Source organism: Ochotona curzoniae, unplaced genomic scaffold (genome assembly GCF_017591425.1).
Source record: "Ochotona curzoniae isolate NIBS_2020 unplaced genomic scaffold, NIBS_Ocur_1.0 scaffold_4701, whole genome shotgun sequence".
Classification (NCBI taxonomy): Eukaryota; Metazoa; Chordata; class Mammalia; order Lagomorpha; family Ochotonidae; genus Ochotona; species Ochotona curzoniae.
The window spans coordinates 79359671-79422041 of NW_024467122.1; the positions used below are offsets into that span (position 1 = coordinate 79359671).

The 62371-nt window shown below is 55.3% G+C and overlaps 1 protein-coding gene across 2 annotated transcripts; it reads left to right on the top strand.

Annotated features, from left to right (window-relative positions):
* The first annotated feature begins 32912 nt into the window (after nucleotides 1–32912).
* Nucleotides 32913–38444, top strand: CRABP1 (cellular retinoic acid binding protein 1). 2 transcript variants are annotated; one of them, XM_040969426.1, is made up of 4 exons: nucleotides 32913–33070; nucleotides 33617–33795; nucleotides 35384–35497; nucleotides 38375–38444. In XM_040969426.1, exons 1-4 carry the CDS (start codon nucleotides 33001–33003, stop codon nucleotides 38423–38425), a joined length of 414 nt encoding a protein of 137 aa, XP_040825360.1. In that variant the 5' UTR covers nucleotides 32913–33000; the 3' UTR covers nucleotides 38426–38444. The 2 variants fall into 2 exon arrangements, with proteins under 2 accessions (XP_040825360.1, XP_040825361.1); XM_040969427.1 differs by lacking the exon at nucleotides 35384–35497 and having other exon boundaries at nucleotides 33001–33070; nucleotides 38375–38425.
* The last annotated feature ends 23927 nt before the right edge of the window (nucleotides 38445–62371 follow it).

A 62371-nucleotide genomic window follows, 5' to 3' on the forward strand; every position in this document is an offset into this window, starting at 1 on the left:
CTCTCTGGGGACCAAGTCCTCTGGCCCTGCCTCCTCATGCAGCCTCCTCTGGGAGGGTCTCACAGTGACCGAAGTCACTCACTCTTCTGCACAGAGTACTTGGTCCCCGCAGCAGTTGCACCCCTGGACACCCTCGCTGCTCCCCACCAGCCTTCCCTGCCAGCTCAGTTGGCCGTCTTTTACTTCCAGGTCTTCCTGAGCTACACGGTGGCCGGCTCCAGCTTCGTGTTTGGGGACACCCTGGTGGCAGATGTCTTTGCCTTTCAGGTTAACTCAACTCTGGGTGCCAAGGGTGTTGGTGGCAGGTGCCAGGGATGTGGGTGTGGTAGTGTGGGCACTGTCCAGCAGGCAGCCCGGCCAGGCAGCAGATGTGGTCCCCAGGCCCTGGGAGGGGCTTAGCCACACACCTGCAGAGTGACAGCTTCTGGCTATGATCTGTAAGATCTGCAAGAGAGAGCTGTTTCTGCATTCGCTCTCTCAGTGATGCGCCCCAAGTGACAGGGCAGCTGGAGCTGGGGACCAGGTATAGGGGACAGGGTCGGGCACATGGCCCACACTCAGCCCCTCTGTGCTGCCAGGGCGGGGGGCACAGCCCGCACTCAGCCTCTGCATGCTGCGGAGACTCTGGACCCACACAGGATGGTTTCCAGGTCCTCCCAGGATGCTCCTCCTTGCGTGTCTGTCTCACACTGCCTCTGCCAGGAAGCCCACCTGTATTTGCCTCACACAACTCCCTCCTAGCCTTCCTCCCAGGCCCACAGCCCCTTCCCAAACCCCCTGCCTTCCTTCCAACAAGAATTGTGCACCAACCACAGCACAGATATTGTGGGGGAGTCAGGATTAGAACTCTGTGCTGCCTTAGGCAGGCAGCCACAGCCCTAACTGGACCGGGCAGTGGGCTGCTAATTTGTGCGTCCAGGTGGTGTGGGGAGCTGATGTGGATCACTTCCTGCTCCAGCCAGCTGCCCGAGCACCCAGAGGCCGGCTTAGTAAGCACTCAGCCTGAGCTGCCACCCATGGGCTCACCCTGGGCCTCAGCACCAAAGGTCGGGTGTCCAGCCTCCCGGGCACTGGGCCCCTTCCCTGTCTCTGATGCCCTGGCAGCACAGAGGGAAATTGCTGCCACACCTGGCACGTCCCGGGTCACACCCCTAGTGCCCTGGGCACCCTGTTTGCTGGCCCAGCCCTGTTCTCTCAAGTCTAGACATACACGCTGCTCTCCTCATCTCACTCCGGTCAAGAGCAGTCACGGGACAAGGACAGGCAGTGGCCTGCACAGTCAGCTCCTTCTCAGGCGACATCCCCTGGGCCATAACATCAGTGACAGGTGTCCAGTGGGCAGGGAATGTGGAAAGCAGGGGAAACAGCCCAGGGGGCTCATGGCTCCACCCAGGGCAACGGGGACCTCTAGGGCCCCTCCGCTCCCACCAGGCTGTCCTGTAAGCCGCATTCATTCCCACGTCATCGTGTAGGCTAGTCTTCTCTGTATCATGCCAAGTTCAGTGTATGTGCTGCCAAAACGAGCACATGCCCCGTTCACGTTCATCCCCAGAAAGGAAACCCTGGCTGCCCCAGGCCTCGCCTGTCTGGCCGTCACTGCTCCTGCTCCCGCCCAGGCCCCCCCTGCGTGCTGTCCCGTGTTTGCTGACAGCTGTCCCCTGACACTGCTCTCCCCTTACACTGCAGCGACCCCCACCTGACAGATGCTGAGCTACAAAGCTCAGCCCCAGGCCTCCTCAGAGCTCCCTTATGTGCCCCAGCCCACCCTCTCTGTAAAGCAGCCCCCTCCCCGACTGTATTCCAGACCCTGCGGGAGGTCCTCAGCCCCTTCCTGGCTCCCCTTGACCTCCCTCTGCCCGCAGTGATGCTGACCCCAGGACCTGTCCGCAGCCCATGCTCTTCCTCACTCTGGCCCACGTGGGCATTCTCTCTCCATGGTTCTGCCTCGGCCCACCTCACTGGCCAAGTGCTGGCCTGGGCCAGATGAGAGTTCAGACAGAGTGGGGACAAGGTACCCGCACAGCCCCAGCCCACGGCAGCAGGATGCCCTTGACTTGCAGTGGGGTGTGTCCCTTGCTCTGCACCTCACTGCTCTCCATCTGGCCTCTAGGTAGTAAATGCTTGCAGTCCCCCTACCTCCTGTGCATCCCAGAGGGAGAAGAGAGAGGAGAAGATCTTCAGTCCACTGACTCACTCTCCGAAGAGCCAGGCTGGAAACCTGGTGCCAGAGCTCCTTCCAGGTCTCCTACATAAGTGACAGGGACCAGGGACTTGGGTCAGGCTCTGCTGCTTACCCAGATGCACTAGCAGGGAGCTGAATTGGAAGTGGAGTAGCCAGGTCTCAAACTGGTATCCATATGGGATGTGCAGCACTGCAGACGACAGCTTGATCAACTACACCACAGAACTGGCCCCTGTTCCTGTTTGCACTCAAGGAAGCAGGTGTTAGCAGTGGTGTGCTCAGGGCACTGATCCTCTGGGATGAGGAGAAAAGGGTGTGGCCAGGCTGGGCAGCACTGACTGTGGGCTCCCCAAGAGGCCACCTATAGGGACCAGAGATTACAGGTGCTGGAGCCAGAACCTCAGTGCAAAATTCTCTTAGGCCCGAGTGGCCAGACTGTGGGTAGAGCAGGTGGCCAGGGATCTCCTGGGCCCTGCCTGGTGCCCTTCCATGTGCCTGCCCTGACCTGGGCCTCTGCTGTCTTTCCTGGCAGGTTCTGCCCATCATCATCTTCTTCAGCAGTGTCATGTCGATCCTCTACTACGTGGGCCTCATGCAGTGGGTGATCCTGAAGGTGAGCTCCCGAGGCCAGAGCCACCTGCTCCTGCTTGCACGCCCTCCCAGAATGCTCTACTCCCTGGTTGCACACCATCCCAGGATCCTCTGCTTCCAGGTTGCACACCATCCCAGAATCCTCTGCGTTCAGGTTCCACATCATCCCAGAATCCTCTACTCCCCAGTTGTACACTATCCCAGAATACTCTGCTCCTAGGTTGCACAAAATCCCAGAATGCCTTGCTCCTGGGATGGTCCACATCTTCCCACAAGCCCCTGCTCCCTGGGCCCTCCCTCTCTGGATCTCTGACTCCCAGTGTCTGCACCTTCCCAGAGTCCCTTGCTCCTGAACTTTACAACTACCCAGAATCCACTGCCCACAGCTCATTCCCTCCCAGAATCCCCCATCTTCAGGATCACGACCATCCCTGAATTCCCTGGTGCCAGGGCCCACACCCTCTCCATGTCTCCTGCTGACTAAAGATTCTTTCAAGAGTCCTTGAAACCACATTGAGCAGATAGGTGTCAAAACCCAGTGTGTTCTTGAACCTGTCCTAGAAGATGGGAGGGAAAAAAGAATTTACATCAGAAAGTCTGAGGAGACCCTAGCTGTGGTCCACGCTAGCTAGACTAGGCTGGTTGTGTGTCAAAGCCTTTGCTTAGGTTCAAACAACTGACGCACACAACCAGGATGTGGCAGACGGTGCTGGGCAGCAGTGCACCTGGCAGAAGACACTGAGGGTTTAGCTGCTGGAGCTCAGAATCCATCAGCAGCAACAGGTGCACCAGCAGGTGCAGCCAGAAATGCAGAAGCAGCCTGTGCCTGGGTTCTCGGCACCCACTGCTCCATGAGGGAGGGAGGTGATGGGCACTGGTTTCCAGGCTGTGTTCCCAGCACCCACTGCTCCACAAGAGGGAGGGAGGTGATGGGCACTGGTTTCCAGGCTGTGTTCCCAGCACCCACTGCTCCATGAGGGAGGTTGGTGATGGGCACTAGTTTCCAGGCTGTGTTCCCAGCACCCACTGCTCTACAAGGGAGGGAGGGAGGGAAGTGATGAGCACTCGTTTCCAGGCTGTTTCCCACACATGGGCTATGACAAGGTGAATGATCAGTAATACTGGGAGAGGGCCTGGACCACACTCAAGGGCTGAAGGCCAAGGGCCTGGACAGAGCAATTATAGGGCAGGAGAGGGGGGAGGGTGTCTGCCAAAACCTAGAGAAGGGACCCTGGGGCTGGTGCTCTTGGCGTCTACCAGCAGAGTAAGTAGACAGAGTGTGTGTGTGTGTGTGTGTGTGTGTGTGTGTGTGTGTGTGTGTATGCACATGCATGCAGATTCATACTGACTGAAAGGAGGAACTTTCCAGCACAGTGTTTCCCAGGCCCTGGCACTCACCTCCCCTCTGCAGCATGGAGACCAGAACACGGCACCTGCACTTAGCAAGGTGGAGGGACTGTGAGCATGTGAGACAGAGGAGATGGGGGCAGAGGCATCCATGCATGAGGAGCCCAGACCCAGCACACCTCAGGAGACAGGTCTGGGCTCCAGGTGCCCTCAAAGTGCCCGCTCTCAACAGTGTGGCAACAGTGGCTGGTGCACTTCAGCCTGAGCTTGGAGGGGTCTTTGAGCTCCAGAGCGGGGGGCACCCTGTGCAGCCAGCAGGCAGAGTGAAGATGGGGAAACACTCCCACCCACTCGCCAAGCCCACCCTGCTGCCGTCAGCGGGCCAAGGGCTGTGTGTGCTTCCTTCCAGATTGCCTGGCTGATGCAGGTCACCATGGGCACCACGGCCACCGAGACCCTGAGCGTGGCAGGAAACATCTTCGTGAGCCAGGTGAGTGCTACAGCCTCCTGCTCCTGGGCCCATTCCTGACACAATCCCAGAAGAGTCAACTGCACTCCCCAGGGCACCAAACAGGGGCGCACTTTGTGGGGTGCACTTGGGGCCTGGGCCATGCTGGAGGGATGTGTCCTGTCCTGCTGTCCCTAGACTGTCCCCGTTAGCCCAGAGACTCACAAATCCCGTGGCCAGAGCCAGGCCTCATCTGCTGCAAGGGCAGGCACGAGACTGCGAGGAGTGGCCGCACTGCTTCTGCCTATCTCCTAGTCACAGACTGAGGCTCCTCTGCTGATCCGGCCCTACCTGGCAGACATGACCCTGTCTGGATTCCACGCAGTCATGACCAGAGACTATGCCGGCATCATCGCCGGCAGCCTGCTGGGCGCCTACATCTCCTTTGGGGTAGGTAGATCCCTCCCACTGCCCACCCGGGCTGAGGACCTGGAGCCCTCCCACTGCCCGCCTGGGTCGAGCACCTGGAGCCCACCCTGGGGACCCCAAGCAGCTCCTGGCTGGAGCAGCGCTGGCTTCTGTCTTGGGCCTGAAGCTGGGGGTGCTGTGCTGGCAGGAGGAGCAAGGCAGGTGGGTGAGCTGGACCATCCTTCTGGCTTCTCTCATGCCTACCTGGGTACGAGTCCTGGCTTCCTGTTTCCTGAGTATCTACTAGTGCCAGGTTGGGTGCCAGGGTTTATTTTGTTCTTTTGAAAATTTATTTAGGGCCAGAATGGTGATACAGTAGGTTAAACACCTTCCATGGTGCCACTTGCCTGTGAAAGCAGCAAAAAGTGGTCCAAGTGCTTGGCTCCTGCCCCCTGTGTGACCGGGAAGGAGCTCCTGGCTCACTGGTCCAGACATCCGGATGGAAGAACTCTCTGTCCCCATCTCTGTCAAATACAATAGAGACAGACACAGATCTTCCATTCTTTGATTTCCCAAGTGGCCACATGAAACCAGGATCCTGGAACTCCATCCAAGTTCCCACATGGGTGCAGGCAAATCCAAAAACAGAGTGCATTCCCTTGAATCCAGGCTGATCCATTTCCCATCAGCTCCCTGCTAATGTGTCTGGGAAAGCAGTAGAAGATAGCCCAAGTCCTTGGGTCCCTGGAAGAGACCTGGAAGAAACTCTAGACTCCTGGCATCCAACCAACACAGCTCTGGCTGATGCAGCCATTTGGGGAGTGAGCCAGCAGATAGAAGATCCCCCTCTGTGTCTGTTCTTTCTGTAACTCTGCCTTTCACAAAAAGTACAGAAATCTTGAAAAAAGTAAGTTGAGGTTGTATTACCCAGACCTGTGCACCTGCTGTGTCCTTGTGGCATCCTGGTGATCACAGACTGCAGGCTGAAGAGTGGGAGGCCGTGGGAGCCGCCAGGGGCGCCACACACCCTCCTGAATGTGGACGCTCATCACGGCTCCCGGCCTTCCCACTGGGTCATTGGCACAACCCACTCCCTACTCGGGGACCTTGAACGTGCATCTGTCCTGGGGCTGGTGTCCTCCAGTGCTTGCTCTGCCCTGATCAGCACCAGCCTGCTGGGCGTCCTCACCCACGCAGGTGACCTGGCCACACCAGTGGCCCCGGTAGCTTGGTAACTGCGTGTCTTCAGGAAGGTGCCTTGGGCTCTGCAGCATTTTGGCTGGGCCCCTCCTCTCTGGAACTGGGAGGCCACCAGCCTGCTATGCCTTGTCTCACAAGGCACCCAAGGGGCTCCTTAGAGCAGGTGCACCTCTTCCTGCCCCAATAGCAGGTGCATCCCCTTCCTACCCCAATGCCAGTTGCATTTTTTGGGGGAAAAAACAATTTCTCCATGTTTTCATGGTGGAATATTGGGGATGGGACGTCCTACTATTTTTAGGGTTCTAGGTCTTAACCCTGCTCTGGTGGACACCTCTAACATTCCTCCTGGTACACAGGGGCTTGCCAGGGTTGTTGGTCATCACATAGAGCTTATCACTGGAAAATCGCTTCTATACAATCTGGCTGAAAACCCAGCCCCCACTCCTGCCTTCCTCCAGCCCAGCCCTGGGCACTCGGGGTTCCCCTCCAATAGATAGCGCTGTGTCTACCCACTTCCCATTCACTCCCCAGAATGCATGGAGGCTGTCAGGACAGCCACGTGGCCCCCAGATCTCAGGTGTGGAAGCCGGGGTCAGGCGGTTACAACCCTGGCTGACTGGGAGAAAAGCTGTCAGCCTCCTCCTCGCCTGCTGCCTCCTTCTGCATCTGAAGCTCTCCTCTGCCCCCTCCTGGCTGAGAGCCGCCACTGCCCCGCCCCACCTTGGTCAGCTGCCCAGTGGCCATCCCTTCCTGCCTGTCCCTCTCCTTTGACACCTGCTCCCGGTCAGGTTGCCGCAGTGTCCATGTACACAAGGGATCTCCACAAGGTTCATAGAAAATCTATGAAAGGATTTCAAAATAAACTGGCACTAAAATAAGCTTATTTTACAATTCCTTTTCTCACAAACTTTTTGTTTATTTATTTATTTTTAAAGATTTATTTATTTTTCCTGGAAAGGCAGATCCACAGAGAGAAGGAGAGACAGAAATATCTTCTATCTGCTGATTCACTCCCCAACTAGCTGCAATGGCCAGAGCTGAGCCAATCTGAAGCCAGGAGCCAGGAACTTCTTCTGGGTCTTTCACAGGGTGCAGGGTCACAAGGCTTTGGGCCGTCCTTGACTGCTTTCCCAGGCCACAAGCAGGGAGCTGGATGGGAAGTGGAGTGGCTGGGATACAAAGCAGCACCCATATGGGATCCTGGGCTATCATGCCGGGCCACAGTTTTTAAATTCTAAATGATCCATTTATTTATTTGAAAGGCAGAGTGACAGATAACAGAATGGGGTAGAGGAAGGGAGGGACAGAGGGGTCTTTCACCTGCTAGTTCACCCCCAAGGAACCGTGCTGGGGGCAGCCCCGCAGACCAGGTCTGTGAGATCCTAAACAGGGTCATAGGTGGATAGCGTGCACATCTGTGCGATGTGCTCAGCACCTGCACCAGGGGGCAGGTGACACTTGACACTTGTCGGGGTGGGGCAGGTGGGGTGGGCAGAAGGGGGCAGAGGCAGGGCCCTTGACTCTACCCACCACTTCCTCCCGGGGAGCACTGCCCAGGTCGGGGCCTCCCTTGCCAGAACTTGCATCTTCATGTCCAGGTTCCGGCCAGCAGGAAGCAAGGGCTGGGCTGAAGCCTTGGGAAGGAGGCCCAGCTTGGGGGTGAGGTGGGTGCAGGTGTATGGAGGCTCACACGCAGGCCCATGCCCTGTTCCAGAGGGTCCCACAGGAGACACTCGAGCCCTAAAAGCAACACTGGCCAGACACCATTGTGGTTAGGGACACGGTGGGCAGCCCCAGCATTTTGAAAGAGTGGGAACAAGTAGGTATGTGCTTGTTTGAAGGTTATTTAAATTTGAAAAGCAGAGTTACAGAGAGAGAGCATGCACTCATCTGTCTTCTGGATACCTGGGCCCTGTGGGTCTCTGTTGTCCTCTTGGTCGGGTCCAAAAGGTGGTGGGGTGTGGAGGGGTCTCGGGGCCAACTGCGCATCAGCACGAACCGCTGCAGCCAGCTGTGCACCCTCAGACTGGCGAGACGCCCAGCTGGGACCATCCTCACAGGCCCCCACCCAGCCCAACAGGGTCTCAGGTGGTCCCAGGCCAGGCTGAGCCCTGCACATAGCAGGTGCCCAAGAGAGGGGCTACAGAACTGGGGGACTAGGGACTTCAGTGTCAAATCCCGCCCACCCACACGGCAGGTGTCTGTGGGGGCCCAGGGTGGCCCCTCATGTCACCTCTGTGGTGGGAGGTGGCCCTGACAGCCTCTGATGCTTCTAGGAGGAAGGCCAGCTCCCTGGCAGCAGCCTGGGCCGCGTTAAGGACGGTAGCAGCGGCTGGAACGGGGCAGGCCCAGAGCCCCTCTCCCGATGGTGGGTACCACGGGGTCACGTTGAGGATGGGATGTGGGAGGGGACTGGCTCCTGACAGATGCGGGGGGTTCTGTGAAGGTCTGCTGAAGAAGGGGCTGCAAGTGTGTTACCCATCCAGTCTGGGCAGATGGTCCAGGCTTTCTTCTGCCTCCCTCCCAGGTGGGCCAGGGTGGGGTTCTATTGCTTTTAAGGAAGCAGAATGAAATTCCATTGGGAGCCCCATCAGGGGGTCTAGGCCAGCCAGAACCCTCTCCCCACCTCCCCCATGCCTTCTACCCCAGTCCATCTAGGAGAAGGTCCAGGCACTGAACGTTCCTGGACTGCCCGCTGTGCTGGGGGCTGGGGCCACTGGGCTCTGCTGACCATCCCCTCTTCCCTGCCCACTCCCAGGAAGAGCCTGCAGCGGCCAGCGTTGAGAGCCACCCACTTCTGCCGGCAGCACGCACAGGTGTTCCGCTGGATCCTGGTGGGCCTGCTCTGCACAGGTGAGTGTGGGCCAGCCCCTTTAGGGCATCATCACCTGGCCCAGCCAGCCGCGGCCCAGGCAGGTTCATTTCCACACCTGAGGGCTCAGCACAGGTCTGCAGGCCTCCATCTCAGGGCCAGCTGCCAGGCCATGTGGTGCTGGGCATCCATGAGCCCAGACTGCATCCTGTTCCCAAAGCAACCATCCTCATCAGCAAGGGCTGAGGGCGAGGCAGGTGTGAGGGGGGAAGTCATAGAGGACTTCCTGGAGGAGGCCAACTTTGATGCTCACTGAGGCATGACAGGTAATTCATCTAGGTCAGCAGGGTGCATGGACTGCCTTGTCAGAGGATGGAAAACAGAACAGGTGGGATAGTTCTGGCCAAGCTTAGCATCATCTTCCTGAGTCTGTGGATGCACTGTGAGGTGGACTTGGTCAGCCAATAGACCCTGGAAAGTTTTCCTCAATCCTACAACTTCCCAGAACTATCAGTGACTCTCGTGTAACAATCAGAACACTTCCCCACGTTGGGGTCTCTAAGGTGTCATCAAATGACCACTGCCCTTCCCCCGGGGAACTGATGTAGTTTGGTAGCAGGGAGTAGTCCCCATCCCCTCCTCCCCCGTAGATGCAGGGGAAAGAAAAACAAACCTGAGACATTTGTCTCACCCACCTGCCTCCATACCTGACCCCACCCCCATGGTTGGGCATCCCTCTCAACTGTGTAAATAATATTAAAAATAAATCTTTAAAGGTCTTAGAGAATGGTAAAGCTTCATTGTATTGTAAAATTTGTGTTTCGTCTAATGGAGGGACCTGATCCCGAAGGAAAAGGCGATTTCGATCATTTTGTTGTGATCATGGCGATAAAGGCTTCCTTGCAGTTTTGTAATCCATGATAATGGCTCTAAGTCCTTCCCTGGAAGGGGATACACGGGGCACCTCCTTCCAGCCATCGGCCCTACAGACGCGCGGCACATTGTCACGGACATGCCTTCACACTGCAGCCATCAAGTCATGACAATTTGCCTTTTTTGTGTGCCATGCTCATTTTTGACATTTGAGGAAGTTGTAATCCCATTCTTTTTATTTTATTTTCATTTGTTTTTTATTGGAAAGACAGATCAGAGTTACAGAGAGAAGGAGAGACCGGTTCACTGCCTAAATGGTCACAATGGCCAAAGCTTATCTGATCTGAAGCCAGGAGCCAGATGCCTCCTCTGGGTCTCCCACACGGGTGCAGGGTCCCAAGGCACTGGGTCGTCCTTCACTGCTTTTCCAGGACACAAGCAGGGAACTGGATGGGAAGTAGGGCAGCTGGGACACGAACTGGTGCCCATCTGGGATCCTGGCATGTGCAAGGTGAGGATTTAGCCAAATGAGCTCTCATGCCAGGTCCAATGCCACTCATTTTTAAGCATTAAAAACAGGACAGAGGGGGCAAGCCAATCCCTTGCAGTGCCTGTATTTCACATTGCAGCCCGGTTGCCCTGCTTCAATTTGCACCCCTGCTAACAGGCCTGGGGAATGTTCTCGGCCTCTTGCTACCCCACCCCCAGTGGGAAACCTAGATGGAGTTCCAGGCTCTTGGCTTCAGTGTGGCCCCTCCCTGGCTATCGTGGGCATTCGGGGAGTGAGCCAGTGGTGGAAGAGCTCTCTTTTTTACTCTCTCTCTCCCTCTCTCTCTCTATCATTCAGGCTTTCAGATAAAATAAGAGAATAAAAATTTGAGAATCCTGGCTGCTGGCTTCAAATTGGCTCAACTCTGGCCACTCGGGTCATTTCGGGAGTGAACCAGTGGATGGGAGATCTTTGTGTAATGTTGCCTTCCCAATAAAAATAAATAAATCCTTTAAAAAATTAAAATCAGCAAATAACTCGACGGAAGGTTTGTTCATGAGCTGGGGTGTGCAAATCCCACTCTGAAGTTGCTCATTTCCAATTTAGTCGCAACATACGGAGTGCGTGAAGGTGACTGACATGGCATGGCCCAGAACCCCGTGCTGAGGCTGTGAAGAAAGCAGCGGCAAGCAAAGGGACTGTTCCCACGTCCACTGGACCAGCAGCGCACAGCAAGGTAGGGCCTCAGGCTGGACTTTTCCTTCCTGTCTGTACTGTGATAAAACGAGGGAAGGTGGGAGCAAGAGTGATGGAAGGGGTGCTTGAGCTGGGAGGACTGCTGTTGTGGGGCCGGAGGAGGGAGTCTGAGTTCCAATGCAACCCCCCTAGGGACACAGGGCGCCTTGCTCCAGCTGGTCCAGGAAGGTGGGACAGGAACCCTTGGAACTGTCTTCCTGCCTGGCAACGGGTGCTTGATCAGGGACTGCGGAACTCAAAGCGGTAGAGCCGCTGGACGGGGGGTTGTACCACCACTGGCCAGAGGGTGGCAGTCATGACCCACGCATGGCAGGCGCTTGCTGGGCCTCCAATGTCCTCACCTTGGAACCAAGGTAGCCTGAACCCTGGCGGGGGTGGGGTGGGGTGGGGTGGGGTGGAGGGGTTGTTCCAAGTGTGTTCCCAGAGCCGCAGCCCCCAGGAAGGTTATTCAGAACACACATGAGGCCTTGGCGCGGTGGTCTAGCAGCTAAAGTCCTCGCCTTGAATGCACCAGGATCCCATATGGGCGCAGGTTCTAATCCCGGCAGCTCCACTTCCCATCCAGCTCCCTGCTTGTAGCCTGGGAAAAGCAGTGGAGGGCAGCCCAAAGCCTTGGAACACTGCACCTCTCTGTGAACCTGACTCTCTAACTAAAATAAATAAATATTAAGAAAAATGCAGATTGACAGGCTGGGGATGGGCCTGGCAATCTACATTTATAACGCCCCTCTCTCTTACCCAAAGATGACACAGGTAACATGTGCTAATCGAAGCTCGCCAGCCAATGGGAAGATCAGCAAAGCCTGGGACTCCTAAAGTGTGTGGCTGAGCCCTGGGAACGGCACAGCCTGCACCCCTCAGGGGCCCTGGGGTGGGGGTGCAGAAGCCCCACCCATGATTCTCACAGGTCCTGGCAGTGAGAGGCCCCCGGGAGTTGCAGAGGGGCACTGGGAGAAACCACTGAGGCCTCCACACCAAGGCACACATACCTCCTTGCCAGGCTACCGGCCGCAGGCAATGGGCGCATGGATTTCCCAGCACCCAGGCACTGTTCAAGGCGTGGGTACGGTTCTACGAAAGACAGGAGCTGCTGGTCACAAGTGGGTGCTCACCACCTGCCAGTGGCTGCTCTACTGGTGTCCATGGGCTAGGCCAGGCTGATGATAGAAGAATGGGATGGAATATCCTTCACCTGGCTCAGGACCACAGGCCACCCTCTACAGCCATGGAGCTTCTTCTGGCCCAAGAAGCCCTCACCCACCTCATTGCCCCTGGGCCACAGACCTGGGGCTGCGTGCATACAGGGCAGACGGTGACTAGAACTGGGGCTCAGCGGTCTCCTGAGCCTGCTGTGGGCATGGCCAGAAGAGACAGGACGGGTGTGCCTCCTCTTCAGCCTATAACGCCCAAGTGCCTTGAAAATGGGCAAGAGCCAGGTGTGGGCTTGCTCCACCCTGGAGCCCATGCAGGGGTGAGGTGGGCGGGGCAGGTGGCTGTGGAGTAGACAAATCCATTTGGAGTCTACACCCTGGCTCTCGGAGCTTGTCAGCATTCACTTGCTGCACCAAGAAATAGCAAAATCAGACTGCCAGAAAACAAACAAACAAATCTCCGAGGGTATAGAAGGAGGCCGGGGTGGTGGGCCTGGCAGCCTACTAGATGCCAGCAGGAACTGGTGAGGCATGTGTGAATCAGTGAAAACTGAAAGCTGAGAGGAGGCTGGCAGGTAAAAGTGACAGGCAAGGTGGAGGAAGGCATACCTGGATGTGAGTCCCAGCGGAGCACAGAGGAGCAGGTGCTGGGACAGTGTGCAGGGGAGACACTGGGGCTGCTGAGAAGCAGACTGCACCAGCCATGGCATAAACAGCACCTATGAGTGATGCAAGCTACTGACACAACGCTGCTGACACACACACACGCCACAGGCACAAAGAAGCTCTTGTGTGTGGACGCCAGCAGAGTGCATGGGGTGTTCACTCTGGAGGCCACCAGGGGGTGCTGTCCTCCAGGAAGAGCATGTGGGATGTGAGTCAGGGACCCTAACTGACCAAGGTAAGAGAAGTCAGAGGCTTGAGAGCAGGGCAGGGAGGGAGGGCGTCATGGAGGCTGATCACAGAAGGGCGAGGTGAACTGGGGCAGAGAGTCCTGCCTTGAGGTTCCGGAGGGAGCTTGGAAATTCTTCCCCCGTCGTCAAGGTGAAGGCCCAAAGGGATGGTGAGCAGGTGCTGGCACCAGCTCTTGGGAGTGCCAGGGATACTGTGTCCAACGCACCTGTCAAGGGCAAGGGGCAGTGGAGATGCTGAAGGTGGCTTCAGGCCAGCCAGCTCCCCACCAAGCTACTCCCTCTCCAGTGAGCCAGGATCGGAGCCAGCATCACTGGCATCACGCACGGAAGACACCCACTTCCACTGTAATGGCCTCCGGGGCAAGGCGAAGGCACACGGAGGACTTGCTGTACACTCCCGCGGTGCCCGAGAGGCGGCCAGAGCCTGGGGTTGTCACTGACTGTGTGTCAGGAGTGAGGCTGGGCTTCTCTCCCACTCTCTCTAGCTCTACCTGCCCTGAAACGGGGCAGCCTCTGCACCCGGGTAAGGTGCCCTCAGGTGATGGGCAAGTGGGCCTCCAGGCTGTGCCTCAGCACAGGGAGGCACCTTGGTCCCCTGGCAGCTCCAGGATTCCTAACCTGGGGTTGTGGGGGTGGGAGAGACTCTGGCAAAGATCCTGCTCTTTCCTTCCCGGGCTGTAGTCCCTCCTGATGTTAAAATTTTCATGGCAGAGGGCCCGATGTGGAAGCCTAGTGACTAAAGTCCTCGCCTTGAACATTCCGGGATCTAATCCTGGTGGCCCCACTTCCCATCCAGATCCCTGCTTGTGGCCTGGGAAAGCAGTCGAGGACAGCCCAAAGCCTTGGGACCCTGCACCTGCATGGGAGACCTGGGAGGAGGCTCCAGGCTTTGGATTGGAACAGCTCTGGCCGTTGGGGCTGCTTGGGTAGTGACTCATCAGACAAAAGATCTTCCTCTCTGTCTTTCCTCCTTTCTGTATATCTAACTTTCTAATAAAAATAAAATAAATTTTAATTTTGTTTTCATGGCAGAGCCTGGCATGATGGCTCAATAGCTAAATCTTCGCCTTGCAAGCTGTGAGGTCTCACATGGGCGTCGGTTCATGTCCCAGCTGCTCGACTTCCCATCCAGCCCCTAACATCTGGCCAGGGAAAGCAGCAGAGGATGGCCCAAAGCTTTGGGTTCCTGCATCCACTTGGGAGGCCCCAAAGAAGCTCCTGGCTTCAGATCAGCCCAGCTCTGGCTGTTGTGGCCACTTGGAAAGTGAATCAGTGGATGGAAGATCTTTTTCTCTGTCTCTCTATGGATCTCTCTTTCCAATAAAAAACAAACAAACAAACAGCCTTCCATGGCAACCAGGCACCCTGGGTGGGGCTGACCCTGGAAGGGAGGGGCGTGGAGGGTGTTTGGAGGGATGGGTTGGGACGTGAGCCGGGCAGTTCTGACAGGTTCAACCACACTGGGCCCCACTCTGGCCTCTCCCGAAGACCCAGCGGAAGGATGGCTGCCCGTACTCCACAACCCAAAGGCACCCCGCAGCTGAGTTCTAACTTAGGCTTGGCCATAGCGAGAGAAGTGACTTTGGCCCATTGAACCTCTCAGCTTTCCCATCTGGAAAAAGGAGGTGAGGTTCCCCCAGGAGTTGTTCAAGGCACAGAGTCCATGCAGTGAGTGCGGTGCTTGGCTACAGAAAGTGCTCCATCAACAGGTGTTTGCTGCGGTGGCTAAGGCACTGCTTGGCATACCTGCACTCCATATCCAAGTGCCAGGGTTCGAGTCCCCGCTCTGCTTCTAAGTCAGCCAAGCCTTCCTGCTGTTGTCCTCCTTGAGACGCAGAGGTGACCGCTCAAGTACTTGGGGCCTTATCTCTCCTCTCTATAAATCTCCCTTTCCAATAAAAATACATACATCTTTTAAAAAAAAGGGGGGGGGGAATGACTAGGTACACCTGCGTTTCAATAAAATTTCATTTAAAAAAAGAAGAAGAAAGGAGGGAACATGGTTGACCCCTAAGTTGAGATCCTGGGGTGTCCAGCCAGGCCTTGCCTCCTGCCCTCCCTACACTTCACCTACCGCAGGGCCTATGCCAAGGGGAGCAGCCTGGGCCCTGGGCTGGCTGTACGGAGGACAGCATGGCTGAAGGGCAGGGTCCAGGTGATGGGAGCTGTGTGCAGCCCTCAGGGCCTTGGCCACGGAGGACAGAGAGGCCCAGCTCTGCACATACGCAGGAAGCTCATTGTAGCTCTGCCGGGGGCCATCCTCCTGACCCCCTGTCACACATCCACAGGGCCTTCTGCATGGCTAGGCAGCCCAGAGGGCACTGAACTCTGGCCTGGCAGGGCACAGAGGGTGATGGCTCCCGGGACCAGGCCTCTGGGCTGGGGGGACCTGCTCTATAGGAACTGCTTCCTGGGGCCCCATAGCGATTAACCGGGCAGCCCCATGTCCAGGGACCAAGTGGTCTTCGAGAGGCTTAATGTGTCCATGTCAGAATTGAGTTATGGCCTCTGCCGCAGGCTGGGATTGTGCCTCCCCCACACCTGCTCCTCCCCCTCGGCTTTGTCATGCGAACCGTGTCACTGCTCGGCCACCCCCTGGTCAGCCGGCAGCCACTGGAGACTGGTTGGAGGCACATGAATCGGCCGCTGCTCATGAGGAATGATGCAGGGGCTGGCCCATCTGGCACACATGAGGCCTTTGTCTCGGGTGGAGAAGATGAATGAGATATGTCAACAGAGGCCTCCTGGGCCTGGGGGACAGCAGGAGCCTGGGGCAGAGCCGGGCCTGGGCATCCAAGAGGTTGAATTTGAGGTCTGAGAGGTCATGCGGGCCCGGGGTATGGGGCTCATGGTTGATCTCCCTCCAGGAGAACCAAAGTGTCATTTTGTGGGGTTGGAGTTCGACTGGGACAGCATCCTACTCCACTCCCTCCAACTCCGTTCTCGGCTGTGGGGGCCTGAGGCTTGTGGCAGCCGGGGGACCTATGCGAGGTCGACCCAGAAATCTGCAGTGGGGCCAAGCTTCCTCTCTCATAGACCCAGCCAAGCACCCTCCCACTCCCAAACAGCACCAAGACCAGCTGGGTCCTTAAGGGCAGTCAAGGGCTGTCCATTTGCAGCCTTTTAGGGGTACAGAGGTTAGGGGTGCAGAGACCAGCCTGGTTCAGAGGGTCAGGCAGGGGTGTGAACGATAAAACCCCAGGCTTAGGGGAGCTGCTGCAGGCACCCCCTTAAATCAGTCACTCTCCAGCTGCAGCCGGGACACAGTCCCCGTGCTTTGGTGTGAGGTCTGAAGGCCCCCTGTGATGTACCCACGCCCGTGCTCACGGGCCTCCCCAGAAGGCAGCCCCATTTGTTTGGGTGTCACCACCCCTGCTCCAGGCACTACCACACCCCCTGACTCAGAAGACGGCCATTTCCGGTCTCTCCTTGATGGCGTTTCCAGTCCAAGCCTGACCTAGGTTCCTGTTCAGCACAGACGATCCATTTGGATTTTACTTACCAAGATTTTCTTGGGGACCTACAAGGACAAGTCCAAAGGCAGAAGGAGAAAACCTTTTTGGAATCTCAGATGTCGATTGCAAGGTTAGCAGTGGACCAATCCAAAGTGCCCAACATAAGGAACTGTCTCAAGTAAGTTAGCCTATGGGGGTCTTTGAAAAGTTTACAGAGAACGTATGCAGTGAAAACCAGGCATGGATTAAAAAGATTTATTTATGAATTTGAAAAGCAGAGTAATAGAGAGAGAAAGGAATGGTTTATTTGGCCAATGATCACAATACCCCAGGAGAGGCCAGACTACAGCCGGAAGCCTGGGACTTTGTACTGATCCTGCACAAGGATCGCAGGGACCCGAGACCTTGGACCATCTTCTGCAGTCTCCCAGGGAGGCGGGTTGAAAGAAGAGTAGCCAGGGCTTGAACAGGAGCTCCAATACGGGACACTCAGTGAAGCAGGTGGCGGCTTAATCCCGTGCACCACAACCCCAATCCCAAATTTCAACCTTTTTTTTGTTTTCTGCATCCAAATAAACTTGTGTTTTCTTTTTCCCACAACTTTTTGAAGCCCCCAATACACCCACGTGATTGGATCATCCACTTTCAAGACACCCAAGGAGGGACCTGGCATGGTAGCCTAATAGCTAAAGTCTTCACCTTGTATATGCTGGGATCCCATATGGGCGTTGGTTCATATTCCAGCTATTCCACTTCCCATCCAGCTCCCTGCTTGTGGCCTAGGAAAGCAGTAGAGGACGGCCCAAAGCCTTAGGATCCTGCACCCGCGTGGGAGACCCAGAAGAGACTCCTGGTTCCTGGCTTTGGATTGGCTCAGCTCCAGCCATTGCAGTCACTTGGAGAGTGAACAGTGGATGGAAGATCTTTTTCTCTGTCTCTCCTTCTCTCTGTATATCTGCCTTTCCAGTAAAAATTATATTTAAAAAAAGACTCCAAGGCTGCTGGGAGAGGCCAGGAGTAATTTGAATATTAAACAGGTATGTGGAGCTTGAAGGACCAGTACACACACACACACACACACACATATATTCATATATAAATATACGAAAGGCAGAGTTACAGACAGAGATCTTCCAGCTGCTGGTTCACATTCTCCCAGCCCCTTCAATGGCTGCAAAGATCGGAGCTGCGCCAGGCGGGCAGCCTAGAGCCCCAGTCAGGTCTCCCAAGGCATGGGCCATCATCTTCCACCGTCTTCGCACTTGTGTTAGCAGGGTGCTGGATTTAACAGCTGGAGCAGCTGAGACTAGAATCAGCTCCCATAGTTTTTCCATACAAACGATCCATGTCCCCATGCTCATTTCTCTCTCTTTTTAGGATTTTATATATATATAAAATATATATATATTTATATATATAAAAAAATATATAATATATAATATATATAATTATATATATATTATATATAATATAATATATAATATATAATATATATAATATATAATATATAATATAATATATATAATATATATAATATATTATTATTATTATATAATAATATATTATATATATATATATATATATATATATATTTATTTGGAAGGCAGATTTACAGAAAGAAGGAGAGGCAGAGAGGAAGATCTTCCATCCACTGGTTCAGTCTCCAAGTAGCTACAACGACGATCCAAAGTTGGGAGCCAGGAGCCTCTTCCAGGTCCCCCACACAGGTGCAGGGTCCCAAGGCTTTGGGCCGTCCTCGACTGCTTTCCCAGGCCACAAGCAGGGAGCTGGATGGGAAGTGGAGCAACCAGGACATGAATCAGCGCCCAAATAAGATCCTGGACATGAAAGGTGAGGATTTAGCCACTAGGCTATTGCACCAGGCCTGCTCAATTCTCTTTGTCTGTTTTCCCCTCTGAATTCCTACAGTTTTCAAACACTGGAGCTTGAGCACAATTTCTTGTGTCTGGTTTGGCCATTTCCTTCCTCTGCTCTCCGTAATTTTCACAGGAAGGCATTTCCGAATGCTCATGGAAATGAAATTAAAAGATGTTTATTTGGGTGCAGAAAAAAAAAAAAAAAACCTCTGAAATTTATATGCATACCAGAGGTCTTTAAGAAGTTTATGGAAAATGCATATTATGAGGAAAATCTCTGCATGGATAAACTTACCCTTTAATTCTGTTTTGTGTAAGCTTGCTGATGTACCCTGATAAGATCTTAAAGCCAAGCTGCAAAATCTGAAAAATCTTGTCAGTGTTTGATGGAACTTAAATTGCATTGATAGAATATCTGAGGGTGGAAAACTTTAAAATATTGAGTCTTGTTATTGCATCATGTCCCAAAAATTAAAAAAAAAAAAATTAGGGCTGGTTTTGTGGTGCAGTGGATTAAGCCAATACTTGTGATGTTGGCAACCATGCTGGAATGTCAGTTTAAGTCTTGGTGACTCTGTTCCTGCTCCAGCTCCTTAGTGATGCAGCCAGGAAGGCCACAGAAGCTGACCTAAGTACTGAGGTCTCTGCCACTCACGTGGCACTGCCACTGAACTTCTGGTTCCTAGGGCCTTGGCCTACCCCAGCCCTGGGCATTGCAGCCATTGGAGAATAAACCAGAGTCCCTCTCTCTCTCTGTCACTTTAACTTTTGAATAATATTTAAAAAAAAAAAGAGTTAAGGGTCCGGCACAGTAGCCTAGTGGCTAGTCCTTGCCTTGCATGAGCCAAGATCCCATATAGGTGCTAGTCCCAATCTAGCAGTCCTGCTTCCCATCTAGCTCCCTGCTTGTGGCCTAGGAAAGTAGTTGAGGACAACCAAAAGCCTTGGGACCCTGTACCCATGTGGGAGATCCACAAGAAACTCCTGGCTCCTGGCTTCAGATTGGCTCAGCTCTGGCCATTGTGGCCACGTGGGGAGTGAACCAGCAGATGGAAGATCTTCCTCTCTGTCTTTCCTTCTCTCTGTATATGTGGTTTTCCCATGAAAATAAGTAAATCTTTTAAAAAAGCAAAGTTAATATAATTCAACTTATGGAAAGGGCTTATAGTAATAAACTAAGAAAAACAGGGTTCATATTTGTGTGCTGCCACATGGACCTGCTGGCAGAGAGGGAGACACGGTGGTTCCTTGAGGAAGAGGCGATTTGCCGGGGCCACGCAGCACCCCGCTCACTCCGTGATGTCCTAGTGGCTGAAGTCACACAGACATTGCCCTGGCTCATTTCCTCTCCAGCCACAGCCCCGTCCCCTCCCCCGGACGGCAGCGCCTGTGGGCCTGACAACCCGGGCGGCCGTCAGTGCAATGGACGGACGGGTGGGCCGAGTGCCCGGATGGCTGGCCAACAGCCATCTTTAATGACTTACAGAGTGATCCCCTCTCACAGGAAGACGTGGGGGTGGGGCAGGCGGCTCTCCAGTCCAACCACTGCCTTCCTCTATGAATGCCCCCACTAAAAGTGACCCCAGCAGCAGGTGCCCCTTCAGTACCCTCATTCGGCCCACTCTCACATCCTGAGGGCACTCATGCCAGGGTAGGAGTAGAGCATTGGCAAGGAGCCCCAGTGCTGCCTCAGTGACAGCAGGGAAAGAGTGGGAGGCCCACGTGAGTGAAGGCAGGGATCCTGCCTGGGACCCCCACCCCATCAACACTACCACCCAAAGCCTGCTGCTTCCCTGCAGCACCTCCCAGAACTTCGTCCTCACACCTCTCTGTCCCAGGGGAGGCAGGACACACCATCTGATCAAAGGCCTTAGACAAAGGGCCTCTGCCCACCCACCAGGAGGGGGATGGCATCCCCACCCCCAGGGCCCCAATAAGCTGTATTGATCAAATCCAGGCTCCAGATGCATCATGCCCCGAGCCCCCACCTCCACAGCCCCTCCCCGGTCCCATTACCAGGGCTGCTTGGCTCCTGGCCCTAAGGAGCAGGGCAAACAAAGGCCTGCGGAGGGGCCAGCTGCTGTATGGCCGCAGCCAGCTGGGCAACCTGCTGGGACGTGCCCACGTCCTCCAAACCTTATCGTGGGCTGGGCCTGCACAGGGAGGCGATGGCCTCTGTATGTGTGGGAGTAGGAGGGAAGGTTGGTGGTGGGGAGAGGGGTGTGGAGATGAAGGCCTGGAGGATTTGGGGAGCTGTCAGAGTTGGGGACCAGTGGGAAGGGCTCAGGCAGCTGGACAGACAGGCAGGAAGGTAGGAGAGCCCGGGAAAGCCAAAGTTGTGTGTGCAGGGCACTGTGGAGTCCTGGGGCCAGCCATGGGTGAAGTGGGGACTGGAGGACCCCACCCTCAGAGCTGGGAGAGGTTCCTGCCTCCCATTCTGTAGCTGGAGGTGCCGTGGTCAGGGGTACTTGAGGGCAAGTCTGGGAGATGCCACATGTAACTTGGGAGCCAGAGGAGGCTTTGGGGGCGGCACTCAGGGGACCCAGGCACGTTCATGCTCTGTGACAGGCTTGTTGGGGTGTAGGGAAGGGGTGGACACCCTCAAGACACCACCGTGCCTGGGCTCTGGGGTAGCCCTCCAGGCAGGCAGCTCCGTTGCCAGGAATAGCTCCGTTGCTGGCCCCTTGTCAAGCATCCACCTATGATGTTTGCAAACCTACACACGTCCCCGGGCTTGTCCTGCGTGGCCCTCCCCTCTCCTATGGCCACCTGGAGCGAGCACCACACACACAGCACGATGCCCATGGACCCCGAAGCTGGAGGAACACGGTTGTCCACATGCCAGACTGGCTTCTGGGAAAGCCACAGGGTGGTCGGCTCTGATTGTGCTGCTGGGTGAACCCCGTCTCTGTTTTCTCAACTCTACAGGGAGAGAGCTATGACCTTGCAGCCCATGTTCCCTTCTGAAACGGACACAGAACTCAATGGCTTTCCCCGCAAGGCAGGAACAGAACAGGGATATTGCGTCCACCATAAGGATGCTGGGCTGCCCAGGGTTAGGAACTGCAGATAAGGACTTGGGGCTGCCTCTGCCTGGCCCCAACCTTCCTCTCAGAGTAACGGCTCCTGCCTGGGTTGTGCTGCTGGCCAGAGGCTCAGCCACTGTCTGGTCTTCTTGCATTTGTTTCCAAAGTTTGAGACGAGGACAGTCCAACTGCCTGCCTTGGGAGGCCATTTTCAATGACTACACAACCAACCCCTGGGCCTGGGGTCCGACCACAGTTGTAAAGGGTTGGTATCGTGGTACTGTGGCTTAAGGCTCCGCCTGCAATTCCAGCAACCCATATGGTTGCCAGCTGGAGTCCCGGCTGCTCCTCTTGCAATCCAGCTCCCTGCCAATACACCTGGGAAAGCAGTGGAGGAAGGCCCAAGTGCTTGGGCTCCTGCACCCACATGGGAGACTCAGAGTTCTTGGCTCCTAGCTTTGTGCTGATCCAGCCCTGGCCATCACGGCCATCTAACCAGAGACTAGAAGATCTCCGCAAGTCCTAAAAACAAATCAGCAGGTGAAAACATGGCCCTTGATTTCTCTCCTGAGTGTGTTATATCTAGGTCCCAGGGAGCTCATGGCGGGCAGGAAGGGAGCTGCCAGGAGGCAGGCTGTGCCCACAGGGGAAGGTAAAGGGCGGGTGAGATTTGGAGGTGCCCATGCGGCCCATGAATCATATTTACGAACCTCCAGGCTCGGGGAGAGAACATTAATGAAATATTCACACCCCGCTGGGCCTCTGGGTGCCCGTGGACGCGAGGACATGATTGCAGCCCAGCGGGAAGCCCCATGTCCCAGCGGGAATGTGGGGCAGTCCCCGGCTCTCTGGCAGTCGTGCCGCCGAGGCAGCCAAGCAGGGCTTATTACGATGATGAATTTCCGAGTGATCTGCGCTAATGCAATCACCCCCGCGAGGCCGGGAGAATTCTCTTCCCATCACTCCCAGCTCAGGCTCAGCAGGAAGAGGGAGGGGAGGTGTGGAACTCATCCTGGGGAGGCTGGGGGGTGGGGGTGGGGACCAGGAAGGGAGTGGGGGTGGGAGAATGGAAAACGGGCAGGAGCGCGTCTCTTGTCCCCAGCTCTCTCACACTGGGAGCCTTCCTGAGTCGGGGGGCCAGTTTGGTCCAGTTGATGGAGGCCTGAGGCCAGGGACAACCTCAGGTGGGGCTTTCTGGCTCCCCCAGCTGCCTCATCGATCGATCGGCAGGGGAAATGGGATTCCCTGGGACACCTGGGATGGCTGAGGCAGCTGCACTGCCCCCCTCCCCGCTGCCCTAACCTCCTCAATCTACCCCCACCCCCAATCCTGGACCCTAGGAAAAGCGGCTTGGGCTCCTGCAGGAAAACCCGGGGGGCTTCTGTGCACCACATGCCCCACATCTGTCATTCTCAATTAGGGAGGGCCACTGCAGCATTGTCCCGGAGATGCCTGGCCCTGGGCGCCAAGGGGGAAAGGAGGTGGGTGTGGCTCGCATCAGAGGGAAGAGCCATTCATCCTGGCACAGTGATTGAGCACCCGTGACCGGTCGGCATTGTGCTGCACCCAGCACGTGCTTCACGGAGCCCGGCCCAAGGTGATTGATCAGGGAAGAATGAGTGTCGCTTTCTTTATAGACTTTCAAAGGCACCATGTGGCACCCCGAGCAGGGCGATCGATGCGAGGCAGCTGACCCCCTCCACCCGCCCCGTGGCCCCACCTTCAGGCAGCAGGTGGACGGGTAACAGTGGCTGGGGCCCACGTGGGGGCCTGCGCTTCTGTGCGCACTGTCAGCACCTTGCAGGCCCTTCCCGGTGCTGAGCTGTCAGACATCAATTTACTTTGTCCTTTTGCACCGAACAGGAGAAGCTGGCCGTAGTTGGCGCATTTGCTGGTGAATTATGGCCTTGAGCTCCCAGCTTGGCAGGCTGGAGGACTCCCAGCGCAGGCGTAAATCAGACTAATGAGAGCAGAGACTGTGGACGGCCAAGACAGGCATTCACTCAGCAAGGCCTGGTGGCGCTCCCACTAGAGAGCCTGCACGGAGGGCAGCAGGTACAGGGATGCGGATGGCACATAAAGGGAGGAATCAGTCCTGCTACCGCCTGGCTGTGCAGCCTTTGGGCCAAGCCTCAGCCTCTCTGAAAAGCAGCCACGAGGACACCTGCCTCCAAGGGTAGTTGTAAAACTTAAATTCTGGAATCTAACATGGTGGTACATCATGTTAAGCTGCCACTGGGGATGCCAGCATCTTGTGTCGGAGTGTTGATCTGAGTCATGCTGTCTGCTAATGTGGCTGGGAGGCATCAGGTGGTGGTTTAACTGCTTGGGCCCCTGCCACCTCATGGGGGACCAGGACGGAGTTCCTGGGTTCTGGATTTAGTCTGGCTTAGCACTTGGGCCATGTTCTGTTGCTTTACCCATATTCATTAGCAAAAGGACCTGGATCAAAAACGGAGCTGCCTGGAGTATGAGCTGGTACCACAATGGGATTGCCAGTGTTGTGGGGGGAGGCTTAACATGCTACACTTGAGCACAGCGCTGGCCCCTCCACGGGTGCCTAGTGTCCAAATTTCCCCCACCTCGCACATCGGATTAAAGCTCACCGTGATGATCTTATTTCAAACGGATAACTTCCAGAAAGATCCTGTGTCCAAATCAAGTCGTACTGTGAGACAGCAAGTGTGAGGACTCAATAGTGACAACACACGGGAACTCAAACCTGCAAAGGGATTGTCCCACTTTAGCTTCCAGGTATCAGAGGAGCCGGAAGTCTGCCCTGCACCGATGGGCAAACCACCTGCACGTGCACCCTGGAAGGGTTCACCATCTTAGAGGAAGACGCATCAGCCTCCCAGGAAGCACCTGCCCAGGGCCAGCTCAGCTGCCCAGCCTGGCAGTGGTGCCCCGCAGGTGGGGCAGCTCCCATGGGACTCCTCCTTGCTCCCTACCCCCTCCCAGGTCATCTCCCAGCTCTCCTCTCCCCAGGACCCAGGCTCCCTCCATCACCTCCCTCTACCCACCTTGCATGCCGCCTCTGCAATGCTCACCTGATAAACTACACCCCCCAAACTTCAGATCAAGGGTAACTCCTTCCGGGAAGTCCTCCTGGACTGCTCTGGGACATTCTTTCCTTCTGCTGCTTCTAAACTTCTCCCATCAAAGTGCCCGTGACTGGGTGCTTAGCAGGACTTTCTTACTGCTCCGTTTTCCCTCTTGCCCTCTGCCCTGCAGCCCTTGAGAGCTGGAACAACCTCACTTCTCAGCTCCTAAGAGATGCAGTCCCTGGATTGAGACTCACCCTGGTTCTGCCTACTTGTCCACTGCACCCTTGAACAGGTCAATGGTTCCTAAAAATAAGTAAATCTTTTTTTAAAAATTCCATGTATTCAGGAGACAACAGGGGGCCCCTATGTCATGGATCCCAAGCTTTAGGGCCACTTAGTGGTTCCTCAGGAGGAATCCCCAAGTCAGCAGAGCCATGGACCTGCCATGCCTCTTCTTCCCAGGCTTGGGTCTGAGTACTTGCCCTTGGTGCCGGTCAGGTGGTAGGATACCCCACACCCCAGAGATTTCCAGGGAGCCCAAGATCTCTGAGATGGCAGTGCAGGGGTCACAGGCTGTACTCTGCTCCACAGTTTTCCCTGGGTCCAGGCATCCCCCATCTGGGCCTCTAGGTCCCCACAGGGGGCTGACATGGTGGCTTAGTACGATAATCCTCTGCCTGCAGTGCTGGCATCCCATATAGGTGCTGGTTTGAGTCTTGGCTGCTCCACTTCCAATCCAGCTCCCTGCTTATGTCCTGAGAAAGCAGTGGAAGATGGCTCAAGTCCTTGGGCCCCGGCACCCATGTGGGAGACCTAGAAGAAGCCTTTGCTGTTGCTAGCCATTTAGTGAGTGAAACAGCAGATGGAAGATCTCTTTCTCTCTCTTTTTCTGTGTATCTCTCCTTCTTTTTCTGTCAATCTGTGTCTCAGGTAAAAACAAATGAATCTTGAGAAACAAACTAAATTCCTGCAGAATGGACTACTCAGTGCCTGCAGCTGAGGCCAGTCCACCTTGGTTCACCTCCCAGCTTCCACAGCTCATCTGCTCCATGACCTTGGGCCTGTTACTCCCTGTCCTGTGCTAGAGGTTCCTCACCCACAACCAAGCGGGGACTTGACAGGTAGGGAATCCACACGGACCGTGGAGCCTGGGGCACAAGCGGCATGGATCAGGAATGTAACCCACTTGTACACTTTCTCCTAGGAGACTCCACTGTCCCCAGGGCCCCTGTGCTCCATGCAGTCTACCCTCCTCCTCCTCCTGCGGCGTGCCTTCCACTCCATTAGCCTGGAAGAAGCCCCATCAAATAGGGCAGGCGCAGCGTCCCCCGCCCACTCCCGCCTGCCTGGTTTCCCTGGGATTCCAGCTCCTTTGTCCCCATTCCCCGTCAGAGCCCCAGTTCCGGAGACTGAACTCTGACCCCCTATTTTTCCAGCATCCACTGAGCCTGCCTGAGGCGGTGGAGCCCCTGGTAAGGGGGTTGTTTGGGGGCACTGAGACCCTGGCAAAGACGCAAAGCTCAGCAGAAAGCCAGGGAGCCCAGGCCAGGCAGGGGAGGCAGGTCAGCAGTTTGGGAGGCGCTGGCCATGTGCAGCGTGGGAAGGCTGCCAGCGGAAAACAAAGCGGTCTTGGAAAGAAGATAGGTCCCTGGGCAGGGATGAGGTGAGAAGTCCCCATCAGGAGAGGACGCCCTGCAGGCAGTGGTCAGCCCCGGAGTGGGGGGCACGGGGGAGGTGGGGACAGATGGAGAGAACGCAGGGAGCCTGGGTTTCTTCTGCAGAGAGCTCCTTTGTCTCGGCCATGTCCTCCGTCCAGGATGTCCCTACTCTTGAGTGTGTGTGTCCACTTCCTGTCCATCCCACAGAGCCCGTCCAAGACTCACGTTAACATTCTCTGGGAAGGTCAGACTTGCCAGAAGTCAGTACCTGTTGCAAGCTCCCCAGACGAGCCCTGTCCACTCTCCTGGCCATCACCACGCTGTCCCAGACTTTATGTTGGTGCCTTCATCTCTCCTATCTGTCTAGGAGTTCCCCTGGGGTGGGGAGGGCACACCCTTTCATGATAAATCCCTTTCTCAAACAGGCTTTCTAACCCCGGGACTTGAAGATTAGTTTGGCCAGGGCAACCCCGAGAATGAACTGAAGGCAACCCACATACAACCGGAATGTGCTGGAAGCCCCTAGGTGCAGACCTGACCCACGCTCACGGAGCCGTGGGTGGCCAAGAAATCACTTGACTTACCTGCTCCTGTCACTTGGACCTCCGTGGCGTGAGCAGTGTCTGGTCCCCGTCCTTGGCCATCCGGGCGGGCACTGCCAAGTTCCCAGGCCATGCCCCATCCTGTCCCCAGTTATCCCACAGCCCCATCACCAAGCCTGAGGCTTCAGATGTGAGGACCCTCTGACCCACTGCCTCCCATACCCTGACCCTCCAGCCACTCTGGCTCCTTGCCTCCCTCAAGTAGTTGCAATGAGTCGGGGCATCTGCTCTCATGGCCAAGGCGGGCCCCACACTCTCTTGAAGGAGACTCTGATCCTTGCCGCTGGCTGGCTGCCCCCGCTCCTGTCAACTCAGCTTTTTGTCACCCTTGCCCTCCAACAGCCATCCCCTCGTCCAACCTGGTGGGCTTTCTGCTCCCTTCCTGAAGCTGAAGCTCTCCTTCCCTCCCGCTGGGACCCCTACAGTAGACGCCCCTTCGGCTTCCAAGCGTCAGCTCTCAACCTCCTTCCCCAGCTCCTCCACGCAGTCCTCCACACCGCAGGCAATGTCTAAAATGCAACCTGGCTGAGGCACTTTCCTCTTATGAAACCTGCCGTGGCCCATGTTTTTCGGTGGAAGTGGATTCTATGAAATGCGGATCCTGTAGGATCTGCCGCAGACACAACACCCAAAGGCACTGCTGTGCCCCGTGATGCCCCCGACAGGGGTCCTAAGAGACCTGTCTTCAAGCTGACTCTGCCATTGGCCTCACCTCCAGGAACTTGATCTCCACCCAAGCCCTCCTGGGTGCCCCACATCCTCCTCCTCCTGACAGCCCTCCCCACCCCATCCCCTCCTCCTGACAGCCCTCCCCCATCCCACACCCTCCTCCTGACAGCCCTCCCCCACCCCACCCCCTCCCCCTGACACCCCCCCCCACCCCACCCCCTCCTCCTGACAGCCCTCCCCCATCACACCCCCTCCTCCTGACAGCCCTCCCCCACCCCATCCCCTCCACCTGACAGCCCTCCCCCACCCCATCCCCTCCTCCTGACAGCCCTCCCCCACCCCATCCCCTCCTCCTGACATCTCTCCCCACCTCACCCCCTCTACCTGACAGTCTTCCCCATTTCACCCCCTCCGACAGCTCTCTTCCACCTCACCCCCTCCTCCTGACAGCCCTCCCCGTCCCACCCCCTCCCCTACAGTCCTCCACATCCCACATCCCTCCTCCTGATAATCCTCCCCACCCCATCCCCTCCTCCTGACAGCCCTCCCCCACCACACCCCCTCTTTCTGACATCTCTCCCCACCCCACCCCCTCCTCCTGACAGCCCTCCCCCATCACACACCCTCCTCCTGACAGCCCTCCCCGTCCCACCCCCTCCACCTGACAGCCCTCCCCCACCCCATCCCCTCCACCTGACAGCCCTCCCCCACCCCATCCCCTCCTCCTGACAGCCCTCCCCCATCACACACCCTCCTCCTGACAGCCCTCCCCCATCACACACCCTCCTCCTGACAGCCCTCCCCCACCCCATCCCCTCCTCCTGACATCTCTCCCCACCTCACCCCCTCTTTCTGACAGCCCTTCCCCACCACACCCCTCCTCCTGACAGCCCTCCCCCACCCCTCCCCTCCTCCTGACAGTCCTCCCCCATTCCACACCCCTCCTCCTCACAGCCCTCTCCCACCCCATCCCCTCCACCTGACAGCCCTCCCCACCCCATCCCCTCCACCTGACAGCCCTCCCCCATTCCACACCCTCCTCCTGACAGCCCTCCCCACCCCACCCCCTCCTCCTGACAGCCCTCCCCCATCACACACCCTCCTCCTGACAGCCCTCCCCCATCCCATCCCCTCCACCTGACAGCCCTCCCCCACCCCATCCCCTCCTCCTGACATCTCTCCCCACCCCACCCCCTCTTTCTGACAGTCCTCCTCTGCTTCACATACTTCCACTTCACAGCATACCCCAGCCTTTCTTTTCACCTGCCAAGACCTGTCCCACTCCGCCTGCCTCCCTCTCTTCCCAGAGCCCCCTGCCCTATCCTTCCCCTCCATCCTCACCTTCTTCCTCACATGCTCTACCCTCCTTCTCTCTCCTCCTCTGCCTCAGTTCCCACACCCATCCCCTGTTCCCTGCATGCGTGAGTCCCTTGGTGAAGGGTGGAGATGGGGGGGGGTCCCACCCCTATACCTTCATCTCAGACATCCAGCCACCTAAATCCACCTTACCCCAAGCGGAAGTCAACTCGTGCTCCAGGGCTCCCCACAGCAGCAAATGAGACCCCCTGGGCACCCCTAAAGCTCTGAGAGCCGCTGTGGCCTCCTATGGACCCATCCGGCTCATCTTGGAAGGCCAGGGAAGACTCTGCAGGTATAGCCACTCCCCTTCTTCCCTTGGTCCCACTAGATTTAGGCCCACAGGTGACCCCCAAGTCTCTAGATTTCTCTCCCACCTAGCACGCCAGTTGAACAGCAGCTCCCTGAGACAGGGACCTGAGTCTGGATTGGCCACTGTCACCAGAGCGGCACCCAATTGCTGACTCTCAGAGGAGGGCAATGAGGGTGAGTGATGGAGGAAAAAAGAAGGGGAGCCAGGAGAGATGCCAGGAGCCTCGGGGGGCTTGAAGTGCCCCTGCCCATGTCTCCAGAGGACTGAACCCGGAAATGGGTCCCTCCCCATGGTGGTGGTAGGATGCCTTGCCTGTCTGGAGACTCGGGCCCATCCCCTGGGCTTTGGGTTCCTTGGATATTAGGCCAGTATGAGTGGCCTGCCCCTCTTTCCATGAGATGTCCCCAACCCCTTCTGTCTGTCCTGGCTACCTCTGAGCTTTCACTAACAAGGACAGTGGGGTCAAGTGGATCTTGGGACTGCCTGCTGCCCTTCCTGCCTTTATCCGGTGCCTGGACCTCCTGTCATGGCCACCCCACTCAGCCTCTCTTGTCCCACTCTCCCCCAGGTGACCATCATGCTCCCTCCTGCTCTTTCCCTCTGTGTGTGTGTCCAGGGAGGGAAACATCCTCCCAAACATTCAACTGTGGTGCTGTGACCTGAGTTGCAGTGCTGCACGGTAAACCACTGCTTGCAACTTTGAGTCCAGGCTGCTCCACTTCCGATCCAGCTCCCTGCTAATGCATGTGGCAAAGCAGCAGAAGATGGACCGAGTGCTTGGGTCCCTGCCACCCACATGGGAGACCTGGGTGGAGACTCAGGTTTCTGGCTTCAGACCAGCTCCAGCTGTGGTGGCCTTGTGGGAACCAGCCGACAGAAGATCTCTCCTTTTGTTACTCTGCCTTTCAAAATGGAAACAAAACAGAAAACTATGGTGCCCTCCCGTTGCCGCCTGCCCGAGGCTTCCCTAGCCCATGTGGCGCCCTCATGGCAGAGCCCACCCCCCACGCACACCCGGCATATCCCTGTGAAATGGGGTTTGACAGCAAAGCAGCCCCATCCTTCGCCTCCCCCAGCAGCGACGTCATCTGCAGATCCGGAAATGCAGGGCCCCTTGTTAAAAAGCCATTAAGAATTTCAAGACGACAATAGCAGAGCCTGCCTGCTTCCTGGCTTCCGATCCTGCCAGGCCTCCACAGCTCGTGGTCTGCCATGTGATTGCACAGGTTGCCCAGCCAGCCAACCTTGCTCACACCACCTCCAGCTGGGGGGGGGGGGATTATTCCTCTCTCCTCTCCCACCCTGAGCAGCTCTCTAAGTTTCTTGGGGTCTCCAGGCCAAAGTCCTGCCCCTTTCCCCCCACCCCCCCCCACCCCCAGCCAGGTCCTGGGTCTCCTTTGGAAGACATTAACGCGCCCCCCTCCTCCCCTGCCCTGGGAGACCCTGGGGACATCTCATCACCCCCATTGCCTGTAGAACTCATCCATCTTTCGTCAATCAATGCAGCCCACCTGGCTGCGCCCGAGGCGGGGGAGACATTGACAAGCGCTCAATCACAGCCTTCGGAGAGCTCGGGCGGTGGAGGAGGTAGCCAAGCCGAGACAAGGGCAGGACCAAACGGAGATCCTGTGACTGCAAGGAAGTCAGGAAACAGCGTTTCACAAGGCAGATGCCCGAACAGGGCAAAAAAAAAAAAAAATTCTTCAAGCAACAAGCTCAAATTTAACCTAGTTTCTTTCAATGATTTCTGCAAGAACATATTTGGAGCATCACTTCTACAATACTGTTACAGAAGCTTTTTAAAAAAATCCTATTTTTAAAGGGTCTGGTACCATAGCCTAGTGGCTAAAGTGCTAGCCCTGCATGACTGAGATCCCACATGGCTGCTGGTTCGTGTGCCAGCTGCTTCACTTCCCATCCAGTTCCCTGCTTGTGGCCTGGGAGAGCAGTTGAGGATGACCCAAAACCTTGGGATCCCGTATCCACTTGGGAGACTGGGAAGAGGCTCCTGGCTTTGGATTCAGATCGGCTCAGCTCTGGCTGTTGCTGCTGCTTGGGGAGCAGATGGAAGATCTTTAGGTAGAGTTACCGAGAGAGTTTCCATTTGCTGATTTACTCTCCCAAATGGTTATAGCTGCCAGGGCTGGGCCAGGTCGAAGCTAGGAGCCTGGAATGCTATCTGTGTCTCCCACATGAACGACAGGGGCCCAAGCACGTGGGCCATCTTATGCAGCCTTCTCAGGCCCCCTAGCAGGAAGCTGGACCCCAGGTGGAGCGGCCAGGACTTGAACTGGCAGCCATGTAACGCAGCGTGTCACATGGTAAACGCCTCAATGTCCCGGCCCTGTGTGTCACATTCCACGTGTACGTTGTCATCCTATGAACTGACATTTCAAAATAGGTACCTCCGTGGTAAGACATTCCCAACTGTGAACCAACATTCTTGAAAAGTTTACAAAGACTTTTAGTAAGTGTCTGTTTCAGGAAGTCACTTTAGTAACTCACTTTTAGTAAGTGTCTGTTTATGTATAACCATTTCGAAGTCAATATTATCAAGCAAGATCTACCTATAGAGCTGCGCCTGTGGCTAAAGAACTTGCAGCATTCACAGATGAAGTGCAGTGTATGTGGCACATTACAGCTCCCCAAATCTAGGCAACTTAGAAAATTATGAAAAATGGAAGAACACAAAACGCTGATGTATATCCACTTGCAGGTAAATGTATACGTGTATATTCCATACAGAGACACAAACAGAATTAAGGAAAAACAACCCATTACACCAGTCTCTGGTTTTCTTTTAATGGAATTTTATCGGATGAAGGTGCACAAAGATATCAAGTTTGAGGGGTGTGTTTTTCCCAGAGGAAAAGGGTGTTCCTGGGAGAGAGCATCCCCTGGGTGAAGGAATGGTAGTGGATAGGGGTGGAGAAAGTTCTAGAATTCTGTGCTGGCTGGGGCATGGAGCTGCGGACGAGGTGCTGGATGAAAAGGCAGAGAGAAGTGTTAGCCCTGAGTCCAGACATGAATGCTATTTATTTGGGAGCAAAGGAGAAGCCAGTATACCTCCTCCAGGTGGCCTTCCAGGCCTGCTGTCCCAGGCACACCCGCCTGGTTTAGGGTCCACTTGATGCACCCGTCCCCCCGTGGCGCCCTGCAGTGTGCCCCAAGCCACTCACAAAAGGATGGTGGTCCATGCTCGCTCCTGCCCTGCCAGTTTGGGGACCCACAATCTCTCACAACTTGACTGGGGCGTCCAGGTAACGGGGGGGGGGGGGGGAAGGGAGAAGCAAGCTGGGCACAGGTGGACGGTAAGAACGGGGATGAGGCAAGAGTGACCCCCTTATTCACTGATGACCCCACCCCCGATTTAAAGTCCGAATACGGATATTTTCAAACATGTCCCAAAGTGGAGGGAACAGTTCCAGTGCCCAGTTCCGGACAAGCCTGTCTCTCCTCCTTCTTCTCATCTGAAAAGCAGGAGGACTCCAGTGGCCTGGGAGGTGGGTGTGACACAGGCGCCCTCCGTTGGAGAGCAAGTCCCAAGGCCTGTAACCCCGGGGGTTGGGGGGTCGGACTGGAAGGCCGAGGGGGCGGAGAGGGGGCACAGTGGGCGGGAATTGGGCAAGCCCGGGGCAAGGGGCGGAGGGGCGGGGCGTGAGGGGCGGGGCCCGGGCTGGTGGGTGGGGGGCGCTCGCCCCGTGACTCAAGGCGCGCGCAACTGGGCGCACGGCGCCAGTCTCCGCCTTGCAGCTCGCAACTCGCAGCTCGCAGTGTGCCCGCCGCCCCTGCCCGCTCCGCCTTCTCGCCGCCGACGCCGCCACCATGCCCAACTTCGCCGGCACCTGGAAGATGCGCAGCAGCGAGAATTTCGATGAGCTGCTCAAGGCACTGGGTGAGCCGGCGCCTGGGGCGCGCGCCCCGACGGGGAGCGGGTGGAGGTGGAAGCGGCTTCGAGGTGCCCAGAGCCCGAAGGGAGCGGGCGTTAGGGAACCCAGGGGAGGGAGGATCGATCTCGGGGAAGAAAAGAGGGGAGTGCGATCACTCGCTGCCTGGTTTTCAGACTCACACGGGTCCTCGAGGGGCGCGACCCATGCTGGGCACGCGTTTGCCTCCCCCGACAGCACGGCCTTTATCAAACGGGCCAGATCATAAGCCAGGAGTGGTTCTTGGAGTGCGAGGAGGGGAACAAGGATTTTAAATCGGGATACTTTGAGGACGGGCTGTACCGCTGTGCAGCTCTCGTGGAGCCGCTCACCCTCTCTGAGCCTCAGTTTCCGTATCCTGAAGCAAACAGGGCCAGGAAAGGGAGAGGTGAGGTGGGGGGTGAGGAGAGGATCCATTCTAAGGCCCTGGCATAATACAGCCGGCGATTCCGGGGCGACGGGCGGATGGTGGGAGACTCCCCCTGCCCTGTGTCACGCCCCTCCCCGCCGCACAGGTGTGAATGCCATGCTGCGGAAGGTGGCCGTGGCGGCCGCGTCCAAGCCGCACGTGGAGATACGCCAGGACGGAGATCAGTTCTACATCAAGACCTCCACCACGGTGCGCACCACCGAGATCAACTTCAAGGTCGGAGAAGGCTTCGAGGAGGAGACTGTGGACGGGCGCAAGTGCAGGGTGAGCCCCGGAGCGCGTGCGCCTTCCCCGTGGCCCCCGCAGCCGCCGGAATGCCGCTTGGTTTGCAGCCCCGGGGGGCGGTGGCGGTGAGGATTTGCGCATCCCGGCTTCCTTGAGAATGGGAAGAAAATCCCACCCCTGTTTGCTCCCCACGCCGGCCCTAGGCGGCCTCCCGAGGCTCGGGGTCACCCTCCTCTCCCGCTGGGTCTTTACAGGGATTCGCAGCGCCCCGGGGCGTGTGAGAGCAGGAGGTTCTTGGGCCGCCGCCAAGGCCACGTTTCCTTGTCGCAGGTGGAGTCGCAGCTCCCCTGGGGCCCGCCCCGACCCACCGTGTTTCCATTTCCAGGCAGCCCCAGGGGCTCAGCACCTCGCCCCGCACGGCCGCGCTCTTCCTCGGTCAAGGAACCCGTGCAATGGTTGCGAAAGCAAGGGCGGGTTCTGGCTGGGAACACGGACTCGGTGCCCTCAAGGACAGGATTTAAAAAAAAAATGTCCGCAGAATGGGCCCTTGGGATGGGTTAGTGGATGGAAGCAAGGGGTTGTCTGTTCCTTTTGTCTGTTTGTATTTTGTGGGGGTAAAGGCAAAAATTGCACTTGATGAGGCCAAGGGAAAAATCTGCTCCCAAACCTCTCTCATTTAACAAGTGATGTTCACATCAACCAGCCTTTCCCTGGGGTTTTAAAAAGTAACAAGTTCCCAGGGGAGTCATTTCTTCCACCTGTCCCCAGAGGCTGTGGGCAGGCCACCACCCTCCCCTCCAGGTTGCAGGAGCAGGCTCACCTGCCAGGTCTTCACCTGGCAAAACTAGTATCACTCAGGCTTGAGATCTGAGAAACAAAAGAGCAGGGTGTTGGAGCAAGAGCCTAGAGCATGGGACCCAATGGTCCTGCCATGCCCATGCGTAATGAAGGCACTCCTATGTTAAAAACTGACTATGGGTACATGGGGCACTGCCCCGGCCCCGCCTCAGGCCAGCTGATCCTCACCTGGGAGCAGGAAGACTGCAGGTGGTTTTCTGAAAGGATGTAACCCCTTTCCCACCTCGAGATGTGCAAGCATTTTTAGTTTGGGAGCGCCCGGGGCTGATTTCATAATCATAATTTGGGGGCATAAAAGTGACCCCCAAATCTGTCGTGGGGGTCACATTTGCAGGCTGCTGAGGAGGCCTAGGGTGAGGCAGCCTGTGGAGGTTTAACCAGTGTGGGAGTGTTCTGATGTGACAGGTCTTGGAAAATCCACTTGCTTCAGAAGCCATCCATTTTGACAGAAATGACTCTTGGCTTGCTGCCGTGTCCTTCCTGGGGTGTTAAGGGTGCCTGAGGCTTTGCTGCTTCAGTGAGTGTGTGTTCACACGTGTGCATGCACCTTACATGCGTGTGTGCGGGTGTGTGAAACCTGAGGTGGATTCCCACGCCACGAGATCTGAACGTGAGCCTCCTCGTGAGGCTGGGGGAGACGCTTGTGTGCCTGGGGACAGGGACCATGTGTTGCTTGCCACACAGCCATCATTCTCCCGTGTCTCATTGTTGTCGGGGCTCCCGCTGCCGGGACTGTAATTACCGTCACTGATGGGTTTCCTGCCTGCAGAGTTTACCCACTTGGGAGAATGAGAATAAGATCCACTGCACACAGACGCTTCTGGAAGGCGATGGCCCCAAGACCTACTGGACCCGGGAGCTGGCCAACGACGAGCTCATCTTGGTGAGGATGCCTGGACGTGGGGTCAGGGGAAGTGGTTGTCAGGCCGTTGGCAGCAGACTGGAGTCCCTGTCCCCATCCCAGCCTCCCCTTGGGCTGGGCTGGAGGATCTGGGGGCTCTGCCTGGCAGGTGACACTTACCCCAAGACTCACCTGGCCAGGCCAGGTTAAAAACCCTGGAGTTTTCATCTCCTGCTTCCCCTCTTAACTTTCCCCACACTGTCTTCCAGATAGAGGAGCAGACCCCACCCCAGAGTCGGGGGGGTTCCCTTTTGTGTTTCTGGACTGACTGAGCTTTCCCCCACCCCCACTGCCACAGCCCCTCACCATGCTCCGCCCCACCCCCACCCACAGACGAGGGAAAGGCTCTCTGTGGGTAACTAGGAAATCCCAGCCTTTGTTCTCCCCTCAAGGCGTTTTGTTCTCAGCTCTCCCCTCATTCTGCCAGCCAGGCCCATCGGAGTGAGCGACACCCCCAAAATGCCGGTCGCGAGCACCGGTGAGGTGGTGAGGTGTGCCAGAGACGGACTCCGCTGTCCTCCCATCCCGCCTCTGGGCGCTGTCCTCCTGCTGGAAAACGAAGGGTTGAGCTGGAGTTTGGTTCGCGAGGTCCCTTCAACCCTGCAGTGATCTGCAGCGAGCCCCTGCGTGGGGCTGCCTCTGTGACCTGAGCTGCCTGCTCGCTCACTCGCTCACTCTTCTTCTCTCATCCCTTCCCGGGATGATGTAAAACGCTTTTCTCCTTCCATGGCAGAAGCCCCGGCTTGCTTTGCAACCTGAGCAGTGCTGTTTGCAGGGAAGGGATTCTGGGTGGACTTGGGCAGCAGGCTGGGGTGCTTGGGAGACATGGCACCTCTGGTAACCAAGACCAAGCAGGGAAGGAGGGTAGAGCTGAGAGAAAGTTCCTGAACATAGCTGAGGGCTAAGAAGGGCCAGCTCTGAGCATGTGAGCTCTTTTTTTTTAAGCTGTGTAGTACCTGAGCCATCAGCGTCATGATCCACATTCTGCCAGAACAACTGCACTGTTTCTACATTGCTTTCTGCAATCCTTTTCTTCTCCCTGCCCGCCCCCCCCCCCCAGCTCAGCCAACGCATATGCAAGTCTCAAAGGAAGTATTAATCCTTGGTGTTTGAGGTCCGGAATGTGGGCTTTTGTTTCTCGGATGATGATCATTCATAAATCCGAAATGCAGGCAGACACCGTCTCTGTGTAACGAGAGGTGAATTATTCTCGTTAAGTCGGAATAAAGCTCTTCCAGCGCCAACCATAAATTACCCCTGGGCTGTAACTTGCCTTCCTTTGCAAACTGAGTGTACCCCGCCTCTCCCCATTTCCCCCAAAACCACTCCAGAATATTCTACAGAGAATTTCTTTTGGGAATCACGGAGCATAGTTTACAAGCTGTGAAAAAGCTGTCACGAATGTGGTTGGAAATAGGGAGCCTTTGTTAGCACCACTGAGCAGTCCGAAAGAAAGCTTCTGGCTGACCGATCAGGGACCAGGTCAGCGCCACCAGAGGTGTGCAAAGCTGACCTAGCTCTGAGGGATACGGACATTGGAGATGTGGAGGGATGCTTGGAGACCCTGCCCACCTGGTCTCTCAGCCTGTTACGTACAAACCCCTTACACATAGTCTCGTCCATGCCCCTTACCCCAGAAAAAGCCAACCACTTCCCTCGGGGCCGCTACAGGAGAGACTTATTTTCCTGAAACACAACACGCAGGGCCAATGTCCTCTGAGTATGTCGGGACCCCGGGAGGGCTGGCTCCCAGGCTCCCAGGCTGATGAAGTCCTTCCTGCTGTCGGCCTGGTCCTGTCCTTGACCTCTTACCACACGCCAGACCTGTGGGCTCTGCAGAGATGCTGGTTTCTGTTTTTGTTTTGTTTTGTTTTTTAACGTGCACATTGCTTTCCTCATTCTGCCTCCCTGCCAGAGGCCCTGGAGACCAGGGCCTGTGAGTAATTGCTGGTTTTAAGGAAAACCAAGCCAGCTTCCTCAGGAGCGGTTATCCTATCAGGGGCCGGATGAAAAAATGCCCTCCTGCAGCTGTGGAATGATTGGTGTGTTCCCCACAGCAAAGCACAGAGGGAGTATGCTAACTGCACAGGGCCTTGGGGGGGGGGGGGTCATCTTGTACCATTGCATCTCTGCCCCAGCCCCTACTCCCTGACACTCTCCCCTCCCCAGCTCTGCCACCTGGTCCTAGACAGGCCAAGACAGGACCTGCCATGTTCCTGTTCGTGCAGCTGGCACTCTCGATGCCAACTCTGTGCTCCCGGAGCTGAGAGCCAGCTTCCAGCTGACGGGGGGCTGCAGTGTGGCAGTCAGCCCTGGTGGTTGGTTAATGAAACTCATGGCTCTAGAACCTGTGGACTGGAGAGCCAGTGGTACTTAACTCAGCATCTCCAGCTAGCTCCCAGGCCACAGGTGGCTGTTTCCTGCAAAGCGGCAGCTTAGGTCGGCTTCCTCAAGCCATCCCGTCTGGCTGGTCAGCGCTGGTTCCCAAGACCCACAACACCTTACTCTCCCAAAGTCATCTGAAAGGTGACACAGAACAAAAACCCATGCTGACTCTTGCTGCTTCCAGTTTAATCTTCCACACCAAAGCTAGGGAAAGAAGCTGCATTTCTTCTGCAGCATTCCAAGGTCCCACAGGCAAAGGAAAACTGAGCAGGGCATAGGTCTGCACGCCCCAGTTTCTGCCCCACCAACCGGGAACTCTTTGCATACGTGCGCGTGTGCGCAGCTCAGCAAACTGACCAGCTCTCCTGGCATTGTTAGTGGGCAGCCAGCAGCCTGCCTGATCGTAAGCTGCTTTCATCGTTTGCGCACAGCCCTCCATCCTGACTGCTTTTCCTTTTCTTTTCTTTTCTGCAGACATTTGGCGCCGACGATGTGGTCTGCACGAGAATTTATGTCCGGGAGTGAAGGTGACCAGCTGGCTCCTACTTGTGGCCCTCCTGGAGGAAGAGGTCATATTCTTGCTTCAGCGGCCCGTCCCCTTCCCCTTGTCGACATTAGCGGACCCCTCTGCCCCGCCCCTTTGCCCCTTGACAGTGCTGTAGTGTCCTCTCTCCCGGCCCCCTGCCTCCTGTCTCCCTGGTGCTATGTAGTTGGGCATTTGCATGTTCCCTCAGTTATTAAACTGGTTGGACACATTTCAAGCTGCCTCCCGTCTGCTTTGGATCGCCCCCTTTGTTCCCACACCTGGTGTGTACATGCGTACCTGTGGTCCACCATGCCGGGCTGGGCAAAGTGAAGCTCTGGGCTTCTGCCTGCTGACCTGGGGAGCGCTCTGAGCACACAGCTGGACCCTCCTCCTCCCCACTACCACCCAGACCCGAGGCTGGCTGGAGCCAGAGTGGAGGGCCACCTCCTCAGTGGTGTGAGATGGTATGGGTGCCTTCCAGCAGGGAAGAGAGGGCACATTCCAAAGGGCACATGATGGAGGAAGGGGCTGTGTTCCCAGGGCATTTACAAGGTCAGCGTGAGAAGAACCCACAAAGGGTTGCAGGGTTAGTTCTTTCCAGCCCCCGTCAGGAGTGGCAGCACACATCCACTGCCAGAAGTGCTGCCTGGTGTGTGGGGGAAGGGGAGGTGTGGCCTGAAACGAGGGGATAAGATCCTGCCTGCCTGGGCACCTTTCACTTTGTGATCCACCCACCTGTCGCAGGGCCAAATGCAACTGGAACCCAGAGATCCAGAGAATGGAGAAGAGTCAACCCTCTCAGGGTACAGAGGGTGCCTGAACGTGCTGGGGTGGCAATAACACACAGTGCAGCCAATTTAGAGTTCCCATAGAAATCTGCATTTCTGTTTTTTTGTAAGAGAAAAACCAGGGAGTTTGGGAACTCTGCCGTGTGCTTGGCAGCCCCTGCCCTGCAGACAGGACAGCTGACCTCCGCCTTTGCTGCAGGTTCCACTTGGGCCCCAGCCCTTGTGTGTAGCACCCCTGGCCCTCACAGACACCAAGGGCTCCTGGTGAAGCCAGGTCAGACTTGGCTACCAGCTGTGTTAAGCCAAGGGGAAAGCCAGGAAGAATCGCATCTCCTCCAGCTTCTTACAGGAGGAGCTGGTGCAGAACCTCTAGGGAGAGGGAGGGTTCCATTAGCCCAGGGTGGGGGTGGGCAACGCAGGGGTCCCACCTGAGGGTGAGTGTGCCAGCCTTGGGCAGAAGTGGGCAGCGCGGCTGACATCTGGGCTGTCTGCACTCCACCCCATGGTGCAAGGCATGCCCAGCCTCGTGGCTGCTCTGAATGTGACCACAGTGTGGTGGACAACTCTCAGCTCCTGCTACTGCCCGCGGGGGGGCGCCCTGTTCTGCCATGCTGGGGTGGGAGGGAGGCTGCAGCAGGCTCCGCCCCTTTCCTGTCTCTGCCCATCAGGTCCTTTTTCCTAGGTGACCAGCTCCACAGGCTGTGTGTCCTCTGCCATGGTATGGGTGGGTCTTGAAAACATACTCTGAGTCAGAGAAGTGAGCCCTAGAGGAATGAGAACTGCCAGGAAATTTCTGGCATAGGCAAATTCCTAGATCTGGAAAGCAGACAGGTGGTAACCCAGGAGGCCCGCAGGGAACAGCAGGCTCAGGCTCAGGCATGGAGGAAGCCCTAAGACGGATAGGGCCATTGTTGCCCAACCTCTGGAATACACTGAAAGTATTGAACTGTACACTTTCAGGGGGAGTCTGCACGTTGTGTTGGTTTGTTTCTTGGTGCTCTAACAAACCCTGAGGCCAAGAACTTTATGAAGAAAAGAGTTTGGGGGCTGGTGCTGTGGCACAGTAGGCTCGCCTTCCACCTGCAAAAGCCAGCATCCCATGTAAGTGCCAGTTTGAGTCCCGGTTGCTCCGCTTCCAATCCAGCTCTCTGCTTATGACATGGGAAAGCAGCAGAGGATGGCCCACGTGCTGCGCCCCTGCACTCACACAGAAAGCCTGGAGGAAGCTTCCGATGCCCAGCTTTGTCCCGGCCTGGCCTCCCCCACAGGCCTGCAACAGCAATAACCACTTGGAGAATAAACCAGCAGATGAAGGATCCTCCCTCTGCCTCTTCTTCTCTCTATATAAAACCTGCCTTTCAAAACTAAATATTAAAAAAAAAAAAAAAAACTAAAGAAGAGACGGATACCGCTCGGATCTGGGAGGCTAAGAGTACGAGATGTTTGGCCTCTTGTGGAGACCCTGGGGTTGCATCCCAACATGGTAGCTGCTGTAGGTGTAAGGGAAACGGAACATACAGTGAAACCAGAGCCACCAGGGGGCGGCCAGTCGCATCTCCAAGCTCTAACCTCCACTCTCAGGTTCCATCACCTCGCACCACACAAGAGGACAGCCTGCAGCACACAAACCCTCCCCAGGAAGCAGCCCCGGTCTAACCCCAGCACAGGCTAGGTGGCTTACACCTGACAGCCGGACAGTGGAGAACGCTGGGACAGGGCTCAGCACAGAAGGGAAAATGGCACAAATGGCTTCCGGATCTAGAATCTGAACAAGCCGCCCCCTAACATCCCTCCCCAATTGTCTCTCTCTTTTTCTATTTTAGAAGATTTATTTATTTATTGGAAAGTCAGATATACAGAGAGGAGGAGAGACAGAGGAAGATCTTCAGTCCGATGATTCACTCCCCACGTGACTGCAACGGCCGATACTATGCCAATCCGAAGCCAGGAGCCAGGAACTTCTTCCGGGTATCCCACACAGGTACAGGTTCCCAAGGCTTTGGGCCGTCCTCGACTGCTTTCCCAGGCCACAAGCAGGGAGCTGGACCGGAAGTGCAGCAGCCGGGATTAGAACCGGCGACCATATGGGATCCTGGTGCGTTCAAGGTGAGGACTTTAGCTGCGAGGCTACGCCGCCAGGTTCCCCCAATTGTCTCTTAACATCATCTTGATTTTCTGGTGCGGTGGTTTGGGTCAAATGACCACTAGCAGCCCAATCACAGGGAGACTGAGAGGCTAAAAGGGGGATCATGTGACCTCTTAGCTAGGTGGTTGGGTCGTGGTCAAGGAGACTGAGGGTGCTAATTGGCTAGGGGGGGGATCCTGTGACCTCTTCGTTAGATGGTTGCGGTGGAAGGACACGTTAAACAGATGACGGGTAGAGGAAGCCAAGTGGGTAGATTCCATGACTGCCTTCTGAGCTGCGGCCTGGCCTGGTTAGTGGGAGGTTAAATGCACTGAAATAGGTGACATGTTGGGAGCTCTTTGGATTGCCACACAAGCCACATCCTCCCGTCACGCGGATGCAAACAAATCCTGAGCCCTCTCTTGTGTACCTTTGCTGTTTCCCACGCACGAGGCCAGCGTCTACCTCTGTCAGGGCTCCTGTCCCGATCCCCCGACCAAGGTGACAGCTCTTTGACATGTGTACCTCCCACAGCAGAGTCGCGAGCACAGCCACCCGTTGCATTCACATGTCCCGTGCTGTCATCCCATATTGCCCAGTCTGCATCATGTTCCACCTATCAGCTTTTGCAGCCCCAAAGACCAGGAGTGGGTGCATACACACCCCAGGGTTCCTTTAAATAGGCACAGCTGCCCTGGGCAGCAGACAGCAGCACCCAACCACAATATATTGGGTGCACTAGGCACAGACCAAGGCCCCTCTGAAAAATGAGTGTAAATCGTACAGATCATGCTGCTGAGGGGCAGGAATATGTACTTAGTTTAATTGCTCATTTTAAAAACATCATTTATTTTAAAGACAGAGTAACACTCCCCAGATGACTGCAACAGTCAGGGCTGGGTCAAGCTGAAGTTGGAGCCAAGAGATGCATCTGGGTCTCCCATGTGGGCAGTGGGCACCCACGCACTTAACTGTCATACTGCACCTTCCAGGCACCTTAACAGGAAGCTGGATCAGAAACAGGATGGCCAAACTTGAACCAGCGCTTCAATGGGGAATGCTGGCATGGTGAGCAGTGGCTTAACTTGCTGTGCCACAGTGTCAGTGCCGTTTAATTTCATCATGGCTCATTTATGGGCCCAACACTGTTCTTAATCCACCCCCCCACCCATGCCCACCTGCCACCTCAGAATCAGAGAGAACCAATGCTTATTTTCCCAACTTGCCCTGTAACTCAGTTGATCATGTGACCCAGTCCTGCTCAAATGTGATACCGGGGAAGTCAGCTGAGGGGTTTCTGGAGCCTCTTCCTGTCTTCACCAATTTTCACGACAACAGTTTTGTTCCCCTGGCATCCTTCAAAAGCGACCAACACTTAGTTTGCTTTTGGCTCTCCTACCTTTGGGATATCACTGTGAATGTGTGGATTCAAATATTATACCTGCTGTGTGTCAGTTCATAGCAGCTATTATCCTGATGGATACAAAAAGAAACCTGTCTTTGGTTAGTGGAGCCTCCTCCAATTCTAACCTACACCTGAGGGGCTGGGTGGCCAATGACCCTTCTGCTGGTCACTGGTGTGACGAGTTGCTCCAGGTGCCAGCTGCACATTTCCTCATCCAGAACTGGAGCAGCCATTTCGCCAAGGAAGCCCAGGCCTTCGGGAGACCACGACGTTAGAAGCCACACTCTAGCAGCCAGGAAAGGGTGGGCTCTGCTATTGATTCATCTTAGGTTCCAAGAGACAGGTGGCAGGTAAGAGTTCCTCTGTTTTCCATTCTGAATTACTCAGCTCTTTGTTACTATCCCAGAATACCCGAGACAAGCTGCTTTGGGAGAGGCATGTTTAGCTCCAAATGACTGGATACAGCTCTGGCCAAGCCCCCCTGGCAGACAGCAAAGTTGCAGGGAGGAAGGGTCACCCAGTGGGTCAGGGGCAGAGAGAAAGCATGAGGGCACAGGACCAACTCGGTCTCTCAGAATGAGCCTTTTGCAGGAACTCAAGAGGCCATGCGAGAACAGCCTTCTGGGAGCACAACCACAGTGACCTATGACCCCTCCCACTGGGTCCCATCGCTCCCAATGCCACTATCACTCCATTGCAGCATCCCGAGGACCAAGCCCGCGACACCTGGAGCTCTGGTGCACAGCCAAACACAGGTCCCTTTATCTGCTGCTCAAGACGAGGGCGAGATGCTCAAATGTGGCCAGCATCATGTTTGTTCGCTATCTGAGGATGACACCTCTGCCTTGTCCCTAAGAGACAAGGGGATGGAGCAGGGGATGGAGGGAGACGAAGACTGGGAGGGTGCGGTATTTGTCTTGCAATATAGCACCAAGCTCTGAAGGTGAGCACCCAAGGGAATGGGATTTGATGGACAGTAGTCACCACCAAGCAAATATCAATGGAGATGGGGTTCACATTCCATTCTGTGGTAGAAAGATAAAATAGTTTCTGGACAAAGAAAGAGAGAGAGAGAGAGAGAGAGAGGAAGGGAGGAAGGAAGGAGGGAGGGAAGGAAGAAAGGAAGGGAAGGTGAGGAAAGGAAAGGAAAGCAGGAAGGAGGGAAACAGAAATAAAAATAAAAAGAAAATTCTCCTAAGGCTTCCACAAACATTGCAAGCTGTATGTGTTAGACTTGGGTAATATGCCTTTCTGGGAAAGTTACCTGCCAGACTTGGAACCAAGAACTTAAAAAAAAAGGGGGATGATTATCACAATTTTATAATTCAATTGGTTTTTACCAGAGAGGAAAAACTCATCCACAATGATGGATGAAGAGCAGGGCTGAAATTCAGAAAGTGGAATTTGGCCAAGTTCCCTCGGAATTGTTGCGCTTAGGGGAGGTGGAAGTTTGAGACTTTGGTATTTAGAAAAAAAAAAAAAAAAGCCCAGTGGATTCAGAAACAATGTGCAGGAAAAATTTATGGAGACATAAACACTTATGGGGAACGTAATGAAAAACGAAAACTCAGTGAATGTCTGGGGGAAAATGCAATTCTCAGAAATACATGGAATACCATTCAAGCTCTCCCACCCCCTTTTCCCTACAGTCAGAAAAAAAAAATCCTGGGAAATTCCTCTTCTCACCTCTTTGTGTTTGTTTTGCGATGGATAGGGTGGTCTGGCTCGGTTCCAAGAACAGCACAGGGAAGCCGGGGTGAGCATCCCCTCCCCGGCCCACCAGCCTCCAGAGAGTCATCTGTGCAAAAAGCAGAGCCTGCCACAGCAGGGACAAGCTTGGGCTGCTGCCCGCAGCTCCCCCAGGGCAGCCCTGGCGTCTGCCAGCAGGGCCAAGGCTAGGTGGCTCACTGCAGGCCTCGCCGGGGGTTACCACAGCAGCTGCTGACCAGCCAGGCTGTGGCTGTGTGTCCTAAGATGGGTCCAACTGCCAGCCACACTGGATTGCTACAAATGAGTAGTGATAATTTTTCATGGGAAACAAATTAAAACTGCATGCTTGGCTCTTTTTATGCCAAGAGGAAAAAAAAAGCCCAAAAGTTCAGATCATACACACACCCCCCCAACTGTCAACCGTAGTGACCCGGGCAGAGGAGCCGTCTGTGTAGGGAAGGAATTCAGCCGCACCCAGCCTGCTTCCTTTTGTAATCTAAAACATTCCCATTTGTAAGAAAAAAAAAATTTTAAGAAAAAAAAATTTTAAATACTTATTTACATTGGAAAAGCAGATTTACAGAGAAAAGGAAAGACAGAAAGAATTTCTACTTCCCCAAGTGGCCGCAACGGCCAGAGCTAAGCTGATCCAAAGCCAGGAGCTTCCTCCAGGTCTCCCATGCAGGTGCAGGGTCCCAAGGCTTTGGGCCGTCCTCTGCTGCTTTCCCAGGCCACAGGCAGGGAGCTGGATGGGAAGTGGAGCAGCCGGATACAAACCAGTGCCCATATGGGATCCCAGCGGCACATGCAATGTGAGGACTTTGGCCAATAGGCCATTGCACCAGGCCCTTTTTAATTATTTATTTTAAAAGACAGATTTACAGAGAGAGAGAAGAGAAATCTTTCATCTGCTGGTTTACTCCCCAGATGGTTGAAACGGCCAGGACTGAGGTTGAAGCCAGAAACTTCTGAGTCTCTTATTTGTGTGCAAGGGGCCCAGCCTCCCACTGCTCTCACAGGGACACTGAACTGGCATCCATATGGGGTGACAGTGACTCAGCCAGTGGTTTGACCCGCTGTGCCACAGTGCCCCAAAGTGAGAGATTCTAACTGTCCACGGCTGAACTGTCAGCCTAGGAATCTGAGTTTTTGGCAATTCCAGGTGACTTCTGGTGGAACTGTAGACTAATGGCAGAGATCCCGTGCAGCTCTCACCCTTGAGAACCCCATGGTTTTTCAGGTTCAAGATTTTGGAACAAGGAAGAGAAGAAGTTGGTGCTGTGCAGGTCAAGCTGCCACCTGCGATGCGGACATCCCCCATACAGACACTAGTTCCTGTCCTGGCCAGCCCACTTCTGAGGCAGCTCCCTGCTAACATGTCTGGGAATGCATCAAAAGATAACCCAAGTCCTTGAGCCCCAGCACCCGTAGGGGAGACCTAGAGGAAGCTCCTGGCTCCTGGTTTCAGATCAGCTTAGCTCCAGTCGTTGTGGCCGTTTGGAGAGTGAACCAGCAGGTGGAAGATCTGTCTGTGTCTCTCTTTCTGTCCCTATGCCATTCAACTAAATAAATACATCTTTAAAAAGGAAAGGAAAAGAAATAGTCCCTTCAAGAGGAAAGGAGGCAGAGGAGACCTGGGGACAGTTACAGGCCGGGCCAGATGTGGCCTCTGTGGTTCCCAGCATCCTTCCCACCTGAGACTCTCTCCCTAAAATGTGCAGCAACTCGGGGGCTGAGGCAGTGGTGAGTACTATCACTCTCCCCATTTTAGACAGGAGTATTGAGGTTCTGAGAGACCCTTTGAGCAGATCACCCTGTTTGTGAATGGCAGAGCTAGGATTAACCCCCAAGCTGCCAGACTGCGCAGCCAACACTGTGTGCCCCAGCTCAGCCACCAGAGACAGGAAGGAGGAGCGTGTGTGTGTGTGTGTGTGTGTGTGTGTGTGTGTGTGTGTGTGTGGCTTCAAGAGGTTGAATAGCTTCTCAGAGAGGAGGAGGGAAGCGCCAAACATCCGATAAGGGCTGCCTGTGCTCCGGGTGCTGAGCACGCAGCAAGCGATGCTGTTTAGAACACTGGTAGATCGGTTTGTTTTATTTCAAAAGCGATCTGGAAAGAGGAAAAAGACAGGTGCATGCTTGCCCATTTGCTGTTTCACTTCTCTCAAATGCCTACAACGGCCTGGGCTGGGCTGGGCACAAAATAGGAGATGAAAACTCAATCTGGGCATCTCCCCTGTGGGTGGAAAGAACTTCACATAGGGACCCAACTGCTACCTCCTGGGGCGTGTGTTAACAGGATGCTGGTATGGGGAGCAGGGCTGGGACTCGAACCCAGCCACTCCAGTATGGAATGTCGGCGTCCCAGCCTGCATCTTAACCACTGGGCTGAATCCCTGCCCCCACAGATGGTTACTTCTAACCCTACAGGAAGCCAGCTAAATAGATCTTAGGTTTACCCATTTCACAAATGTGAAAAACTGAGGCTCAGAGAGATGAAATAATTTACCCAAAGGGAATATAAATATTGCTCTTGGAATTGAACTCAGATTTTCCACCTGAACAAAAGAAGCAGAGAAAACAAAAAGGGATGGGGGAAGACACGGCTGAAGGGGTGTGTGTGCTCCCCTGGTCTCTGGAGGCGCTCCTGTTTCATCAGTCCACATGGGGAGGGTTCCTGGGGGTCTCTCAGAGGGAAAGCCCTGGCTCCTTGCTCCCTGCCCGGCCCTGCCCAGCTCCCTCCAACAGTAGGGTTTCCCTACCTTGGTGGACAGGTGTCAAGTTGCACCCAAGCTCCGCAGCTCTGGCTTTAATCAGGAGCTCCAGTGGGTCCTACAACCTGCAAGTCACCCTCATGGAACTCAGCCAACTTCTCTTCCCTCCAGGCCTCCCAGAGAAGGACCTCTTGTCCTCTGGCACCCTATGCCATTCAAGGGCCCCTTCTTTGGAGCCTTGACTGCAGAGGCCAGGGGTGGGGCGGGTGAGTGTGACCCATCATCCCACCACCAGTCTCCTAGCAGTGTGGTGGTGTGGGGCTCACCTCTTTGGGGCAGAGAGGGTGGGGATTGTCTCCTGGGGTGCTTCAGGGGCGAGGAGGCTGGGATGGCAGGAGAGGGAGTCTGTTCTCTTCCTACCCATGGGACAGAGTGCACCTGTGCAACTGCGCCTTGTCTGGAAGCGGCTCCTGCACCTGCTCCCTCTCCTTGCGCAATCTGCCTTGCACTTGGGGACACAGACTGGGAATCGCAACAGGAATTGGCAGAGGCAGGAGCTGCCACACGGCGGGCTCAAGGAGAGGGGGATTACCGTCCTCCTGGGGGGCCAGGCCACAGGGAGTGGACATCCAAACCAGGACTTGAAGGATGTGGAAGGGAAAGGATGGTTCTGGATACTGTTGGAGCCCTGGGTGAGGAAACGTGTGGCCGATTCAGCATCAGCCTGGCATTCATGCACATGGCTGCCTCTTTCTGAATGAGGAGAAGGGACCTCCAGGCAGCCACAAAAAGCACCTTGGTCCCCCCTCACACATTGCCCGAACTGTGCATTGATACTAGCATATTTTGTCTGTCCCCTCCTGGTCACAGACTCCCCTGTTTGTCACTATGTGGTGAGTCCATGTGTGCCTAAACCATGGCAGTGTTGGCTCAGTCATCGCCAATCAGAGAATTAGACTCTTAGTGAACATGGTGGGTTCTGAGAAGTGCCCATGACCCAAGCAGAGCCAGCAGAACTGTCCTGGGGGCAGCAGCTGGGCAGACAAGCCCCTCCTGTGGCTTGACCAGCTGCCTTATGGATGAGCTAAGCCCCGAGCTGGGAGGTGGTCACAATGACTCTGGGAGAATGGAGCCAAAACAGGCAAGAGCTTAAACTCTGAGAGGGTTAAGTTCCAGGATCCACGTCTGGAACATTCCAGCAGCAGATTCAGTAGCCTCCCTATTTTGCTTAATGGAGTCTGAATTTTGATGCCTGCCATCAGAATCTGAAGAACTAACCATTATGGAAAGAACAACCAGGACTGGAGCCAATGGACATGGCACCTACAGAACCCAGAAAACCCAAACCTGGTATGCTCAGGCCAGATGGACGAACATTCTGGATCAAGAATGGAGAGGACGCCTGTGCCGGGGTCTGACTGGACCCCATACAAGCTGTTTGCAGTTGGCATCCAGGTACACCTTTGTCTGCTTAGGATTTGGAGGGTGGCTGGGCCTCAGCTGGGTCTGAGCTCTGGGTGGGAGGTGGCACCCCCAGAAAGGCTGTCTTTCTGGACTCCTAGGAGCCTGGTGGAACTTGTTTCACAAGCTGCCCCTGGGACTTTGCATCTGCAGGCACCTGCCTGGGGACCCTCTTCCCACTTCATGTGTTGGCAGCATCCAGCCCCAGGGCTCCCCTGCCTGGGCCTTTGCATAGACTGGCACCTGGCTCATCTCAGTTCTGCTGGGACCGACAGAATGCATTGGCAGGCCTGCGTGTGTCTCCTGAGGCTCACCTGGGGCAGACCATGTGGCTTCTGTCTTGTCCATGGAGCATGCTCACTCTTGAGTCGCCTATGACCTATGTCCAAGGCCCAGCCACCGTGAGACCACCACCAGGGTGGAGCGGCAGGGAGTGAATATTTGGTGAAGAATCCTTAATTTTATTTTACATACATGTTAGAGGTTTGTTTTGTTGTTGTTGTTGGTGGTGGTGGTTTTGTTTTTTTGGTTTTTTTTTTTTTTTTTTTTGCTTGTTCAATTGGGAAGTCAAATATACTGAGAGGAGGAGAGACAGAGAGAAAGATCTTGCATCCAATGATTTACCCACCCACCCCCCAAGGCAGCCACTATGGCTAGAGCTGAGCCAATCCAAAGCCAGGAGCTAGGAGTCTCCTCTGGGTCTCCCACAGTTGTGCAGGGTCCCAAGGTTTTGGGCCTCCTCGACTGCTTTCCCAGACTACAAGCAGGGAGCTGGATAGGAAGTGGGGCCACCAGGATTAGAACCAGTGCTCATATGGGATTCTGGCATGTGCAAGGTGAAGACTTCAGCTGCCAGGCGAGGACTTCAGCTGCCAAGCTACCTCATTAAACCAAAACATGCTGGAGTTCTAAAAATTTATTTATTGATTGATTTAAGAGGCAGAACTGGGCCAGATCCCATCTAGGAGCCAGGAACAAATCTGGGTCTCCCATGTGGATGTAGGATCCCAAGCATTTGGGTCAACTTCTACTTTTCCAGGTGCATTAGCAGGGAGCTGATCAGAAGAGGAGCAGCCAGGGATCAAGCTGCTACCCAAATGGGATCCCTGCATTGTAGCTAGTGACTTACCTCACTGTGCACCACTCCAGCCTCAAATAAATCCTTTCAAGAAGACAGAAGCCCAGCCAGGTGAGCAGTCATGGATCCTCTGGAACCAGCAGATGACAATACTGGGGATACTCCAGACTGGAGCTGGAAAGAGGAGACCCTTCTTCCTCAAGCGAAGCTATCCAAGGTCAAGGACTCGGTCAGGTCCCTTCCATGATCAGTTCCCACCATTGACAGCCTCAGCCACTGGAGTGGGACTGGGTCCATGGTGAGATCAAATGGCCTCCACTCTGCAGGACAGACAGCTGAAGTGAAGGTCCCAAGCCGAAGGCCTGGAAGACCCATCCTAGACACAAAGGATTGGCCTGCCCTGAGGCTCGCTGCAGCTGATCTCCACTCTCAGGACCTGGGGAGGAGGCTGCGCGGAGGGAGGAGGGGCAGACAAAAGCCCACCAGCAAGGAGCCTGGGCAGCTTGCCTTGGAGGAGCAGGAGCCGGACTGGAATGGAGGAACCGAGCTCATGGGAATGTTTGCAGCAGGGAACTTGAACTTGAGGCTGTGCCGAGCAGGGGGCGAGGGCCTAGGTATGGAAGCAGAAGAGTGTGAGGTATGGCCCAGACTCAACCTCCTAGCGACTAGCCTGCTCCAGGCCCCATGGTGGATGAAGGAGGACACAGCCTCTGGGGCGGTGGCTCTGTGATCTTCAATGGCCAAGGGACCCTGTGTGTGTGCACACAGAGCGAGGGGCTGAACTCACCATCCCACCACCGCCAAAGCTGCGCTGGCGTGGGCCTCCGTCATTCACCAGCACCAAGTCAGTTACTCATTCCAGGGCCTGGCCTTAGCAGCATCCTCCCGGCAGCCTGCAACACAGCTCCGGCAAGCAGAGGGGCCACCTCGACTTCTACCTTTTTTGATGCCATCATGAAACTGGCCAGCCCAGGGCAGAGCACAGGAACACCCCAACTCAGAGGCCCTGGGCGGTTGCAACAAGCAGCCCCTGCGGGCAGGCACGAGGCCAGGAGCCCTGGCAGCAGGCCTGGCTCCAGGCTGCCAGGCAGAGGCCTTGCGCTGGTAGTTGCTTTAAGTGGCTGGGATTGAGCATCCTGCAGGCCGCCTGCTGGTGCACAGAGAGCGAGCCTGGCAGCGATACCACACACCTCCTCCCTCCCACCCCCAAGCCAGGCCATGCTTCCTGCTCTCCCAAGCCAAGCAGTCAGCGGAAGAGGGTTTGTGGGGGACACTTGGGAGACATATGTGTGGTTTGCAAAACGCAGTGCTGCCCTGGGTGGGGGCTGCAGTCACAGGGGACACTCTGGGAGGATTTGCTGACGTTGTTCTTGTTTTGCTGCTCCCGAGAGGACATCTTCCCATGCAAGAGTATTGCTACAGGATTTGGAACAGGCATCTTCTTGCTGAAGTTAGCAGAACCAAGGGCACCTGATAGCCCAGGGTCCGCCAACCTCCCACCTCTGGAGGCGTCCCTCATTGGCGCTGGGGACGTACCCCTCAAAGAGGTCCTGCTGTGTCTGATGAGCATTCACTACATGCCAGTCACCGCCGTCACACCAGCCCACAACCCACCCACCCCCTTCCTCTCCTTTGCTGATTTTCTGTGTGGCTAATTTTCCCCCAAGTTCTGAGTCAGCTGGGCTCGGGCCGTGGAAGGCACTGGAAGGAGACAAGGTGCAGGAGGAGAAAGAGCCCTCCAGTTTCCTCCCCTCCCTGGCAGACCCCGGTGATCCTGATGACCCCAGACCCTTGGTTCTAATCACAGCCCCAATGCTTTCACCTTCCAGGTCACAGGAAACCTCAGGTCTCGCCAGCAGCACGCCCTGCCAGCAGTGGAGCCACCAAGACTGGAACTGGTGCCCGGAGTGCCAGTATCTGCTAAATCATTCTTGCCTTATGAGCCCCGGTGTTCTCATCTTTCAATAAGACAAGACTGCTAACCCAGCTGTCCTCATAGGGTTGCTGTGAGGCCTGATGAAAGCGCCCAGAGCAGGGCTCTGAAGGGTATGTCCATGCTGAGCTCTTGGGAAACAGTTTCCCGCCCAGAAGGAAGCCTGGAAGGCAGCCGGGACACTGAAGGCTGCTGTGTGCAGTTGTATGGGCTGTGCACCATTCCAAAGGCTCTGGGCTTCCTGCTCCGCTCGGCATATAGCCAGCCCCACCCTGATGGCCGAGCTATTCACCCTGGCACGGAGCTGTGGAAAGTACCCACAGTGTCCCCACTTGCTCTTGCAAGTCCCGGCCACATGGAGAGGGAAGGAGGGAGACAATGCACCAGCCTGCTCTTAGACTAATGACTGAACAGAGATGCGACTAAAAGCCTCCCGCTGGTTTCTATTATTTATGCAAATAATCCACAGAAGATAGAGGTGGGTTTTTTTTGTTTTGTTTGTTTTTTTTCCTTTTTAACACAGCAGTTAATTCAGCCACAGCCCAGGGGCCAGACTGGTACTGCACAGTTGGGGGACTTTGCTCTGTGCGGGAAGGCAACCTCAACTGCCTTGGGGGTCACCCAGGGGCAGTGAGAACCTCTTTGTTCTCCCTCTGGTCTCTCTGGTGTTGCTGCTGTTTTTAAAGAATTATTTTGTTTATTTGCAGGCAGAATGACAGGGAAAAGACAAAGATCTTCCATCTGCTAGTTCAATCCCCAAATGGCCACAACAGCTAGAGCTGAACCTATTCAAAACCAGGAGTCAGGAACGTATTCCAGGTCTCCCACATGGGCACAGGGGTCCAGGCACTTGGGCTACTCTCTGCTGCTTTCCCAGGCATTTTTGGAGGGAGCTGGATTGGAAGCCAAGTAGCTGGGATACGAACTGCTTTACATCTGAGATGCCGGTGTTGCAGGTGGCAGCTTAACCGGCTGGGCCCCCTCCAGACTCCTTGATGCCAACATACCCTCAGCTGCCCCACTGGCACCCCAGTTCCAGGGGTCTGCACTCTCATGGGCTCCCTGTGAAGGACAGGGGGTGGAGGGAGCAGTCAGCTCATCAAGGTAGTGTCCTAGACCCCAGCCTACGGGCAATGGCTTCTCTGGTTGGCCCATGTTCCAATTCCTCGAGTGTATGACTGTCACCCTATGCCATGCAAGGGACCTTGAAGATGTGAAGGTTGTGGGGATGGAGGATTGCCCTGACGTAAGCCCACAGAGAAACCGGAGATCAGACTGGTGGCTGAGGAATGCCTCTGCCCAGGGAGTGGGGACTGAAGTGAGACAGCCGCCAGCTGGCGATTGCTGGCTGGGGTCCTGAGTTATGCCTCTGCTTGGGATTCCCGCATCCTGTATGGGTGTGCCAGCTCAAATCCTGGCTGCTCTACGTCTGAAAGCAGTGGCAGTTGGTCCTTGTACCCACAGAGGAGACCGGGATGGAGTTCAGGTTTCCACTTGGCCGAGCCCTGGCTATTGTGGGCATTTGGGGGAATGAAGCAGTGGATGGAAGATCTCTCTCTCCTCTCTGATGCTCTGCCTTTCAGAGAAGTAAATAGGTGAATCTTAAATTCCGCAATGCAGTGCTCTCCATCAAACCCAGCATGCTAACACAAGCATAGGCAGAAGTCAGAAGGTTTCCTCTTTAACTTACACCCAAAGCCCAGAATGGCTAAGCAATAAGTAACCGGGCTGCTCCCTCCCCTGTGGTGTGGAGGAAAGACGGTGCTGGCTTCACATCAGACCCTGGAGGAGTGGGAAGTGCTGTGCGCTGACTTATCTCCCTGCTGGGAGACGTAGAATTGGGCCATAAAGAAGATGTTTTATTATTTCACTTGAACATGAAATTTTATTGGCGTGGAGCCTGCGTTTTATTACACCAGACAGGAACATGTATTTAAAAATGGGATTCTGGAACGCTGCCCTGGCCTGTGGATGTTCTCACATAGGGGCTCTCGGATAGGTCTGTTCCTGACCCTGCCTCTGGGAACAGCCATCTCCCTGACATTCATTCACCTTGGCGGTGGTGGAGCAGGAGATGGCAGTGGTCTCTCTCTCTCTTTCTTGTTGCACTGGCTGCTCTCTCAGTGGGGCCCAGAGCAGGCATTAGCATGTCCTAGAGGAGAGCCAAAGGTCTCTTCTCTAGCAGGTACTGGGGGGCCTCCATGATGTGACAGGTGTTCATTCCCTCCGTCCCTGTGCTAGTCTTTTATTCTCTCCTGTCCTTTTGTTCTTAGCTGAGCTGTAGCTAATGCGGCAGAGGTATCACCCACCCGGGATCTTGTTAAAGCTAGCTTGAGCCCACAGACCACGTGGAGCTTCGTTCTGACATTTCCGAGATGTTGAGGTTGCTGGCGTCAGCCCCCACATTGAGTAGCAAAAAGATTCTCAAACCGTAAGACCATTCTCGCTACCCAGACTTGCCTATTTTCATGAAAAAAAAAAAAAAAGTAAGAAAATCTTGAAATGCAGCAGACAGCATGATGGGACCGTGAGGCTACTCCGAAAGCCACAGCTACAGGCATTGTTCACCCCCGAGGGGCCCAGGGCAGGCGCAAACCCCACTGCGAGCAAAGGCGGGGGCAGTGGATCCTGGCCCAGGTAAAGTCCACCTGCTTCCATGGGGTTTGGCCTCCTGCTTGACATCCTTACCCCGCTCCCCCACTGCCCCACTCCCTTCCTGGCTTGCTACCTGGCGGGTGCATCAGGGTTGATAATAACTGTGGCTATTATATCTGAGATGCCCAGAAAATGTGGAGTCACTGCTTCTTTGGCAATTCAGGGGAGTAGATACCCAGGAAGAGAGACCACACTTTACAGCTGAGGACCTTGGGTCTGCGGCTTCCACTCCTCTGAGTGTTGCATTCTGCAGGGAGGTAGGAAGAGGGACAAGGGCAAGGGTCGCCCGTTGATTCTGAACACATTGGAGCAATGAAGAAAGCGATTCAGCTCCCTCCTCGCTTACGCTGATGGGGACCAGCCATGGATGCAACCATTCACAGCTGGGGAAGGAAGGGGGTGGATGGGGAGAGATTTTTCCAAGAATGCTTTTCATGTGGACTCAAAACTGTCATTTCCCTGGCAATCCTGTGAACCAGAACCCGGGTGATTTCTCAATGCAGTTGGCGTGCATGTGGCCAGCTCTGGCATTCGCCTGCCTGAGATGCAAGCTTCCTGGGGGGTTTGGGGCAGGGTTGCAACAGCCATGCCACACCCTCAGAGTTCAGGCTGGCTTGACCCCAACAGTCTTGTTCTCACCAGCAGTGACTCTGCCAGCTCAGGAAGGGACTGTCACCCCTGTGCCTAGACTATTACAGATGAGTCCTTTATGTTGCCAGCAAGCATGGAGTTGGCCATTTGTTGGAAGGAGGCCCTCCCGGGGAAGCCAGAAGATCTGCAGTGTGGCTCTTACCACCATGGCTCTTGGAACCTTTTCTCTCTGGGACTCAGTTTACTTACCTGTGAAAAAGGGAAAAGGTTGGTACCATGACTCCACCTGCAGCACTGGTATTTCATATGGGCACTGGTTCAAGTCCCAGCTGTTCTACTTCTGATCCAGTTTCCTGCTCATGGCCTGGGAAAGCAATGGAAGATGACTCAGGTTCTTGGGTCCCTGCACCACGCAGGAGACCTGGAAGAAGCTCTTGGCTCCTAGCTCGCTTCCGACCATAGCAGCCATTTGGGGAGGGAACCAACAGACGGACGATCTCTCTTTCTCTCTCTGTTTCTCCTCATCTCTGTGTAAAATCTACTTTTCAAATGGCTCTTGTAGCCATATGGGGAGTGAACAAGTAGATAGAAGACTTTTGTCTCTCCCCAACCCCTCCCTGTTGCTCTGCCTTGTAAATGCATACTTTTTTTTTTTTTAAAAAACAAGTGAAGCATGGACTCAATTCATTGCCATCCCAACAGTGCTTGGGACTCTCCCAAGATTCTGTTCCTCCCTCTCTTGCTGCTAACACTGCCCCAATACCTCTGTCAACTGCATTTGCTCCTCCATAAGCCCAGGAAGTCCTTCCTCTTGATCAGTTCCATTGCTGCTGAGCACTCAGCTTGGCCATTGCACACTCAGAGTAGTGAGTTCCAGGGCAGGGTCAGCTCCCCAGTTATGGGTCCTTGTCACCTGTTATAGCTCCCCACGGCACAGGTTGGGGAAACTGAGCCACCACATCCTAGGTCAAGAGGACAGATAAGCTCACTGTGGCAACGTGGCTTGTGCAAGTCAAAGGCTTCTGGTTCTGGGGTAGACTCTCCCACGTGAGAGAGGTGGGGTGCTCCTCCTGGACTCAAAGCAGAGGCCTCTGTCAGATTCAGGCAGGGGGAGGGGTCCTGATTACCCCACTCATTCATCCTCTGCTGCCTGCATTCTAGACTCATCTGGAAAGAATGCAGGCAGAAAGGAACAGAGCAAGATCTGCTAATGCAAACCATTTGTGTGGTTGGAAGGCAATGAGGATGTGATTCACGTGGCATTCCAGCAGCTCCTGGGAGAGAGCGAGGCCAGTGGTCAGTGTGGAGGGGGCAGGGCATCGTGCAGAAAGGGGGATTTCCTGGGCAGATTGAATTCATTCTCCCAGAACCATCCCTGGACGGAGGGAGGAGGGGAGTTGACTCGGGTGCTGTGACAGGCCACGTGCATACATTAGGCAATCGGTGGTTTTAGATGTTCCGAACGGACGCATTTGGTGCCAGTGTGATTGCTTGCATGCTGCGTGACAGATGGGTTCCATCAAGAGCACCGCAAGCAGACCTGCCCAGCACCATCACCCTGGGCCCTGAGCTGTCTGGGGCAGAGGCGTTGCTGACAGCTCTGACCCCGTGACCTCAACATGGTAGTGCTGGGGCTGCAGGAGGCCAAGGTGGACAGGTCTATCTCAGTTCCCTTTCCCAGCTCTCTTCCTTCCATGCGATCTCTGACACGACCATGCAGCCACATCGATTCTCTCAAAAAAATAATAATTCATCATGTACTTGAAAGGCAGAGAGAGAGAGATTCCACTACTGTAGTGGGCTGGGCCAGACTAAAGCCTGGAGCCAGGAACTCCATCTGGGTCTCCTTCACAAGTGGTAGGAACTCCTGGGCCATTTCCCTCAGTCTTCACAGGTACACTGCAGCAAGCAGGATCAGAAGCAGAGTAGGCAGGACTTGAACCAAGCTCTCTATCATGGAAACTGGCATCGCCAGGTATGGACTGTGCCCACCCAGCACCTAGCACCATCTGGTCAGTCTGGAACTGTCATGTCACCTAGCACCTGCTGCTATCAACCAAACACTGAGTGACTCTGAAAAAAGGATATCATCAAAATCCTAAATCCTCACTATGAATCCCATGTGGGTGCTGGTTCGTGTCCTGACTGCTGGGCCAAGGCTGAAGGCTGAAGGCTGAAGGCTTCAGAGTCTCAACATGGGAGACAGACCCAGTGCTTGGATCTGTGGCCTTCCCAGGTGCTTGAGCAGGGAGCTGGATCAGAGGTGGAGTAGCTAAGATCCAGAACCAGGCACTGTAAAGTGGAATGTCAGTAGCATTGCAAGCAGTGGCTTAAGCCACTTCACTGGGTTGCTCTCCCCTCCAAGTCAGATTTACAGAGAGAAGGAGAGACAGAGAGAAAGATTTTCCACCCACTGGTTTACTCCCCAAGTGACCGCAATGGCCAGAACTGAGCCAACCTGAAGCCAGGAACCAGGAGCTTCTTCTGCGTCTCCCATGTGGATACAGGGTCCCAAGGCTTTGGACCGTCCTCCACTGCTTTCCTAGGCCACAAACAGGGAACTGGATGGGAAGTGGAGCAGCTGGAATATGAACCAGCGGTTATATGGGATCCCAGCATATGTAAGGCAAGGACTTTAGCCACTAAGCTACTGTGCCATGCTTGAGAATAGATTTTGGAACCAGAATGCCTGTGTTCAAATCCAAGCCTTCCCTCTTCAGGCCCTGGGACTTTGGGCCAACGACATTACCTCACCCTAACCTCCATGTTCCTGTTTGTAAAATGGGAAGAATAACAGGACCTGTTTGCCAAGGACTGAGTTCATGTAGTGAAGGGCTTAGGATCAGTGCCACATGCATTGTCCTCTTAATCCAGGGTTGTCTGGCCTTGTTCTCCTCCCCGATTCATAGGGGTCCTGCCTCTCTGGGTCCCAAGGGTCCATATCCAGGCCATTGTCATGTGGCTTCCAGGTCAAAATGACTCCTGTCCTCAGGGTTCCACCTTGCGATTCTCCCCTCTGGTAGCCAGCGAGTGAGCATCCAGATAGATGCAAGCACACGTGGGAGAAGGAATCACCTCTCAGGCTGGGGACAGAGGCAGTTTTAGGGCTCCAGCCATGGTGGCCAAGGCTTTCTTTACCTCAGTGAGAAGACCAAGTGCCTGGTGTCCACATTGGATACCTTCCACTGCAGCACATAGGGCCAACTCGGGGCCAAAGTCCGCTCTGCTCCCAAGAGAGCTGTGGGGAGGCAGGAGCTGCTGAGAAGCTCTGTAGGGAGGGCAGCAGGAAGCGTGCTCTTGGTCCAGCCAGCCACTATCCCCACATGCATGGGACGCTCCCGGCAGTCTGCCAGCGACTCATGCCAGCCCTAGGAAGTGGTTCCTGCCATGCTGCCCAATCAAGCCGCTGATTGATTATACATCCTTGGAGATGCATCTCCTTGGAGACCTCCTCTGCATTCTGTCCTCTCAGCTGCTTGCTGTGACCCCAGGGCCATGGCACTTACTCCTGCCAGTTACAGGGCTTCTGCTTCCCCTGTCTTCAGCGGGGTTGATCAGTTGCCTGACCATTTTTGGATCGCTGTCTTACAACAGACATTTTGCAATTAAGATATCCCAGTCCTGCATCTTGGCAGCAGGGCTGAAATCTGGCTCTGGCCCCGGACTCTCATGCAGACCCTGGAGGACAGGCAGCCATGATGGCTCAAGTGCTCAGGGTCCTGCTGCCCACGTGGGAGACCTGCATGGAGTCCCCTGTGTCCGGTTTCACCCATGGCGCAGTTCCAGCTGTGGCAGGCATTTGGGGAAGGGTGTCTGTGACCGCCTATGTCTTTTGCCTATCCCATGAGAGCAAGGACTCTGTTTTTGGTCATTGTTTTCTTATGGAAAGAGGGATAAAAATAGAGCATCATATGCCTTGTAGGAGTCGGGAGCACAGTGCAACCAAGCAGAGGAAGATGAGGTTGTCCGAGAGCACAAAGCTACTCACTGCTAATCATTTGTGGCTCCTTTCTGGTGAACTCGTGCCCTGAACGCATTTCACTGCGCTCCAGCTTTCCGTGCGTTTTGCTCAGACCCAGCCGGTACCCACCGCTCCTTCCCCTCCCTGTCTGGCGCAGCAGAATCCTCTACCGCGCAGACCCAGCTGCTGCCTCCTCCAGAGAGCCTTCCGCCTGAACGCACCCCTACCCCAGCCCCACAAGCTCTCTGCTCAGACCCCGCTGTGTGGGGCTGAGGTCTTGTTTCTGCAACCCAAGGAAGAGGCTGCCTTTCCCGTATCGTTGCCCACCACTGCCAGCTTCCAGGGAAGGTGTTGGGGCACGGGGACAGAATTTCTCCTAGCCAAGCTTTCCCGACTCCCAGTGGCCAAGAGAGTGAGGCAGGGGCGCGGGCAGATTTCTGATCCTCCAGCACAAAGGGATGGTGGAGACAGAGGAGGCAGTGTCTGGTCTCTGCCCACCTGATCACTCCTTCAGGACAGCATTTGCATGAGGCCCTGTCCCTGGAGTTTGTAGGAGGGATTCTTCGCTTTATCTTGATGGACAGAATAGTAGAACAAAAGGTCTAGACCAACTCTAAGTTCAAGTATGATGCTGCACCTAAATTGAAGAAACATCCCCAATGTCTTGACCCCCACCCTCTAGTGGGAGCATCAGGGCCCAGATAACCTTGGAGTTTTGAGGCCAACAGGCTGGCTGGTGGCAGGTTGCACTCAGCCCTCTGAGGAGCCTTCAAGCAGGGCCAGGATTTGCAAGGAAAGCAGGACAAGGGGCAATGTGGAACAGACCTTCCTGTGGCCTCATTGCTGTCTCCTCCCTGCCCCCAGCTGCTATAAACAATTCCAGCACTTGCTGACAGCCTGAGAGGAGAGGAGAGGGGCTGGGGTTGGGGCTGGGGGCCAGGGCTTCCAGCTTGGGTTTCACATAATGAGCCTCTGGAATCCGGGAAGTGATTACAAGGCCATTGGGGAGGGACCACCTACAGATCCTGGAACGTCTCACGGCTCCCCCACATGTGGCTGTACATGTCACACTCCCCAGGAAGCTGCATTTGGACGAGAAAGAGGAAAAACACAGCACAGCTTAGGACAGAGCTGAGGAATTCCGTGGCGGGGGGCTGGAGCCTGCCCAGAGTAGGGTGGAGGGAGGGGGAGACCATAGGGTCCAAGGAATTGCATCTTGATTTTTAGCTGTCACCCACCAAAGGGACCAGGAGGGACTAGAGCTACCCTGGCCATGCCAACTGCTCACCCAAGTACTGTCCACAGAGCTGGGTACATTGAACTTGATTGCTATTCCTGTTTTCAAAATCACAGAACTGGAGGGAAATGGATTTCACAATATGGGACCAAAAGAAAGAGAGAGAGAGAGGGAGGGAGGATGGGTAACCAGGGACCACCCAGGACAGAAGCGGCTTGGGTCTTGGGTGCCTTGGCCCTGGTGCCGCTAGCCCACCCTACTTTTTTTACCCAAATTAGAACGTCACCCGTGTGTCTTGTCTAAAGGGCTGAGCTCCTTTGAGGTCCCTTGATGGGGGCGGGGCTTGGCGTGGGGTGGCTGAGAGAGGTGGTTGCTGGGCACTGCCACACACACCCCTTGCATCCTCCCTAGACTGTTCCTATGAGCTGGGGGTGGGGTGGGGAGCTGTGCTCCAAGTTTGCTTTACTTTTTTAAGGATTTATTTGTTTTTGTTTGAAAGGCAGATCTACAGAGAGAGACAGAGAGAAGGAAAGATCTTCTGTCCGATGAGTCACTCCCCAATGACCACAATGGCCACAACTGGGCACATCCACAGCCAGGAGCCAGAAGCTTCTTCTTGGTCTCCTACTCGAATACAGGAATCCAAAAAACTTGGGTCATCCTCTGCTGCTTTCCCAGGCCACAAGCAGAGAGCTGGAGGGGAAGTGATGGCAGCTGGGATAAGAACCAGGTGCCTATATGGGATACCAATGCCACAGGCTGAAGGTTAGCCTGCTATTCCATTGTGCCTGCCCCTGTGCTCTTGGTTTTAATAAGTGAGACAACTGGGCCCAGCGCCATAGCCAGGAAGCTAAGGTCCTACCTTGCATGTGCCGGAATCCCATATAGGCACTGGTTCTAATCCTGGCTGCCCCGCTTCCCATCCAGCTCCCTGCCTGTGGCCTGGGAAAGCAGTCAAGGACGACCCAAAGCCTTGGGACCCTGCACCTGCGTGGGAGACCCAGAAGAAGCTCCTGGTTCCTGGCTTCAGATCAGCTCAGCTCTGGCCATTGTGGCCACTTGGGGAGTGAATCATCAGACAGAAGATCTTCCTCTCTGTCTCTCCTCCTCTTTGCATATATCTCTCCAATAAAAATAAATAAATAAACCTTTTTAAAAAAATAAGTGAGACAACTGGAGCTCAGAGAGGTGCCCTGTCTGCCAAAGGTCACACAGCGACAAAGCGGTAAAGCTGGGATTTAAACCTTGGCCTGTCTGATTCTCAAGCCTGTGCCCTGCCATTGAGCTTGCTCAGGTCAGGTGATAGGAGCCATCCAATGGGGGCAGCCACAGCAAGGAATAAAGAGGAAACTGCATCTCTGAGACTTCAGTCGTGGCTCCCAGGCTCTGTGCTGCCACTTCGTCCCTGAACACGGGCCCTGAAATGACTAACTTCTCCAGGCATGTAAGACAATTCCACAGAGATCAGAAGCAGGGTACCTCACCTCCTCTCCCCTGCCACAGCCCAAGGAGGCAGCTTCACACCAGAGGGTCAGGCTGCAGGGGGAAGAGCAGAGCTGGGAGGGCAGGGCTCAGCCAGACACCCAACCCAGATTCCAATCCTAGGGAAAAAAGCATGACGCAACCCTTAGTGGCACCCGCCGAGAAGGTCAGAGGGACTGGCTCCAGCCTCAAGGCCATGGCTGGAGGCGCAAGTGGGGGAGCAGGCGGCTGAATGCCCTGGCCTTGTGTTCAGAGCAAGTTTAATAAGCTACTTGGTTTCTGCTTCTCGAGGCAGCTGCCTGATGCCACTTGAGAAGGCAAGAAGAGAAGGGGTGCCTACAGCCAGGGTCGGGGTGCAGACAAGTGGCAAGGGGATCATTTGCTCAGAGCGGTGAGAGCAGGGGGAGCTGAGCAGGGATTCAAAGACCAAGGCTACAGAGGCCATGTGTGGCCCAGCGCTAAAGCCCCCTTGTGGGGTACGGGGGGGACCAGATACCCGTGAGGTCTGCTGGGTGCCAGGCCTTCGGCTCAGCTCTTTGCGTTCATTTTCTCCATTTAGTCTTCACTGCAGGTCCCTTAGGGGTCCGTGGTGGTCTAATTCTGGGTTGAATATTTGTTTCTTGCTTCTTATGTAAAAAGTATTTTAAGTACGGGCATCGGCATGGCTTAAAAATATGGCAAAGTTTACTCAGTGGGTCAGGAATACAGGCGTACGTGGGTCATGTTCAGAGAGAGAGAGTAGATGCGAAGAGAGCCGAGGGATGAGCACACCACCAAGAGGGAGCGAGCGAGATCCTCCCCCAGCACC

What these genes read in the sequence shown, in the direction of transcription:
- CRABP1 (XM_040969426.1), top strand. Translation starts at nt 33,001, where the DNA reads ATGCCCAACTTCGCCGGCACCTGGAAGATGCGCAGCAGCGAGAATTTC. An exon ending in TGGACGGGCGCAAGTGCAGG is followed by an intron (nt 33,796 to 35,383) that starts GTGAGCCCCGGA and finishes TCCTGCCTGCAG; the next exon opens with AGTTTACCCACTTGGGAGAA. An exon ending in CCAACGACGAGCTCATCTTG is followed by an intron (nt 35,498 to 38,374) that starts GTGAGGATGCCT and finishes TCTTTTCTGCAG; the next exon opens with ACATTTGGCGCCGACGATGT.